Source organism: Gobius niger (assembly GCF_951799975.1).
Source record: "Gobius niger genome assembly, chromosome: 9".
Classification (NCBI taxonomy): domain Eukaryota; kingdom Metazoa; phylum Chordata; class Actinopteri; order Gobiiformes; family Gobiidae; genus Gobius; species Gobius niger.
The window spans coordinates 6,679,773-6,732,570 of NC_136860.1; the positions used below are offsets into that span (position 1 = coordinate 6,679,773).

The window sequence follows — 52,798 nt, forward strand, 5'->3', positions numbered from 1 at the left end:
ATTCATCCTGATCATTGTGAGCGTCTAATCTGTAACAACAGAAGAGCAGTCATTGCTACAAAAGAAGGATCAGCCAGTTATTTAATACAGGGGTTCACTTACTTATGCATGTTTTTCTGCAAATATCTTGATAAACTTGTGAAATCATTTTATTTTTTTACTATTGATGATATTACGTTGTCCTGTTTGGGTGGTATTAGTTTAAGTCTATTTAATCATTCCTGTAATTTTGACGATCAGACCACATTTAGTGACCAATATAGGCAGAAAAGTAAGAAATTCCAAACGGCGTACTTACTTTTTCTCATCACTGTATGTAATAACTTAAATTGTACTGTATTATTATGCGCAACAGAGTTTCAGTACACTTTAAAGCTTGTAATTAACTGAAAATGGTCATTTGTTGAATTTGTAGCATTAAGAGGTCATATTCACTGAAATCAAAAGCTATTTCAATCAAAAACATCTTAACAGGTCAAGTTACATTTTAACATAGGGCCATTATTTGATAGCAGCTTCAGAATTTTGAAATCCATTAAACTTGTGAGTTTTTGGACAGTTTCTGCTTGGATTTCTTTGCAGGATGTTAGAATATCCTCCCAGAGCTGCTGTTTGGACGAAAACTGCCTCCCACCCTCATAGACGTTTTTTTTGTTGAGGCTCCAAAGGTTCTCAGTAGGGTTGAGGTCAGGGGAGGAGGGGGTCCACATCATGAGTTTCTCTCCTATCCAGAGCAGCCAGTGATGCAGAGGTATTCTTTAAAGCAGGACATGGTGCGCTGTCATGCATGAAGATAATCTTGTTCGGGAAAGCACGGCTCTTCATTTTGTAGCATAGAAGAAAGTGGTCAGTCAGAAACTCCACATATTTTTCAGAGGTCATTTTCACACCTTCAGGGAGCCTAAAATGGGCCTAAAGGGGCTGACCAGCTCTCTCCCCATGATTCTGGCCCAAAACATGACTCCGCCCCCTCCTTACTGACATCACAGCCTTGTTGGGACGTGGTGGCCATTCACCAACCATCCACTACTCCCTCCATCTGGACCATCCAGGGTTACACGGCCTCATCAGTGAACAAGACTGTTTGAAAATGAGTCCTCATGTATTTCTGAGCCACTGCAGCCGTTTCTGTTCTTCAGCTTCAATGAACAGTTTAGGGGAGGCCCGGACAGAAGGTTTATGCACAACTGCAGCCTCTGGAGGGTCCTACACCTTGATGTTCGGGAGACTCCAGAGGCACCAGCAGCTTCAAATACCTGTTTTTGTAGCAGCTGTTCTCTTAATCTGATGTGTTTGTCTGGCAGAAACCGTCCTTATTGTGCCTTTATCTGCACAAACCCGTGTGTGCTCTGAATCATACACAAATCTCTCAACAGTATGATGATTACGCTTAATCTTTTATGAAATATCGAAGGTTTTCATACCTAGACCAAGACATTACTGGGTCTGAGGATTACACATTAAACATTGTAGCTGCAAAGGAAGACCATGCACAATTTTTTTTTTTCATCATATAAAAGACGCATTAGCCGTTGAAAACACGTATAACAACTTTAATGTTTTGTACAACTCATGATCAATAACAAAATAACTAGAAAAGGGTGTGGCCTGTGTCCTATCTGCGCCTCCTGTCCTCTCTATTCCGGTCTCTGTTCTCCTTGTCCCGGATGTCCGCCGCCTCTCTGTCCCTGCCTCTGTCCTTGTGTCGCTCGTCCGTCTTGTCCATGTGTCTTTTGCGTGTGTCCTGTTCCTCCGGTCTGCTGCCCCTCCTGTCCTCCATGTCTCTGTCTGCCCTGTCCCTCCCCTCCATCTCTCTGTCCGCCCTGGCCCTCCGCTCGTCCCTGTCCTCCACGTCTCTGTCCGCCCTGGCCCTCCCCTCCACGTCTCTGTCCGCCCTGGCCCTCCCCTCCACGTCTCTGTCCGCCCTGGCCCGCCGCTCCTCCCTGTCCTCCCCGTCTCTGTCCGCCCTGCCCCTCCGCTCGTCCCTGTCCTCCCCGTCTCTGTCCGCCCTGCCCCTCCGCTCGTCCCTGTCCTCCCCGTCTCTGTCCGCCCTGGCCCTCCCCTCCACGGGTCTGTCTGCCCTGGCCCTCCCCTCCACGTCTCTGTCCGCCTTGGCCCTCCGCTCCTCCCTGTCCTCCCCGTCTCTGTCCGCCCTGCCCCTCCCCTCCACGTCTTGCTCGTCCCTGGCCCTCCGCTCCTCCCTGGCCTCCCTCGTCCTCTGGGCCCTCTGCTCTATCATGTCCCTTATTTCCTTGTCTCTGTCTATGTCCATGACTTCAGGACGATCCTTCTTGGTTTTCTTCTTGGCGTCCTCTTTCCGTTTCTTCTTCTTCTTGTGTTTGTCGTCCGAATCTAGAACAAATGCAACACGTGATAAATACTGGCAGTTCAAAGAGGAACCATCATAATCATATCATGATCTGGTTTCTGGAGCGCTCAGGTTATTGAATTATCTGAGTGACGAGGTTTATTTTGGATCATTCACACCATGGTAACCAGGAAAATGGTATCGCATATCGTTATCACGATATACTTTTTTGATATAGAGCACATGATATAATTGATGCTACGCTCAGCTCCATCAGAGCAGAATCAACACTGGCTGTAGAACACAGGGACAGGTGTTTAAAAAGTTCAATGAAATGGAGGCTGAAAAGCTAGCTTATTAGCTACAGCTGTTTGTGGTCTGGGAGTCCCTCCTCCCATGAGACAATGTGTCTCTTGTTTGGAAACATTTAGAAAGCATCTGCCTCTAACAAAATCCAATGCTTTTAGCTGTTAAAATGTAGTACTTAAAATGAATATAACAAACTTGAGAAAAAATATTGCAGTTGTTACTCCGCTTTAACCTGCATGCATGTAGCCCCACAGTGCCTCCTGTTGGCCAATTCCACAGGCTGTTTTATTTTAAAGGCACTTGAAACGCAAACCTGTGGTGGATGACCCCGTCAAAACAAACTGCTACTTTGAAGAATCTATTTCCCTCTTCTTTTTTTAAACAAAACTCCAAATGTGAGAATCTACAAAGGAGATAGTCTGGAAATACTTTTTTATGTATTGGTTTCCCTTTTATTTCTCAACTTTTGACCGGTCGGTACTGTGGCTCAAAATGTATTATTATTTTCTCTATATTTCACGTCATCGGATACAATTGATATGATTTGCTATGGTCTGCGTGCAGACACATATGATAGACATTCGTAGCATCCAATACACGGCTACCGACGATCGTAAACCACACCTCTCCTACGAGGAAATGATGGTGGTCCCCAGACTAAATATCACTTGTGATTTTAGTCTGGTGATAGACCGGCTACGTCATTTGCACCTCTGGCGACGTGATAACTCTAATAAGTGTCATGAGCCCTGTATAGCACTGTTCCTTTACCTGAGGAGGAGCTGCTGCTGGAGGAGTCTGAGGAGGACGAGTCTGATGATGAGGAGGAGGACGACGATGAAGAAGAGTCCGAGTCGGAGGACTCCACTTCCTGGTTCTGGGTCATGATCATCTTGGGGGCGTTTTTCAGGTGTTCTCTCAGCTCATCCCTGGAAGACGACACAACAAAGCTCCTCAATAATAATAATAAAAAAGTATCGCTTGTTCATTGCGACTCATGACATTTATCTGCTTTATACTAAATTCAAACGCTCTCATTTTTCATGCGCTGAACTCAAAGACATTAAACTTTTTTGTATGAAAAAAATAGAGCTATTTCTCTCAAACATTGTTCTCAAATTTGACTAAATCTGTGTATGATTTGTAAACAATATCTGGGGAAATTGCGTATATTACAAAAATGTAAATGAACGTCCAGGAGCATTAACATTTGAGAATGAAATCAGAAAAACCTACAGCGTGAGAAGGATTGATTTGGTCCTGTATCATTGATGATCACAGTGCGTCTGCTTTACGGTCAGGTTTGGTCAGGGACTTACGTGAGTCCTCCCAGGCCGATGGAGGTGAAGAAGTTGATGGCAAAGCGAGTGTTCCTGGGATTATCTCGAGGAAACAGGCCTTCAAAGAACGGCTGGAGCGTCCTGGAAAACAAACCATGAGAGGACACGTGAGTGCAGTCAGATTTTCTCTGGACATTCACGTTTAATGCCCTGTGGGAACCCTGATATGTCTTGTTTATTTCTTGAAAACATTTAGACAGTACTGCACAGATTGAGACATTCTCTGAATTAAAATTGCCATATTATTCCCATTGCTGTCCTCGAGAATAATAAAAGGTTGCCAGTTCTTACGGGTCCTTGAGCCTCTGGTTGAACCTGGGCAGTCCCATGAACGCGCACAGCTCCTGGAAGAGGATCTTGACGAAAATCCTGCTGGAGGACGTGGTGGTCTCCTCACTCATCTTGATGCACTCCAACACCTGCGCACAGACAATCACACACACAAAGGTTTCAGAACTACACGCAGAATAGGTCTGAGACTGGAGTGTGACACTGGGCTGGAGCGCCCTCTGCAGGCAGTAGTGGAAATCACATGTTATGAAACTGCGGAAATCCAGCAGCATGCTAACGAATCCATGGTGTTGTGATGAGCACACTGAGCGCAGGACACGTCCAGATTTATCAGGGGCCAGAACTGGTTTAAATGATAGGATCTGGAGCTCATTCTGCTTTCTGATTGGGTCATTGTCCTGAGACACAAAAAATACACCATTTCCATGTCATTTCTGCTTTTTCTGAGTCTGTGTAAACCAAGAAAACCATTCACCCATTACTAAAATAGTCAGTCATAATCAGTCATCCATTAGTTGTTGATTAATGGATAACTTGTTTCAGCTCCATGTCACAGTGATAAACCACTACTGCCCATTGGTAAAAAGGCTTTAGAGAGTGGACGTACGCTCCAGGGCACGGAGTCGGTGTAGAGCAGGTGTGCGAACAGGCGGGCCACGTTCCTCAGCTTGTTGGTCTCCAGGCGGTGGATGGTCTCGTACTGCTCTGTGAAGATGGCCTCGAAGCTCTCCATGTAGTCCTTCTTCAGGAGACAGAACCTCTGCAAACATACACGCAAACACACACATGCACATAGAAGGCAGTATGAGTGACCGGATTGGCTGCCATTATTCTGGTATTCAGCCAGTCTTTCTTTTTTAAGGTTTAATCTGACTGCTCAGGATGAAAGAGGAAAGCTTTTGCGATTTTGTGACTATTTAAACATTTTAATAGTTTCAAATGACTGTAACCCTATTGATTGGTTGGATAACGTTAGCGGAGGAGCTTACCCCAGCCAGGAGTCCAAAGAACTTCTCGTAGGTCCTCTGTTGAGCGCAGCAGTCCAGGATCATGTTACACAGCTCCTTCTGCTCAAAACAACAACACTTGTAAGACACACACGTATCCACAGTTTGCCAATAAATACAGGTACGTGTAGTGTCCGGTTGGTCATCAAGTGGAGTAAACTATGTCTGCTCTGGGTAGAGTTCAGAGCAGATTGACTTTTAGGGGAGTCTTTAGTGCTGTAATGTTTGGACTATTGAGCGCGCCTGAATATGAGCCGCACCAACACAGTTTAAAAAAATAAAATAAAATCTATAGGCTGCACGGGTGTAGAGCCATCAGCCACTGGAAACACAGGACTCTTCTCTTCGTGGGCCGTCAAATATTCCAAGAGAACGGCGGGATTTTTAGTTTTGTCTTTAAAGTGCTTTTTAATACTTAAACTTATAAGCATTCATTGTTTCTAAAAAATGAAAGGCTCCAAGACTCCTTCGCTCAGTGGTCAATTAATCGCATTGATTTTGCACCTGAAGCCACGTTACCGCCCCGTGGTGCAGCAAACAGCGTGGACAGAGCCGGAGCCTAGAGGACAGCGATAGGGTTTTCACCTGTCCCAGTTATTCGAGTGTTTTAAAGCACTGGTGTGGCGCTCTATCTATAATTAAAAGCAGGTGCATTGTTATTGATGACACAACAGAATATTCAGTGACCATGAAAATCTATAAATGACATTGTTGTGTAGGCTGCAGGACTCAAAGTGGGTGAAAGTAGTCCAGAAATTACAGTATTTCAGGATTTTTAAAGCGGTATTTGATCTATTATTAATATTGCTGGAATCATTTGAGGGGCCAGAGGTTCAGTGCTCGAGGGACGGATTTTGCTGAATGTAACCCCTAATGTCGCTCCGTCTGCTCCATTTCTTTTCAGTTGAAGACTACCTGCAGTAGTGGATAGATACTTGACTTCAGATACTTGGGTTTATACTTGAACTGAGGGTACTTGAACCTGCTGTGAAGTTCTAGTGAGAAAACCCACCGTCTGACTGTCAGGAAACTCCATCTTGATCAGTTTGTGCGCACACTCCTCGAAGTCCAAGCTGTGGGAAGGACGTATGAAATGTTTAAATATGACACGCAGCAGTAACGGTGACACATGCAGGCAGAGGGGGGGCGGGGGCGGGGGTGGAGCACCTGGACTGGATGGCCAGGTAGATGGTCCTCCTGAAGGCCACCAGGTTCACCTCCGTCTGGTCAAAAATGGTCACCTTCTCTCCTGGAAACAACACCAAGCGCTCCTTTAAAGGCTCCAGTTCTGCTTGATGAACACTTTTAAATGGCACATACGTTTTTGTATCGGCATTACACCTTTAGCTCAACCCTCGAGTGTCTTTAAACTACAGAAATACATTATTTACAAGTACAATAAATAGAAGTAGAATGAATGTGCAGCGTGCAGAAGAAACAAAACAACTCCAGAACAAACAACATGGTTAAACACCTCTAAAAGTCTGTTCAGTGAAGTCATGTGACCAGCGTCAGCCATCCCACCTTCAGCGTCCTCGTCCCCTTCGTTCTCCTCCTCTTCCTCGTCGTCATCACTGCCGTCCGCGTCGTCCCCGGAGTCACTGCTGCCCTCGTCCAGGATATCTGCCCCGAGAGAGACAGTGGTCAGAGGAGGCACGGCCACTCCAGGCTCCAGGTGTGGGACTGAGGGACAGGTCACTCACCTCTCTTCAGGGTCTTGTACTTCTCCTCGTTCTCCAGGAAGTCAGGGTCCAACTTAAACACGTCTGCAAACGAGAAGGCTTCACTTTCAAGCATGTGCAGATCAAATACTCATTTCAGTTATTGAGGAGCGGTCCTTACTCAGCAGGTCTTCGGTGTTGTACTCGTCCTCCAGGGGCATCATGTGGGTGAACTGGTCCTCGTCGTCCACCAGGTCCAGGCCATCGGGGACCACCGGGTGGTCCTTAAAGCCGTCCTTCCTGATGGCGAACATCACCTCGATCATGTACTGCACGCGCTTGTCGATGGCCGACTCGTGGAGGACGTTTCGCAGGCGCTCGAAGATGGCTACGGGAGGAGAAGAAGGAAACCCACGACATTTAATAACAAAAAAACAACCTTGGGAATAGAGCTGAACGCTTAAGTCTAGTTTCAGTCTTAGTTAAGGTGCTCGGTCGATCGTAGATGTACAGTGAAAATCTCAGCGTTTACATGCAGCTACCGCAAAAGGACTGTTGCTGTTAGCATTGCGTTAGCTGCAGCGCTAATCAAGGTGAGCCGTGAAGGAGGTTCATGTTTGGGAATGTTCTGGATAAAGATAAGAACTTATCTCATAAGCACTGACTGAAACACAAGAGCAAAGAGCAAAAAATGATTTAGGCTATTTACAAAAATATTACAGTATATTAGGGCTGTGCAATTAATCGAAATTCGATAACGATTTATAATTACAACAGTAACCGATTACAAAACTAGCATAATGGCAAAAAATCGATTATCTTTTTTAATTTTTTTTCACCAAAAAAAAATTCCAATTTTTTTTCTCCCAATTTTTTATTTATTTTTTATTTCTTTTAAATTAGCAAAGAAGACATGCATTATTTCATGGCGCTGGGATTATTTTCCCTTCGCTTTTCACGTGCCATGGCTCATGCTTTTGTCTGACATAAAAACAAAGCGCTGTGTGATGATGTCATCAGGCCGCGCTGCTCAGTTTGCTTGCGCAGGTGTGCGGGCTGGCCAGCAGGGGGCAGGTGTGAAACAGAGACCTCTCCTTAATCGAGGCAAACTTGAAATCATTTGTACTTTTATGACTGTCCAGAAAACATAAAGTGTAGTGTAGTGTTTTGATTAATAAATAAATACAATAAAGATAGACTTTAAAGGCAACAAATAATTGTTTGAATAATCGTGATTTCAATTATGACAAAAAAAATCGTGATTATTATTTTTTCAATGATCGAGCAGCCCTACAGTATATTACAATTATATAAGTGTGGGCTCTTTTGAATTATATTTAAAATGATTATTAAGGACTAAATAGTAGGTAAGACTTTAATAAGTCAGTTGTAAATATTTCATGAGCAACAACATTGTCTCAGCTCAGGCCATATTTTAGATATATGCAACAAAAAGTAATAAACCGTATTGGGGGAAGAAAAATGGAATTCAAATTGAAATCACAATATTGATTGAGGAATAAATCGCAATACTGATTTTTGGCAAAATCATTCAGGCCGACTTGTGAATTTAGAGGACGAGTCTGGAGCGGCAGAGACGTGTGTTCATCTTCACTCTGGCACATTCGCTTGTGGAGAATTCATCATTTGCAACTTCAATTAATAAATCTGCAAGGAGAACATGCTCAGTTCCAACTCCCTTTGACAGCTTAGTTTAGGTACATGGCGCCCTCTGCTGGCAACAGTGAGGGGCGGAGAGTTCTGGAATCATGACATGACATGGTAACAATAACAGTTGGAGAATTGATAATTGAGGGAATAAAATTTGAAATATGACCAAAAAAAGACCTCACGAAGACTAAATCAGGACCAAAACATGATGAAGCGTAATCAGGAACGTTATTTATATGTTTTTTGGGCGGGCTCACACTGAACACAAACCACCCCGTAATTTATCTTAGTTTTCTTGCCAAATGTCCCTACCAAATAAACCAATAAACTTAAACTTAATTAGGGGGTGTTAGCAAAAAGGACCTCAGTGATCGTAGTAAAACAGACTAGAACGGTGGTTGGTGTGAGAGAAGAAGACATATCTCAATACAACGGGACGGCTAGAACTGCAGTATTACCATTGATGCCCCTGGGAGACACCTCTGTGAGCTTGAGCCCACACTCCTTGAGGAAGGCGATGGAGACCTCCACACTGTCGTCTGTGGGCCTCTCCAGCAGCAGCGTCAGCATCTCCAGGCACAGCACCTCGTGGGCCTGGGGACAGGGACACAGTGAGTGCTAACGTTAGGGAGCCCCACAGTCTCACCATAGTCTCACCCACCACCCACTTATGTTTTATGAAGAGAAGGCTTAAAGAGACTAGATGCAAGTTGGTCATTTTATACTCAGTGACAGTGCAGGATTTCAGAGGCAGTTGTGAGCTCATTCTACACATTAGGACATGGCTGGAACATGCAGGGGGAGGAAAATAATTAATGTTAACATTTTTAAACTCTGTGTAGTCCCTTTTAAGAACTGCAAGATATGAAAATGTTGCTATAATTTTCTTAAAACCACAATGCAGAACTTTCCAGGTCTTATGTTGCTAAGTGACAATAGCAATTAAACTTGTGAATTTGACGGATAAACAAACAAGCCAGAGACACCAAATGTGCTCCAAACAATCAGAAGAGGACCTAAGTATTTAAAGCTCATGTTTGTCACGGGTCGGGTCTGAGGAGAGGCGCTCATTGTAAAGACTTTATCAGTGAAAACACCTGTACTTAAATCAATCAGACAGTTGAAACAGTTTGTCTTCAGAGAGATTTTGATTGTTGTGTTTGTCAGGGTTCCTGCACTTTGCAAAGTGAAATTTAAGACTTTTTAAGACCTTGACTTACATTTATCACCTCGAGTTACAACTGTCAACTGTTCATATTTCAGTTTTCTCTCAAATGTTAATGTTCCTGGAAAGTAGGAAAAGGCTTTGCCCGATCCCATGAGATCTTTGAAGCTAAGCAGGAAGGGCCTGGTCAGTACTTGGATGGGAGACCGTTTGGCAAGTATATTATATTATATATTATAAATTATATTATTGGTATAATTATAATTATTATTATAATTATTATAATTATAATTATTAAAGATGTGAACTGTGAAATGAGTCTGAAGTCAAATTGCAGTTATAGTGTTAAGTCTAATGGGGCAGAAAAAGGACTTACCACGTTCTGGTTGATAAGATGGGCCACAAACTTGGAGGCGGTCAGGCACTGTTGCTACAAAACACATTCGCACACATGATTAACTCAGATGAATTCTAAAACGTTTTTGCAGTTTGACATTTGCAGTCTGTAAATTACCTTGAGGTTGCGGCGGTAGCTCCTCCTGAAGTTGAGGATGAGCCGCTTGAGGATGAGCTCTCCGATCTGAGGGAACTTTGAGTTGATGATGGCCACCACAGCGGCGTAGACGTGAGTGAAGATGGGAGAGGCCGCCTGGGCCTGCAGCACCGAGCGGGCCAGGAGACCCCTGAGGAGGTAAGGCGAGGCACAGGAGGTCAGAGGGAGAACAAACATGTTGAGAACTTGTGCACAAGTGACATTTTAGCCTTAATTCAGTTACACGGTGGGTTGAGGAAGAGTTCTAGGATGAATGGATGTTCAATTCCTTTTATAGTATTATTAGCTGAGACCCGGCCTTTGGCCGGGCCTCGCTAGTCCCCACATTTGATATTCAGAGATTATGAGTTATTACAAAGAGATGTCCAGTATAGTCCCTATAACCCGTCACTCAGTATAGCTATAGACCCGCACTAAGTAGACCAGTGGTTCCCAACCCATTCCAAAAACTATGGCCACTACAAATGTGTAAAGTAATGAATGCTAAAAATAATTTCAAAGAAACTGCAATTGGAGTGTTTGATGCACCCCTACTCCTTTCTTATATACTACATCGACATACTCGGGGAATAGAATTCAAGAAACAGTGGAATATTTATGGCTAAATATTAGGGGTTCAGCTCTCACGGTTCGGTTCACGGTGCAGGACCCGTGGTGTGGTGCATCACGGTGCAAGTGCAATCTAAAAAATAATAAGTTGTTTTTTATTAGACAGTATTTATATCCTTAGAATACAATTGGCAATGCTTTCAAAGCCGCTTTATAAAATGTAAAGAAAAAATAGAAAAGAAATGGTACAGCAGCAAAGTAAAAAACAAAAAACGCTACAGTGCAGGCCATGCGCTCGTGAAGTGGTAGTTTCATTTTCGCTTTCCGCACACGGAGGCTGAAGCTCTCGGAGCAGCGCGTTTCATTTGAAGCTTGTGTTTCTGCGTGTACTTTTTTTCAGAGACAAAGCCTTGGAGACGGAATACGGCCAGGACTGGATCTTACGCATTTGTCTGCGCCTCTGACATTACGCAGCACTGGATCTATAATGAACCACAGCCTCGGTCACTGCAGGAGAGACTTAAACAAAGACGCGCAGATGTGTTTGGAGGATGTGACTGTACCTGTGCGGAGGGTCTACAGCTGCAGTTTAGCGTGAGTGACGATGACACACATCGCCTGTTTGGATGCGCGCACACGCATGGCAGTCAGATCTCGTGCACTCGCGTGGTTGTGACGGCGGGTTGTCCTCGGACAGCAGCACCCTGGCCAATGCCCGCGAGCGGAGGGACCGTCACGTGGGGGCCGCCCGCGGATTTTTGGGAAATAAACATGGCAAGTCTTTTCCAGACGCTCAAAGTTGGTGTACAAAGTGATGCAGTATTCATTCACTCCATACTCAGTGATGATAAGCGAGGCAACCAGTCTGCGCACATCAGCCCCCACCACCAACCACGCACACACTCACTACTGTGGCCAGGCTTCCTGGTGTTCCCAAACGGTCTCCCATCCCAGTCCTAACCAGGCCCTTCCCTGCTTAGCTTCAAAGTCGGTATGGGAAATAAACATGGCGGCGCCCATGGAGCTTATGGCGGCGGCCATAGAGTTTGCGGTTTCTATTATAGATTAGAAAACATTCTACACTAGGTCTCATTTACTCTATGTCTGGATGTTTGAGCCTTTGGGGCTCATCGTGGATAACACGACGTTTATTCCTCTCCCGTACACTCTCACAATGGTCACATTTTGTGGAAATGAGGAAATGCCAGTCCCCGTAACCCCGCCCCCTGGCCGCACCTGCCGCGGACGATGTTCTCCTGCAGCAGCTCCTGGATGATGTTGACGATGTTGGATACATTGACTTTGTTGATGAGACCGTTGATGGACTTCTTCAGGGCCTCCCAGCTCATCCTCTGATAGGCCAGACTACAGAGGAGGAGGAACAACACTTCAATCACAGCAAATCAGGAGGGGTTCTACACACAGCCATTTTATACCTGGTTCAAAAACCCATTTAACCTGTGCCAATTTCAACTGCATATATAGCTGGTCTTAAAAATAAAGATCTAAACCCACAATTTCTGCAAATTTAGGACCGTTTCAGAAAATAAATTGTTTTAAATTGAAACATTTCTATAGATTTTTCTTCTTGGTTGGTCCTAGTGCAAATAAATGATTAAAGCTACTGGTTTTGCTGTTATAGTTCTGTCTGCACTGGTCTGTCAGAGTACGAACCTGCTCTTGTCGGTGATCTGGGCCTGCATCATCCTCAGCTTGGCGGGGGGAATGTAAGCCCCTCCGGTCCGTGTGAGGATGGGGTCCAGCTCCTCCTTCCTCTTCTTCACCGGAGGCCCTTCCCCAGGTTCTTTATCTGTGGAGGGAGGAGAGGGAGAGCGGCCGCCCCTCCTCAGGTCAAACTCCGCCTCCCTGTCGCCTCCTCGTCGGTCATAGCGGCCGCCACGACGATCTCTGTGAAAACAAGTTATTTTATATGAAAATGGCCAGTCAGAAGTTTGAACTCTGCTTTCACTTACAGTTTATCTGGACTTAACTGGAGAAACTTGTTTTGTTTGTTTACCATCATTTTCAAGCAATATGGGAAAGAAAAAAGATCTCTCTGCTCATGAAAAGCATGAAATAGTTGAATGCCTTGGTCTAGTTATGAAAACCTTTGATAGTTCATGAAAAATTAAGCGTAATCATCGTACTGTTAAGAGATTGGTGGCTGATTCAGAGCACATACGGGTTTGTGCAGATAAAGCAACAATGAGGACTGTTTCTGCCAGACAAATACATCAGAACAGCTGCTACAAAGCAGCTTACAGGTATTTGAGGCTGGTGCCTCTGGAGTCTCCCTAACATCAAGGTGTAGGACCCTCCAGAGGCTGCAGTTGTGCATAAACCTTCTATCCGGCCTCCCCTAAACTGTTCATTGAAGCTGATGAACATAAACGGCTGCAGTGGCTCAGAAATACATGAAGACTCATTTTCAGTCTTGTTCACTGATGAGGCCGTGTAACCCTGGATGGTCAAATCAATGGAGTAGTGGATAGTTGGTGAATGGCCACAATGTCTCAACAAGGCTGTGACGTCAGCGAGGAGGGGGCGGAGGCATGTTTTGGGCCAGAGTCATGGGGAGAGAGCTGGTCGGCCCCTTTAGGCTCCCTGAAGGTGTGAAAATAACCTCTGAAAAATATGTGGAGTTTTCACCATGTCCTGCTGTAAAGAATACCTCTGCATCACTGGCTGCTATGGGCATAAAAGGAGAGAAACTCATGATGTGGACCCCATCCTACCCTGACCTCAACCCTATTGAGAACCTTTGGAGCCTCAAGCAAAACAACTATGAGGGTGGGAGGCAGTTTTCATCCAAACAGCAGCTCTGGGAGGCTATTTTAACATTCTGCAAAGAAATCCAAGCAGAAACTTTCCAAAAACTCACAAGTTTAATGGATTTAAGAATTTTGAAGCTGCTTTCACACAAGGGCTCCTATGGTAAAATATAACTAGACCTGTTAAGATGTTTTTGATTGAAATAGCTTCTGATTTCAGTAAATATGACCTCCTAATGCTACAAATTCAACAAATGACCATTTTCAGTTAATTACAAGCTTTAAAATGTAGTGAAACGATGAGTTGCATAATAATTTGGAACAGTCGATTTTGAGTTATTTTTAACACATTCAAACAGTCAAATAATTAAAAATGTCTAGGATATTGAGTTACCTTCCATTGCGTCCCCAGTCGTAGCGGTCTCGGTTCCGTTCTCGCGATCTGGAGCGCTCTCGCCTGCCTCGCCCGCGGGACCGAGACCTGTCCCGAGACCTGTCCCTAGACCTGTCCCTGGACCTGTCCCGCCTTCTGTCCGCCTCTCTGGACCGGTCCCTCCTCCGGCCCGCCTCTCTGGACCTGGACCTGTCTCTGTCCTGATCTGAGTCTCTGTTTTGGTCCCGACCGGGGTCTGGTTCTCTGGAGCCTGATCTGGATTTAGAAAAGTGTTGGTCTCTGGAAACTGACTGGTCTGGTTCTTGAAGGCTGGGCATTGGTCTCTGGAAAGGACAAAAAGAAGAAACAGAATACAATGAAATTGCTTTTCATCATATTGGCTCTCAGGCAGCTGTCCTCAGGCACTGGATGTTTTGGTTTTGAATCCATGACGGCAGATCAACAACAAATCTACAGATCAAAAACTATAGACTGTAAAATTCCGAATGGACTGAGGGCGCGAGGCTTCTCTTCAGCGCATTCTAGCTGAAGCTCGTTCACATTAGTAATTTGACTGGGTTTTTTCAGAATAGGGCAAACATTTAATTTGTATAAGAATCAAATTAAGCCGATGTTGCGCATGTTACAACAAACACGTGGCGGTAAGAATGACAAGCCAGTGTTCAATAGTAACTTGAAGAGAGGCAAAAAAGTTTAAATGGAAAGCCCATAAGAGCCAGCCGCCCTTTCCTTTGGTTACAGGAAGAAGTCGATCATAATACGCTGCGTTCATGTTCTTGAATTCTATTTCAGTTGGAGCAGGTGCCAATACAACTCTGTGGAAGAGAAATGTTTTCCCTGATCATTATTTGACAGTGATTGGATTCGTAAACCTGCCCATTATTTTTACGGCTGAAAGTCCTTTCTACTGACCAACACCTGAAACCCAGCAAATAGCTCACTCTGAATTTTACAGCTGTGAACTTGCATTCCAGGGTCTAATAAAAAAATAACGAACATCAGAGTTCCCTTTGCGCCCAGCGAAGTCTAAGGAGAGGTGATGTTGCGCGGTGTGGTTCTGAAGTTAGAATAGTGGACACTTACATTGATATGTGCCACACTGCTGCGGATCCTCCTCATGGCGCCCTGGTGCTCGTCATCGTCACTGCTGCTACTGCTGCTGTCGCTGCTCTCATCCTGGGCGCCCTCCTCTTCCTTCTCCCCTTCCTCTGCACTGGAGGAGCTGGAGGAGGCGGAGCGGCGGCGGGACACTGCTATCTGACCCGCCGAGGCTGCAGGCTCACATTTGGCAGCTGGACTGGAGTCGTCATCTGGACGGACAGCAAAACAAGTCAGATTTAAGCTTTAACATTTAGATTTGAATTTCAGTCAGTGGGCATTGGTTTATGAATACACTGTATACAGTCCCAATCAAAAGTTTAAGACCAGTTAAAAAAATGGCAAAAATCTAATTTTGCAAGTTTGGATCAAGGTTCTAAGTAAAACTTCAATATGCAAGAAGAAGAAATGGGAGTGGGATAAAAAAAAATGACTTGAGTAAAGCTTTTAATAACTATTAAACAAATAGCCTGTTTTGCAGTTCAAGACCACATGTCGTTTAAAGGTCAAATCTGTGCAAAAATGCACAATGTCAGGTTTTCACTCGGTCATGATGTACAAAAAGTAATGTTTGTGGGTTGTTGAGCTGCATAAGCAGATCCTCTCACATCGCGCCATCACTGCTGAGACGGTCATTTTCAATTTCTTAAAGATCCCCAAAAAAGTCCCCAGCAGGAGGGGGATCCGGTCGGCTGTTTGTTGTTTTGCCTTTGCATGGGGACAAAGTCATGACAGTGGAAAACCTGACAGGAAATGACACTGAATCCACAAAAAAATATTTATAGCTATTTAAAATTTTTACTTTCAAAAGGTTTACTCATTTTCTTTTTTGTCCCTTTTCTTCTTGCTGCATATTGAAGTTCTGCTTTGAACCTTGCTAGGATCCAAACATGAGAAATGAGAGTTGTTCTTAAACTTTTGATCTGGACTGTGTTATGTGAAAACTGTCTTGAATACTGCAATATTGATACAAAACATAAAACAAAAAGATTTTCATCAAATTAAGTAAAAAGAACAAACAATATTATACAGAGCTAACAAGGAAAAGGAGAAAACACGGAGCAAATGCAGCGGCTGCAGGACTCACCACTCTCTTCCCTTTGAGCCGGACCAGGACCTCGAGTCGGAGAATCCATATCTGAGGAGAACAGGACAACTGAACACCTGCTTTGTTCAAACACACTTCACATTCGGATGCCGTCAATACAATTAATGGACAGAACTAAGGGCAGTCACATGACAAGTCAAACGCTAAGCTCTGGTTAAAGACCCTGGGCCCAATCCTTTAGTTTAAACTAATTCATGAGGAAGGTTAGTTCAAAGGGGAAAGTATTTTTACAGCCTTTTTGTTGCAAATATCTTTTTCAGTAGCAAAGCGATGTATATTAAGTTGTCTGTAGCACATTGCTGCTTATTTCGGATGGTTTGCAAAAATATGGCTTCATCGTCGTTATCGAGAAAGTCCCAAAAATATTGAGATCTTCATTTTTGTCAATATCGCCCAGACCTAACACTCGTATCTTAGTAGTAGTCGTTTTTATTTCGAATTTTGTTCCTTACGTGGATACATACCATAACAAACAAAAATAAAACATTATAATCTTTTATAACGATATAATCTTATAACGAAAACTGCATATTTTCCGAATATCGGTGAGTGCCTGAACCCAAACCTATCTATCTGATACATAATTGTGTCTTTTGGACTATGCAGACAATAAAACCCCATATCAATCACGATCACTTATGCCCTGAGGAAGACCATCTCTAGGTCGAAGTCGCGACTTTTAATTAAGTCAGGGTGCCTCAGATCCTTCTTTTTCCGCCTCTGTTTATCAAGTTTTATACCTGATCTCTGAAGAGCACCTGCGCCTACTTTTTTTGGACCTACTGATGCACTCACTTTTTTCTGGTTTTCCCCGATCAATCAAATTTGTTAAATCTGTTTTTTGCCAACATAGAATCAAGCAGCATAAATCACAGTGCACCAACTTTGTCTGATCTGCACAATGAGCCATGTGTTACAGGCTTTGTTTTTACTCACTTGCTGTGGTAGCGGACTGGTTCTTGGTATCGCCGACTACTCTCAAGTATTGGTATCGGATCGGAGGACTGGTATCGGAACTAGGGCTGCACGATATGGACAAAAAGTCACATCTCAATATTTTTGGGCTGAGTGGCGATATACAATACATCTTGATATCTTTTTCCAGTGAATTAATGCCAATAAGCCATATGTTCTTGGTCAAAACCACAATGTCACAAAGGTACTTTTATTAAAGCAGTACAAAGTAACTCTTCCCCCTAGAGGCCATAAGCGCAACTGCAGGTGTAGTAGCAAGTTACGATTTTTTAATTTATTAATTGTCTTGGAGAGTAAATACTACACTGACAGGAAAGGCGAAGGGAGAGAGGGTTACTGTGCATCCAATTATACAACGGAAATATTTTTTTTCACTCAAACTTCGCTGTAAATACTGTTTAAAGTGACGTTAGCCCGCAGTTAGCTTTGCCCACTAGCATGTTAGCTTCTTCTTCGTGATTCCATTAGTGTGTATTGCTTTCTCCGCACCGGGGGCAGTCAAGTTGCAAACATGGTTTTCTGGCCAGAGACACCAGGGGAGATGAAAGAGCCTCCAATCATCCCATAAACACTTGTATTACCCCCACAGGGACTACGGAAAGGATTTATTAAGGTAAACACGTTACTTAGTACTGCTTTAACATTAGCAGCAGAAGAACGTGCATAAATTCAGTGCTTTCATTCAACAATATTCTCTTCAATCAAAATAAATCTGTATATTTTCCTTTACGGTGGAACAGAATAGATAACATTTTTGCAAAGTGCAAAATGTGAACTGAAAATATACTACTGATAACAGGTTAACTTATTACTATTTACTTACTTACTATTTAGGAAAGCTTCAATCTACTGAGGGAGACCGCTTTTTTGCCAAACAACCGAACAATGTGCCTCCTACTCTTAATGCAATTCAAGTATTTATTGATTTGTGCAAAATTAAACATAAAACAATGTAAACAGGTTCTAAGCCCTAATTGGAACAACACCGGTCCAAACCCTTCCCAACGTCCCTTTTTTTGTGGGGACAGCGAGTCAGCACTAACGTATCCATTTGGTATTACTGTATTATAACTGTACTTGATTAATTATTAAAAAAAAAGATATCTCAACAGATCATTGTATTCCTCTCAGGTCTATTGTTTCTCCTATTTATCCAACCACAGCACATACAATTACCTGACCTTACCTTGATAGACCTTTGATCAACCCGTTTTCCACCAAACCCAAAGGAAACCTTGACCTCTTAACCCCCCCATCTGAACTGAGCACATTTTCTCCAGTTTGGCTTTACTCAAATCTAACAGCTTCTTAAACAAAGCGTCAAAACAGCGACAAAAACGAGGATGCCAATACAACAAGAGAGCCACATAAACAGGCCTGAAAAGTAAGTAAGAGGGTTTAAAGCCCCGTGTACTATCTCTAGCCCATATTTACATATTCTCTTTACGAATAACCAACCAGGTATGTGGAGATTTCTAAAACGGAGTTGCCATTTTTGTCCCCAATATCTGTGACCGGGTTTTGCCCTGATCATTTTTACAGCGGGACAGCAAATGGCCTTTTTGGCTGAAATTAGACAATTGTCTTCAGTCTCGTGTAGAAATGGAGAGAATCGGTCTTCATTTACTCCCGCGGTAGCAAATTCAACATTTATTTTTAAAGAAATAGGCCACCGTTTTTACATACTGAGATATGCTCTTACCTCACTTTAGCCGAGTTAATATATCCCCGTCTGGTCTTTGTCCGTGCGCTCTGCCAGGCAAACGGAGCACATACGCAGCCTCTCCCACATGTCACATAGCTCCAAAAAAGCTCAAGATAGAAGCTACCAAGCTCTTCCACGTGTTCCCTATTTAAATAAAGTTACGTGAAGTGTTTTCATGCAAAGTATATTTACACAGAAATGTAACATGTCGATTTTATAAGCAGATGAAAAGGGGTACTATAAAAAGAGGCGTAATGATACGAGGAGTAAAACGTCCGCGCAGTAACTCCTAAAGACTTCCCCCGCTCACTTCCGGCAATAACCTTTAGGAGTTACTGCGCTGACGTTTTACTCCTCGTATCCTTACGCCTCTTTTTATAGTACCCCTTTTTATCTGCTTATATAATCGACATGCTACATTTCTGTGTAAATATACTTCGCATGAAAACACTTCACGTAACTTTATTTAAATAGGGAACACGTGGAAGAGCTTGGTAGCTTCTATCGTGAGCTTTTTTGGAGCTATGTGACATGTGGGAGAGGCTGCGTATGTGCTCCGTTTGCGTGACAGAGCGCACGGACAAAGACCAGACGGGGATATATTAACTCGGCTAAAGTGAGGTAAGAGCATATCTCAGTATGTAAAAACGGTGGCCTATTCCTTTAACTTCAATATGCAAGAATTGAATAAACACCTTTCTGTGGACACTGTGGAGAAGGGGGTGGACATGAAGAGGGTCTTGCTGTCGTTTGCTGCTCAAAGTTTTGTGATCTTTCAAACCCCCCCCCCCACATTTTTTTGTCACTCCTGCTAATGCACGTGTAGAAGAGATAAACCTTAGCGCCAACACCATTCAGTTACTCAGCTCCACTTTTGTTGCTTGTTTTTCCCCGCTTTCTGTCCACTATCGCTAGTTTTGTTTACTCTGCCCACTGACACAACTGAAAACAGCCAAATTAAACCAAACTCCAATGTTTAAATGAACTAAAGGAGCTAAAATATAAAATTATGTTTTAACACGTGCAACCAGTGGAAATATGTTAAATCAATTTATGAAATTTTGATGAAAGAATCTTGAATATTTGAAAAGATCTGGTCATTTATCTTTTTAGCTCACACTGACCTCCATTCGTTTCAATGGAAGGGGCGGGACTAAAGACAGATGCTGATTTTGAAATAGAAACCGCTTTCTTCATACTGAACATATACACACACATTTCATTGCATATTGTAGAGGGATGCTACATCTTTCCACTTAAACTATTTACTTTCCTTTCTATTGAGTTTGAAAACTTTATCCACATACCTACTTTAGGTTTTTGTAGGGAGAAAGAAAAACGATATTTACAATCAAACACAAAAGAGTTTAAGCTGATGACTTATATGATCGTCTGGGAGGTAATATAGATGATTATGATAATCATATGGAAGACAGGACTCTGCAGTAACTCAATAAGGGCCTGAAACAGAACGATAACATTCAGGTTAAAAAGGAACCGTGTTGACGAAAAAACACCAAGTGATTAAAGCTACACCAATTTTATTTTTTCAAACCACAATTACCATGATGAAAATAACAATAATCAGAGATAGGAAGCGGTACAATTGGGCTGGTTTTGCAGTTAAAGGTCTTGTAAATAGCGGGACTTGTGTCTGTTATGGCCATGTGTTTTTGAATCCGACACAGTTAGCTCTGATGCTAACGGCTACGCTAGTACACCGGTTACAACATTACCGACAGACAGATTAACAACACTTCTCCTATGACTGTCCACATCAACCATGACTGGACAGTTCAGACGTGGTATCTGATGTCGTGTAAACGGGCTCTCACCGTTGTTATGGTTCAGTTTTGTAGATAAATCTCAGACGCTCTTGTGGCGCTTCCTTCCACTCTCGAAGCCGCTTCCGGGTTGGCACGCTGAGCTTCCGGTTGGCGGAGGCTCACTGCTGCCCTCTTCAGGCCCAATATTTCTGTTATTATACCTATACCTATACCTATACACACGGCCCTCCAGATTCATACACTATGCGCTAAGTACGTCAAAATAGACAAGTGTTTAGACAAGAATGATAGTAATGCTGGCCAGGTAGTCATTCTTTCTCAGTTACTTTTACTCAAGTAGGCCTACATGTAAATCAGTAACCTTTTGCAATTGTACCTCTCTGAGTAGTCTTAACATAATGGTTGTTTTTACTTCTACTTGAATAATATTATGATGCAGTATTCCTATTGTTGAGAACAATAATGTTAGCCTACTTGTTCCACAGTGAGTAAATCTTTAAGGAGCAAAAGTTTAATGCGGCACAAATAGATGTAGTTTGTGTTTCATGGACTTTATCCACCGTTCGTAAACTCTACTTGAGTCATTCTTTTGATCTCTACTTAGGACAGCTGTGGCTACAATAGTATAGTATCAATCAATCAATCAATCAATCAACCAACCAACCAACCAACCAACCAACCAACCAATCAATCAAACTTTGTTTATAAAAGCACTTTTCATACCGAAAGGTATCACAAAGTGCTTTACAGATTACAACATTTAAAACAATGCGCCTGGCACAACCTCCCATATATACATTTTATATATTAGGATTAAATAAATAGATTAGTCAGTTAAAAGCTTAGCTAAAAAGGTGGGTCTTGAGCTGCTCTTAAAAACATGAACGTTCTTTGTAGCCCTGAGCTCCTCAGGTGGTTCCAGAGGCGAGGGGCGTAATATTGGAAAGTCCATAGATACTGTAATAGGGAATAAACAAAGTGTAACTTTAAAAATAAATCTTTATAGGCTATTATAGCTTCTGGTGGGCAAAGAAATAAAGAAACAATAGCAATATTTATTGTAAAATAGGCGACAAAAGCAATAGTTATAGAAAAACAAAGTCTTTGTATGAGATAAATTAAAGGGACTTTACAGTTTCAAAATGTTAAAACTAAGTATTTTCCTTCCCCTAGCCTACATGTTCCAGCCATGGCCTAATGTTTAGAACAGGTCTGTGAGCTCAGACCTGTTCACCACAACTGCCTCTAAAATCTTGTACTGTCACTCAAAAAGGTGTTGCTTCGGGTCCAAAGTGCCGTCATGCACGAGCTTAATATAGAAGCTGCAGTTACGCATATGACCTGAGGTGGCAGTAGGTCTTGGTCCTTCCTATCTTTCAGAACGGCTTTTACCTTATGAACCCTCACGGCCCCTTCGCTCCTCTGGCAGGGGTCTCCTAGTCAGGGGCGCAGCAGCAAATTCTGGGCCCTGGGTTCAAACTATCTTTTTGGACCCACCTCATATTTCTTGTTCTTTAACCACATAACAGTGGTTTGACAGTGCAGTTGATTTATTTTCTATTATAACTTTATTATAAACAGCGACCTAAAGACTCTAGATTAGTCCTGGATACATTGTTTTGTTTTTGTTTGTTGTGTACTCGATGTTTGACTTGAAATTTCATCTGGATTGGCTTCAGTTACACAAATTGAATAACCTTCAATCTCGGTAGTGATATAGATATTTAAATTGGTGGTGGAATATTCTGCATGCATAATGATTATTAGCAGACCACATTAAACAGGACGACTGCACCAGGGACATGGGATATTTGTGCTGGGAATAACAAATGTGTGACTTTAGGCAAGGCAAGGCAACTTTTACAGTCTATGCTGTGGACTGTTTACTTTTTAAGAAGGCCTCGATGGGGAGTGGCCACAAGAGGGCGCCGGATGCATGAAATGAAAGTCTGATCTAACAGTGTAATAGGGACTTTCACCTTTGGTTTCATACTAATTCAAGCTAAGTTTGAAATGTGTTGCATGTGCGGCTTTTGAGTGTAGAGGTTATAGAGTTCAGGACTATGATGTCATATCGCTAAGCATCATGGGATTTGCTGCAATAATCAACGAATGGAGATGTTAAAAGTTGAAATACTGGAGTTGTTGTTCACATTAAAACATTTGGACACTACAGTGTGTGAGATGGATTTACTGGTAGTGACTCAGCAGCTAACGGAGCTTTTCCATGTCTTTTTTTCTCCTCTTTTTATACTGTTTTTTTAGCTAATGCTAGTCTATGGAACATTATGAGAAGGGTCTGACTGCAGCCGATGGAGGGGCAATCCATCAGTGGAGCTCCGACCACTTCTCTTCCCTAATCCTAACTTTAAGGATAGTGGAGTTTATTAAAGGCGTCTCATTGAGCAAAGAGAAAGAGTGGAGTGTTTTTTTTTTTTTTTTTTTTTTTATTGCAATCAAAAAAGCTATTCAAATGACTAAACATTAAATAAAAAAATACTATAGTACAATAACAATAAAAGGCATCAGCTCATATACAGATCATTCCTTACATAGTTTTACGTCACCATTACACTTCAGCATTTGAAGAGACTTACACAAGGATATATTTATTCAAGTAACAACATTGGGGTTTACTTTGGGGCCGCAACATCATGCAAGTCTTCATCTGAATGAGGTTGATGAGGTTTTTTGCAAACTCAGACAAAAATAAACAATGCATTAAATTCATAAATGTGTAAAAGTTCAGTTTCAGTTAAACATTCACTAACTTTGATCAATTTTAGTCTTGTTGTGGTGCTGATGTGTCTTTCTCTCAGCCTTCTTTTGACACAATTTGCTGAAAAAGGAATTACTTATGACTTGTGTTTAATGGAATGGACATATTGTGTTGGTTTAGTGAAATATCGCAATAATATCGTTATCGTGATATTGCACAGCTTTAACGCATATTGCAAGTTATTTCAACATCGTTCAGCCCTAGTTTACATTCAGGAAACTACATTTAGGTAAATAGAATGTGCTCCCAATTTTCAAATGATTATACATATATTCTATTTTTTTTTTCATCTTTCATGAATACACCCAATGGGTAAATTGTTGTTTACCTTGAACCAATTATGTCAATCAACCCCAAATGTCTTCACATCGCCGCATTCATAAAATAAATGTTTTTGAGATTCAACACCAATTTGTTTACATTTACAGACATTATCTTGAAATGGGTATCTAATTCTTTACAAGGGTTTAGAAATCCATAAATAAGTGGAGGTGATGGCATTTCCTGTGGAGGCGTGGAGCTCCTTGAACATGGCGGATCCATGATAACGGTGACTCTTCCCATATTGGGCTCATTTCACGGGTGCAAAGACTTCACTGCACTGGGCCCAGAGCCGTCAAAATGTGGATGATGTAACCGTGGTTGTGAAAAAGAAAGGGAAAAAACAGATCCAAGGTCTTCATGGTAATTTTACCTGTATAAATACTATAGGCCTTTAGAACGCTGTGATGTCGCCGCATCTCCACCATTACTTCAATAAATGCAGAATTATGAAAATATTTGTTTCATAAATTAAAATACAAAGACAAGGTGAGGAGCAAAATGGTTTAACAGCCTATAAATACTTAAATACTTAAAAAAGCTGACAATGCTAACCAGTAAGCTACCGAAGCTAACATTAGCTTTGTGCTACGTTGTGCTAACGAGTGCAGTTTTTTGCTTCTACTGAACAATTACATTCATACAATCGGGTGACTTTGGCGTGACTTCATTGGTGGGTGATAAATATGTTTATAGTCCACCAGAAAGCGGCTAATGGGCTTATGCACAGTTTCCCCACGTGACGTCTTCCTGGACAGTCAGCCAGACGCTGGACTTCCTGTCAGCGATCGTTTACGTTCACAATTAGCAGGTTCCCACACAAATATAGAGAAGCTCAGGATCTGGTGAAGGACAACGAGTTACTGATGGAGTCACAGCAACGTGTTACAAACATCATGTTCACTGTGAATCCAGCCCCAAAGGAAACGCCCGCTGTCGTAAGGGCGGAGCTTTTATCTTAGAGCTAAAGGCTAGTGTTGAAAAATGATGATATAACATGTAAACAAGTCAATATTATTTAAACTACTAACAGGACGATTCTTTTTTGCGCAGGCTCGTTCAAAACTTTGTGCTAGTTTTATTTTTCATTTTGTGTTAGCCGCGTTAGCCTCAAGACAAAAACATCCACCGCAGTGTTCATTTCGTCGACTAAAATATTTAGTCTTAATTTTAGTCAAAGTGATATTTTTGTCGACTAAAATAGGACTAAAACTAAATTAAAAGTTTCTCATGAGACTAAAACTGTGACTAAAATGTCCAGATGTTTTAGTCGACTAAAATCAGACTAAATAAAAATGAAAAGACTAATCATCCAAACTTCTATTGACCGTCTGAAAGAGCCTCAGATCATTTAAATTCTCTGCCAAATGAACAGGTCTGAGCTTTATTCATGTTGGAGCAGCTCCATGAAGCAGAGGACCACGATTAAATATGATTAAAATGAATATTATAAATATAAGTCGACTAATGTAATTTTAGTCGACTAAAACTAGACTAAAATTGAAAAGTTTTTTTCTGACTAAATCTTGACTAAAATTAAATTACATTTTAGTCAAAAGACTAAAACTAAAATAAAATATGTTGTCAAAATTAACACTGATCCACCATTTCACACAGGTTTCCTCCTGTTAAGTCGCTACATCTCATGTAATATTTTTTAACCTGCTCCATCACATCTGAACTTTTACTCGCTGTCCTTTACCAAATCTTAAGCTATTGCTTTATTTCTGTGGGACCTGCTCATGTTTAATGGGAAGAGATGACGGACAGGAAGGACAGTGTCTGGCTGACTGTCCAGGCGTAAATCACGTGGGGTCACTGTGCATAGAGCCCATAAGAGAGGTTTTCCTCCTCCTCAGCTTGTGTGACGCATTACCGTCTGTATCGATCTCACTGTAAGCCCCTCCCGCCCCCCTCCTCTTCCCTCCTTCACCTTGCAGATTTCAGTAGTGAAATAAAGAGGACTGTTCCGCTCCCGTGCCGGGGGTCAGATGAGGGACTGGTGGTGTCGTCTGACGGGAGTGGCGGGCATCAGGTACCTCACTCTCTTCCAGAAGCGAGAGTTGGCACAAGCGGCCTGTGGTTTCAGGGACCACTTGATGGGGGCGCTCCTCTGGAAGAGGTGCTGAAGTGCAGGGGGCAGGTGGGAGTACCCCTCGGGGGGCATGTCCCCGAGCTGGACCATGATGACACTGAGCTCCCTCTGGACCAGGGCCTGATGGAGCCCCACCTGCAGACAGCAGAACAGTTTTCATTCAGCTTTTGTTTGGTGAGATGCAGCGTGGGGACTTCGCTTTGTTATTTAATTGAATTAAAAAACGTAGCGTACATTATTTCAAAACTGGTCTTATTTTTTTGCCTGTCACACAGCATTGGAGATTTAATTTGACAGCGTTTTGAATAGAATACCTTCTAACCCCTGCCTTAACCGAGCGCATTTTCTCTGATTTGACTTTACTCAAATCTATAAGCTTCTTGAAAAAAAGGATCAAACTAACGACACAAACGAGTTGTGATTAAGTGAAGATGAAAACACCCAAAAAAGCACCGAAAGAGCAACAAAAAAGTGACAACAGCACAGCAACAACGCAAAGAAAATTCTTGTAGGTCTTAGTTTTCAAATAAGGTGTTACTCTGGACTATACGCTGTAAGCTCCAGTCGAGAAGCCTTTAGATTTGGGTAAAACTGAACTGGAGAAAACTTGCTTGGTTAAAGTGGGGGTTAAGAGGTTAAAGGTCCTATATCATGCAAAATCTACTTTTTAGAGCTTTTAACCATGTTGTTATGCTATTTCCTGATCAGAAACACCCTCAGAGTGGTGTTTGGCTTCATTCACACAGTTCTCAGTAATCCTCCTGAATCCTGCTCTCTGAGCAGCTGCTCCGCCCTCTGCTGGTGAACCACTGAGTTGTTCCGTTGTGTCATCAGAGCGGAACGGAAGAGCTCGACGTCTGTAATGCAATGTCTTACGGCCTGACTTTAATTTATGAAGCTGTGTTGCAGATGTCAACTCCTTTTAACTGCATCGTGAAGTAACTTCACTTTTTGCTGTGGTATTTATATTTCTACTACGGTCAAGTTGTATGAGCGGAGAGAGGGGGCGGGGTTAACTGAATCCAAGCGTTTTGTCTTCCGGGTTTGAAAAATAACTCCAAAAAATACTTGTATTTATCACAAAAATGAGTGCTCCATAGTGGTAGAGGTACAATTTATCTATAAATGCCTATACTTTACTTTGGAATGGCTAAAAGAGCAGGATACAGATCCTTTAAATGTCGGACTCCATTGTCAATACACTGATTCAGACAAACATTTTGGTCCGCTTTTGCAATTTGGGTTCGGATGTTATTCTGCAGGTCTTCAAAAGTCTGGACGATGGTTATAAACCAGGGATTGGAGAAAACCCCACAGCATGTCCCCTCTCACGGAGATCAGCCGCCCGGGGACGGCTTCGCTCAAAGAATCCATTGAAATGGTTTGTCTGAGTGTAGAGGGAGTTCATTGGATGAAGAAAATGTCCTGACATGGCAAAGCCAACGGCATGTTACGAGCTGAACGCAACAAACATTTTCAGGTGTTGTTACGGTTCTTGAACACATTCCCCTTTTCACTGAAACATCTGCCCACAGTCAAATCGATTCGTTATCAGCAACATGACCTCCCGCTGTGATGTCGAAAGACGCGCTGCACTATGATGTCAGAGCGGCCGTTAGACAAATACGCCTCTACGGGAAAAGTGCGCTTGTCCCACCACAGCATATCAGCGACTGGAATGATTGTGGACCCAAAACTTTCCATTCAGCCTCTTCCATCGGGCCCTCCCCCAGCCCATTGTGACCCTCCTTAACACCACCACACGCTTTTCAAAACAGGAAGTTCCCACGTCTATGACCAAACCGAACATGTAATCCGCTGGCCAAAGGAACAAGAATACTGCAGCGTGTTACCTGCCAGTCGTAGCCCTCCGGTTGTTGGTAAGTCTCGCTGACCTCCGACCCCGAGCCTGGTGTGAGGACGACTATCAGCCTCCTGCTCTTCCTTATGCGCTCCTCCACCAGCTCCACTCGATCTGCACACGTCAGACAGTGATATAAACATTTATTTCAGACCTGACGCCAATGTGGTGGCGGCTGTTGATCTGGCAACCCTACGGCAGTTACGTATTTCTCCCCCAGCACTCTCTCTCATCACGAGCGTGGGAACAAGACTAACAAGAGAAACAAGATGGCAAACATCTCATTGACTCTAGCAGGGTTTTTTTAGTGACATTTTGGGGAAAGTTAGTTTCCCTTGTAGTTCTCTTGGAAAGGCATATCAACTGGAAGATCATTTTACATGCTTTTTTTTTTTTTTTTTTTTTTACATACATCTTGTATGGAAAGGAAGAAATGATATAAATTGGATCATGTCAATCAATCAATCAAAGTTTATTTGTATAGCACCTTACACAACACAAGGAAGACCAAAGTGCTTCACAGAAAGATAAAACAATATAAAAAAATCAATCAATCAAACAAGTGCGATCTAAGTCTTAAAAGCTAGTTTGAACAGATGTGTCTTCAATCTAGACTTAAAGGTCCTATATCTTGCAAAATCGACTTTTTAGAGCTTTTAGCCATGTTGTTATGCTATTTCCTTATCAAAAACACCCCCAGAGTGGTTTGTGGCTTCATTCATGCAGCTCTCAGTAATCCTCCTGAATCCTGCTCTCTGAGCAGCTGCTCCTCCCTCTCCTGGTGAACGACTGAGTGTTCAGTTGTGTCGTAACAGCGGAACGGAAGTGCTCGACATAATGTCTTAACTCTATGCTTACGGCCTGATTTTAATTTGTAAAACAGCGTTTTCATTATTTCTGTTGTAAGAGAGAAACAAAGAGAAAAAAAAGTGAAGGGAAAAAAAAAAAAAAAGGATGTGCCCGAGGTGCTTCCAGGTCAGCTGGGGCCAAAACAAACACCCCTGAGCGTCTGAACAGATCAGTCATGTTTGCGCTGCAGCTGAAGATGGAGCTCGTTGCAACTTATTCTGGACACACCTGTTCTTTATTCTTACCTAACGATAATGTCACGGACGGAGAAAAAGAAGCGCGTTTGGCTACGAGGACGGGAGTTTATTCAACCTTTTTCAAGAAGAGGCCACTCTCTCAGAAGCTGTTTTTTTTTCTCCGGGATTCGGCGACTTTCACCAAAATAGTGTTTTTCTGTGACTGTCACTGATGGATGTTTGGGGAACCTTCGCCAGAACCAAAGTGGATTAACTTTTATAACCAACGCAAGTCCCATAATGTAAACAGTGATGGACCAGAGCGGTGAGTCAATCAAACGCGGGTTAGCTTGTGTGTTAGCATATTAGCATGTGTGTTAGCCATTTATGAAGCTGTGTTGCTGATGTCAACTCCGTATAACTGCATTGTGTATAACTGCATTGTGAAGTAACTTCACTTATTGTTGTTTATTTATATTACGGTAAAGTTTGTGAGGAGAGAGGGGGCGGAGTTAACTGAATCGAAGCGTTGTGTCTTCCGGGTTTGAAAAATACCTCCAGAAAACACTTATATTTATCACAAAAATGAGTGCTCCATAATGGTAGAGGTACAATATATCATATACATGCCTATACTTAACTTTGGAATGGCTAAAATAGCATGATATAGATCCTTTAAAGAGGGACAGGTCCCTGAATCATGTTTCTTTATTGTCCTTTTTAGATATGACTCTTTCCCTGTTTTTCTTTGTTTAGTCTATGTACACTTTAAAAGTGTTTGCCCAAGAGGTAGAGTCTATGAGAAAAACATGGCTTGCTGTCTTGAACCGTGTTAGGGTTTGGTTTTCTTTGGGCTGCTTCTGTGAGTCTTGGCTGTGTTTTTTTCCAATGAAAATCCAAAGCAATCAGAGCTGCTCTTTCAGGCAGAGAGGTGGAAAGGGAGGAGTGCAGTGGTTCTTTAAACTGGTGCGGCTGCATCTAAAAAGTGGCAAAATAGTTCCTTCTCTTTTGAGGCCGATGTCACAAGGTCGACCGTGAGGAACCTTTTGCAGTGAGGAACAGGAGCTTCAGCTGCTCCTTCTGCCCGATAATCTGAACCTTGCTAACCCAGCGGAGGGAACAACCAGGAAATGACATCGTACAATATACGCTCTGTAGTGTTATGCAAAATCAGGAATCACACCGGTATTGTCGATGTTTCTTTTAATGTTGAACATAACACCGATCAAAACTTACAAGGCTCGTGTTTGCTCAGATAGCCAGACATTTTGTGAACAGCCACATCCGGCGCTGTTTCCGTGCATGTTAACCTTCACAATAAAAGCGGCATTACATTACATCACCCTTTCTTTGAGTCTTTTTTTTAAAGACATAGGTTACATTAGGTAGGACATTTTTTTCTTTAAGGCACCTGCATAGGTCTTTTACATTTATAACTGTAAACACTTGAACCAAATAACCTGACAGCTTACTAGGCTATCTTTTACTTAGCATAGTCAGCATATCTAGTTGGAGGTTTAACAACTCTACCACTAGAGGTTGTGCGAACTGGAGTTACAGGTAATCTAATGTTAACTGAATCGGGTGGATCTGGCTCGGGATCCACAGGTGAAGGAGATAAGTGTGGCTGTTCCTCACTCGGAACCTGTGACAGTCCATCTTTTGCGGGAGTGACTGGGGCACTGAGGATTGGTCTCAAGTGTCGGCGGTTCCTCCTTAGTACTCCTCCTTCTGTTTGGACGAGGTATGATCTCGGTGAGTCACACTTTTGTAGGACGGTAGCTGATTTTATCCAGCCCTTTTGACTGTCCAGTTTTACTGCAACGCTGTGTCCTGATTGGAGTTCCGGAAGTGGTTTGGCACCGTTCTTGGTGTTGTAGGCGCGTTTGTAGTTCTCTTTTGTTTTCTCATCGGCTTCTCTGACGAGCTGAAAGTCCGGCCACGCAGGTTGCAGTTTCGTTTCCAAAGTCGGTATTGTGGTTCGAATCTGTCTTCCCAGCATGAGTTGGGCTGGGCTCACACCAGTGGCTTGAATGGGAGTTGACCTGTAAATCATGAGAGCTAAGAAAGGGTCAGTCTGTTTCAAAATCTTTTTGGCTGTCTGCACAGCTCTCTCGGCTTCACCATTAGCCTGTGGATAGTGAGGACTTGTGGTGATGTGTTTAATGTCATAGTCCTTTACAAACTGCATGAAGGTTCTTCCTGAGAATTGGGGACCATTGTCAGTAATCAGCTCATTTGGGCAGCCCCATCTTGCACAAATGTTCTTCAGGTTAGCTACTGTGGTCTCACTTGACATGTTTTTGAGGTGAGCCAACTCAATGTAACGAGAGAAGTAGTCTACAACCACTAGGTAGTTCTGCTTGTTCAGTTCACAGATATCTGCTGCGACTCTTTCCCATGGACGACTAGGAAGTGCAGTGGTGAGCAAAGGTTCTCTTTTCTGAGTGGGTTTTGATTCTTGGCAGTGTATACAACTATTGACCATTTGTTTTATCTCGCTACTTAGTCCCGGCCACCATACACTACATTTGGCTCTTTCTCTGCACTTTACGATCCCCTGGTGTCCATCGTGAATGCGCTGCATAATCTCAGGCCTCAACTGTTGTGGCACTACAATTCTGTCATTGTACAACACCAGACCGTTTGACACTGTGAGGGAATGTCTGTTCGTGTAATAGGGCTTTACCTTGTCTGGCATGTTAGTTGCATATTTTGGCCAACCTGCCTGCACAAAGGTTTGAACCATTTGAAGATCCATGTCCTGCTTTGTTGTTTGTTTAATCAAGTCCAACTTGGTAGTAGAAATGGGCCACGAGTTTTGTGTTGCGTCTTCGTGTGCCTCTATTTCCTCCAGCAGTTCTGCTATCTCCTGAGTCACAGCTGCTTGTGGGTGGCGTGAAAGAGCATCTGCAACGACAAGTTCTTTCCCAGGCACATACACAGCTGTGGGGTTGTACCGCATCATCCTCAACAAAAGTCTTTGGCACCTCAGTGGCACTGAGTGAAGATCTTTGGTGTTTATGAGAGGTATTAACGGTTTGTGGTCACTTTGCAAGGTGAAGGAGTCTAGTCCATAGAGGTATCTGCTGAACTTCTCGCACGCCCATACTGCTGCGAGACACTCCTTCTCTATTTGAGCGTATCGTTGCTCAGCCTCAGTGAGTGTTCTGGAACAAAAACTCACAGGTTTCAAATGTCCACCGTGCTCTTGGAGTAGGACTCCGCCTAAACCGTAACTACTCGCATCTGCGCTGACAATAGTTGGTTTAGTTACATCGTAGAATGCGAGTACAGGTGACTTTGTGACAAGCTCTTTCACTTTACTGAATGCTACTTCCTGAGCAGTGTCCCAAGTCCATGTCACATCACTTTTGAGTAGGTCATTGAGAGGTTTAGTGACCTCAGACAGGTTTGGTAGGTATCTGCCTAAGTAGTGGATCATCCCCAGGATCCGCCTCAGGTCTGAAACATTCTTTGGTGCTTCAAGTTCTGTGACCGCTTTTACTTTTGCTTTGTCAGGCCTTATGCCGTGCTCATCAATGCAATGTCCAAGATAGTTAAGTTGTTGCCGACGCAGGAGGCATTTCTCATGGTTTAGCTTTAACCCTGCCTCTTTGAGCGTGTTCAGTGTCTTTTGCAGTTTCACCTCATGTTCCTCTGGAGTGTTTGAATATATTAGTATATCGTCCATGTAAACTGCTACACCTTCGTGTCCTTTCAGAAGCTCTGTCATTTCTCGCTGAAAGATTTCTGGAGCGCTGGTGATCCCAAATGGTAGCCTGTTGAAAAAGTACCTGCCAAATGGAGTTATAAAAGTAGTTAACTTTGCACTCTCCGGATCAAGTGGTATTTGCCAGAAACCACTGGCTGCATCTAATAGGGAAAACACTTTGGCACCAGCAAGTTTGGGCAAAATGTCATCTACTGTTCGCAAAACGTACTTTTCTCTTTTGACTGCTTTATTAAGCACTTTTAGATCGACACAGATTCTGGGTTGTTCTTTGTTCTTTTTCGGCACAGGAACCATCGGAGCACACCACTCCGTTGGCTCAGAGATTGGCTGAATAACGCCACAAGCCACCATACGATCCAGCTCTTTCTTCACTTTTGGTAACATGGGCACTGACACTCTCCTTGCAGTTGTCACACTGTAGGGAACTGCATTCTCTTTGAGAGCAATTTTGATGGGCTTGACTTTCAACTTCCCTACTTCATTAGGGCAAGAGTCAATGATCTGCTCTGAAGCTTTAATTTCTTCAATGCGTTTTATCAGGCCCATGGCTACTGCAACATTGCGACTCAGGAGGTGACTGTTTTGTGAGCCTTTAATCACGTTGACTTTGAATCTGAATCTTTTTTCTTTCCTCATCGTAGTGGCTATAAAATAACCTACACAGTTCAGTTTACCTCCTGGGCTGTCTAGCTTGTTAGCTGGTCTTCTCAGCTTTGGTTTGAAGGCAAGCTTGTCAAATGTTTCGTCTGGGATTACACTTGTGTCAGCCCCTGAATCAATCTTAAATGTGACTTGTGTTCCTTGTATTGGTAGTTTCACAGTCCATGCCTTTGTTGAATCTTCCACGTCTGTAATTCCTCCCAGAAAGTAGGTCGCATTGCTGTTGCTTTCTTGTTTGGGTGCAATAACCTCGTTGACCACACGGGAGCGACATACGACTGCAAAATGGCCCAGCTTCTTACAGCTACGGCACTCGGCATTTCTAGCCGGACATTTATCATTCTTTGGATGTGCACGGCCACATCTTGTGCATTTATTGCTTTTGTTTTGGTAATGTTTCACTTTTTCCCCAGCATTATGTGCTTTGTTCACATGGCTTTCACTGTATCTCTGTTTGTCTCTGTGTGGCTGGCGTTTAGAAGCCACTTCACTTAGGTTTGCACTAGCACTAGCCCCTTGCTCGCTAACGTGCTGTTTCACTTGCTCAGACTGTCTCACGAGCTCCACGGCTTTACTGAGGGTTAAGTCAGGCATCATTTGCAATTTCTCTGACATTTCTTTGTCTAGTATTCCTATGACTAGTCTGTCACGAATATTTTCTTCTTTAACACGGCCAAAGTCACAGGTGTTTGCCAACTCGTGGAGTGTTCTGATGTATTCCTCCGCGGTTTCTCCAGATCTTTGAGTGTGCTAATGAAAGCGGGCCCATTCGTGTATTGTGTTCACTTTTGGGACAAAATAATTATCCAGTTTGTCCAAGACGATCTCGTAATCGTCATCTTCTTCCCCCTCTTCAAATACGAATGTCTTATACACTTGTTCTGCTTCTTTCCCGAGCGAGTACAGCAGTGTACAGACCTGGACTTCTCCGTCCTCGAGGTTGAGCTTAGTGGCTACCCGGTAGCGCTGAAATCGCTGCCGCCACTCTGGCCAATGCTCCGGCCGTGAAAAATCAAAAGCTTCTGGAGGTGGGAATTTCGCCATCTTCGGACGTCTTCTGACACCATGTAGTGTTATGCAAAATCAGGAATCACACCGGTATTGTCGATGTTTCTTTTAATGTTGAACATAACACCGATCAAAACTTACAAGGCTCGTGTTTGCTCAGATAGCCAGACATTTTGTGAACAGCCACATCCGGCGCTGTTTCCGTGCATGTTAACCTTCACAATAAAAGCGGCATTACATTACACGCTCCATATCCTCCTGCAAGGAATTTAGCGACAATTACCGAACGGACAAATATAATCTAAGCACCTGCACAAATGTCAGAGGGATGAATTCCCCATTAAAAAAGTATTCTAATGCTTATAAACAACTCTTTATAAGCTGCACTGTTCAATTACCACTGACTCTGGAAGTTTCAAACATGAACCACTGCCATATGCAACTGCACAGACTGATGATGAATAAAGTGTTTTATCCTCAACTCCTCCATATTTAGGACAAAGCTCATGTTTTTATTGAATGAAATGTCACGCGGCAAACCTGTCAATCATTTCACACTCGTGCAGAGCTCAGAGAGTTGGGAAACCTTCGGAGGCAGCAGTGGTTTGTGGGATTGTTCTTAGCTCCTTATGGCCTGAGGAGGAACATCCCGAGGTTCCGCTGCTAAAAGAGGTATTAAAGGAAACATCACAGCACCTTTACTCACTCCCTCCTAACTGCACTGACACTTTTGGAGACTCCTTGTCATGGCAGACGATGACGCACGTCCGGTTCAGCGATAAGGAGAAGGAGGTTCCTCTGCTTATTTACACTTTTTAGATGCAGCCTTTGTGTCTGTGGGTCACTGATACCTGATACCCCTGATTGGATCTGATAAACTGCCAATCTCACCTTCTCCGGGCAGGTCGTCCCGTCCATGGATGAAGAGCCTGTATCCGCATTGTTGCTCCAGGACGTGGGGCAGATCCTGAGAGACAAAGCGAGCCAGGGCCTCCTCTGTGGGCTTGTCCTGAGGCTGCCCCTGGTACACCACATAGGCATCGAACACCTTCACTCCTAGAACATGCGGGAAACACACACACTATTTGTTGTGTGTTTTGTTTGTTGCACAATATAATATAAGGTGCCTATTAAGAGTGGTATGCCGTCAGGGCCAGCAGGGCCTTTTTGAAAACATCATTATTACAAGGAAAGGATGACCTCTGCTGTGCTTTCATGTCGGAGCACATGGCTACTTAAGTTCTGCCTCTACCCTCAAGGTTAGTCAGAACTTAAGATAAAATGACACGTGTCTGTCAGAGTGAGAGTCATAATCCTGCATCTGCTGCTGCTGAGGAGTTTAAATGGGCTTCAAATGCTGAGACATACGTCATCTTTATGTCCTAACTTCTACATTGACCGAGCACGTGCATCGGAAGTCAGGGATTGAGGAATGGCGTATGTTGTGTCTTCATGGAGAGATAAAGGCTCGGTGGAAAAGGGTCAGAATCATATGTTGGAAGTCTGCAGATTAGTAGTGAACAGTACTGACCGCTGTCCTTGGGTCTAAATGGGATGAACCTCCTGCCCAGCAGAGCCAGATCTATGGAGAAGCACTTCACCAACACAGCCAAGAGGACCGAGAGGAGGAGGACACCCGTCCCCGCAGCCACCAGGGACACCATGGACTCTGTATCAGGGACAATACAAGCGCTATTATTAGAATGAAATTCATGTTGAATAGGGCCAGGAAATGTCCGTATAGACTCTCAGTCATCCAGGTATCATAATAATAATAATGTTCAAATAGTTGATTGAATTGAGGTTGTTTCACTTCTTCAGATCTTCAGAAGCTTCTTCTGTTACAAACACAAATCCTTTTTGCAACAGTACTTGTGCTGTTCCCTAAGGACATTTACAGCGTCTTATAGTGAGTTGTTTTTCTGAAAGTGAACTGGTCATGCACATGAAGCTTAAAAATAGACTTAAAGGGACTTTTCGGAGTTTAAAAATGTTAAAACCAAGTATTTCCCCCCCCCTACATGTTACAGCCATGTCCTGATGTGTAGAATGAGCCAAGACCTGTTCACCACAACTGCCTCTAAAATCCTGCACTGTCACTTAAAAAGTTGTTACTTTGAATTGCCGTCATGCACAAGCTTATTATAAGACCTGAGGTGGCAGTAGTGAGAAAAAATTACCAACTTCCATCTAGTCTCTTTAAATATCCTTATTTTCAGATTTGATATTTTATGTTTTATAATTTGAAAATATGTCTGTAAGAATTCAATACAGTAGTAACAATGATATGCAGACAAAAAACTGGTGAAGATCTTGACGGGGGCTCCTCCTGCTGGCAGCTACAGGAATACGTTTCTTCAAAAAATAACTCCCAGGTTGGATACGACTTGTGAGCAGCTCCAGCAGTGAGTGATAAATGGCTCAGAATCGATAATGCTGGATATAGGCTTGAAAGGTCCTATATCATGCAAAATCGACTTTTTGGAGCTCTTAGCCATGTTGTGAAGCTGTTTCCTTATCAAAAACACTCCCAGAGTGATTTATGGCTTCATTCACGCAGTTCTCAGTAATCTTCCTGAATCCTGCTCTCTGAGCAGCTGCTCCGCCCTCTGCTGGAAAACCACTGAGTTGTGACACTCTGACGTCTTTTACGTCATAGTGTCAAACAAGAAGAGCCCGACGTCTGTAATGTAATGCCCTACGGCCTGATTTTAATTTATAATATCATTATTTCTGTTGTAAGAAAGAAAGACGCCCGACGCATCCACGCTGCCCCTGCAGAGAAAGCAAACGCACCACCTGAGCGTCAGAACAAATGTCGTGTTTGCACCAAAAGTTGTGAAGAACGAGCTCTTTCTAACCTACTCTGAACACCTGTTCTTTTTTCTTACCTAACGATAATGTCACGGAGAGAAAAAACGCGTTTGGCTACGAGAGGTGCAGGACTTTATTCAATCTTCTTAAAGAGGAGGACACTCGCCAGAAGTTGGAATTTCTCTCCGGGATTCAGCCAGGAGAGCGGTGAGTCAAATTGCGTGTTAGCGCGTGTGTTAGCGTGTGTGTTAGCTTGTGTGTTAATGTGTGTGTTAGCTTGTGTGTTAGCGTGTGTGTTAGCTTGTGTGTTAATGTATGTGTTAGCTTGTGTGTTAGTGTGTGTGTGTTAGCTTGTGTGTTAACGTGTGTGTTAGCGTGTGTGTTAGTGTGTGTGTGTTAATGTGTGTGTTAGCTTGTGTGTTAACAAGTGTGTTCGCGTGTCTGTTAGCGTGATTTGTTGGCGTGTGTGTTAGCTTGTGTGTTAGAGTGTGTGTTAGCTTGTGTGTTGGCGTGTGTGTTAGCGTGTGTGTTAGCTTATGTGTTAGTGTGTGTTAGCTTGTGTGTTAGCGTGTGTGTTAGCTTGTGTGTTGGCGTGTGTGTTAGCTTGTGTGTTGGCGTGTGTGTTAGCTTGTGTGTTAACGTGTCTGTTAGCGTGTGTGTTAGCTTGTGTGTTAGCGTGTGTGTTAGCTTGTGTGTTGGCGTGTGTGTTAGCTTGTGTGTTAGAGTGTGTGTTAGCTTGTGTGTTGGCGTGTGTGTTAGCTTGTGTGTTAGCGTGTGTGTTAGCTTGTGTGTTGGCGTGTGTGTTAGCTTGTGTGTTAACGTGTCTGTTAGCTTGTGTGTTGGCGTGTGTGTTAGCGTGTGTGTGTTAGCCATTTATGAAGCTGTGTTGCAGATGTCAACTCCTTATAACTGCATCGTGAAGTAACTTCACCTTTTGCTGTGATATTTGTTTTTTTATTGCTAATTTTGCATGGGCGGATTAGCTCGGAGGGGGCGGAATTAACTGAATCGAAGCGTTGTGTCTTCCGGGTTTGCAAAATACCCCCAGAAAATACTTATATTTCTCACAAAAAATAGGTCTCCATAGTGGTAGAGGTACAATATATCATATACATGCCTATAGTTTACTTTGGGATAGCTAAAATGATACAGATCCTTTAAAAATGTGGAGGATAGTTTTGGGGTTTGAACAATGTGTAATCAGGAAGTAAAGAACGAGGCGCTGACGCCGAAGAAACTGTTCAATTTAACAGCTTTGTTCCAGGATTAACTCAAAACTGCGTGCATGTTGTTAAACACCGCTCCAGGTGTGTCTTTGAAGAGGGAACAACGCTAAAACATGATTTAAACCTCAAGAAAGTCCATTTTGCAGAATATGTCCACTTTAAAGCCATGATCACGAACAGGAGTTGCAGTGTGTCTCCTATGAGTGTAAGAGTATCTTCCACAGAGCTTTTGGGAGCATATGCCTGTAAGTGTTTGATGTTAGCTTATATTGTCATGTTAAATGGCAACAATAGTTATGCTAATAGTAATGCTAATTCTTTTTAATTAGCTCCAGCTCGCAGACTTTTCAGTGTATGTACTGTATTTGATCACTTTTGCAGCTAATGTCATTTGGGCAAACTACTTTGTTTGGAGGACCGGTCAGACTAGTTCTAAAGTTATCTCTTTCTTACCAAGTGAAATAATCTCAGTCAAATGTCCCAGTAAATATTAACAAGGCAAAACAGCTCGTGCTCAATTTGAGACATTTAAAGTAATTTAGTTATACATTGTTTGAAGTCAAAAACCGTTTCACTAGCAAGGACCACGCTACAACAAAGTGCAATTAAGATTTTATTCATGAGGCTACAGTGTGGAGCGAGACTGTGGGTGGGGGCTCTGTCTCAGATGAACTCAGCTCTTAGAGACCCCCCCCCTAGAGGCAGATGAATCAGTGCCGAAAAAGAAAACAGACATGGAGGGAGGGAGGGCGGGGTCGACAGTTTCAAACAAACTGATATGACGAGGCTGGAGTGCACTGCGTTCCAAATTATTATGCAAATGACATTTTTCTAAGATTCTCTAAATTGTCAACTCAAATGAGAGTCAGCATAATTTTCAAATCTTTAACTGGTAGAGGATCATTTAAATGTGGTGGAAAAAATCTCCCAGTGATAACATTTTTTCTCAAAAATAAATATAGTAAAAACCTCGAAATCTACTGTTCCAAATTATTATGCAACTTATCGTTTCAATACATTTTAAAGCTTGTAATTAACTGAAAATGGTCATTTGTTGAATTTGTAGCATTAGGAGGTCATATTTACTTAAATCAAAAGCTATTTCAATCAAAAAAATATTAACAGGTCAAGTTGTATTTTACCAGAGGAGCCCTTGTCTGATAGCAGCTTCAAAATTCTTAAATCCATTAAAATTGTGAGTTTTTGGACCGTTTCTGCTTGGATTTCTTTGCAGGATGTTAGAATAGCCTCTCAGAGCTGCTGTTTGGATGAAAACTGCCTCCCACCCTCATAGAAGTTTTTTTTGTTGAGGCTCCAAAGGTTCTCAATAGGGTTTGAAGTCAGGGGAGGAGGGGGTCCACATCATGAGTTTCTCTCCTTTTATGCCCATAGTAGCCAGTGATGCAGAGGTATTCTTTACAGCAGGACATGGTGTGTTGTCATGCATGAAGAGGATTTTGTTCGGGAAAGCACGGCTCTTCATTTTGTAGCATAGAAGACAGTGGTCAGTCAGAAACTCCACATATTTTTCAAAGGTCATTTTCACACCTTCAGGGAGCCTAAAAGGGCCTAAAGGGACCGACCAGCTCTCTCCCCATGACTCTGGCCCAAAATATGACTCCGCCACCTCTTTACTGACGTCACAGCCTTGTTGGGACATTGTGGCCATTCACCAACTATCCACTACTCCATTGATTTGACCATCCAGGGTTACACGGCCTCATCAGTAAACACTGCAGCCGTTTCTGTTCATCAGCTTCAATGAACAGTGTAGGGGAGGCCCGGATAGAAGGTTTATGCACAACTGCAGCCTCTGGAGGGTCCTACACCTTGATCTTCGGGAGACTCCAGAGGCACCAGCAGCTTCAAATACCTGTATGCTGCTTTGTAGCATCTGTTCTCTTTATCTGATGTGTTTGTCTGACAGAAACCGTCCATATTGTGCCTTTTATCTGCACAAACTGAAGTGTGCTCTGAATCATCCACAAATCTCTTATCAGTACGATGATTATGCTTAATCTTTCATGAAATATCGAAGGTTTTCATACCTAGACCAAGGCATTCAACTATTTCACGCTTTTCATCAGCAGAGAGATCCTTTTTCTTTCCCATATTGCTTGAAAGTGATGATCTGCATAACAAAGTGGAACACCCTTTTTCAGTGGTTTTTCCCTTAACTGGGCTTAACCTGAAAACTAATCATCCCAGGTCTCTGAGATTAATGTCAGTGACTCATAGAGCCCCAAGACACAATACCATCCATGAGTTTCATTCATTTTGTTTTTTACCTTTTTGGCACAAAAATCCAATTTGCATAATAATTTGGAACGCAGTGTATATATGGCTCATGGGGAATTAGAGGCGTGGTCAGGTGAAAGCTGACAGGTGAAAGAGTGGTTGGTTGAGGCGTGGTCTTGCTCCTGAACCTCCTCAATATATATTAACTCCATTTAACCCTGCAATTGAACATTGTAGCAGTCGTAACATGGTTTACAGTGCATGACACATTAGACACATTTTTTGCAAAAATATAGTTGACACAATTATATGTAAGATTTAGCTAAAAAAATAAAATAAAAAAATGTACCCAGCTGTCTTTAGTTTGATTTTTTGTGTGTGATGTTTATAGTTACACTTCCTTATTGGACATTGACAGGACGTGACATAGATAGAGGGAAACAATTTTGCCAACCATGTTATGTCAATGCGTTTGTGTAGTGTGGCATGACACACAATAAGAAGCTCCTTCCGGGTCCAAACTGTTGAGAGTTTCATAGGCTGCGTCTGAAACCATCAAATTATAGCCTCTAAGCACTAGCAACTAATCCTTACCCTTTCATGGGGTCGACTGTTAGATCTCTATGCAGTTAGTGAACTAGAGCTTCAGAGCTATTGCCCAATCCGACCGTCCTTACCCAGGGGAAGGGGAAGTGACATCACCAACAGCTGTTTTACTTCTTCTTTAAAGTTATTGGTGGAGTGCAACTGTTTTACACTTAATTACTTAATTACAATAATTCATCTCACAATTTCCCCAGGAAAATATGTTTTAATATTTAAAATGAGCCTTCATTGTGTATGGAAAAAAAAAATGAGAAAATGAATGCCAGAGAAGCATCACTAACAGGAATCCAGAGTAAATATGATATTTCTGTGTGATCAGATGTTTAGAAAGAGCCTGTAGTTAGCTCTACAGCAGGTTACAAGCAGCTAAACCCTATTATAAAGAATAGGGACCAGGAAGTAGAGCGATGACATCGTCACTTAACAAACGTGTGGAACTTTACCTCTATCTATGTCACTTCCTGTCAGTAGCTTAAAATTTCAGATGAAATAACTTTTTTAATTATTACTTAAAACATACATTTGATCCATCTAGTCCCATGTTCAAAAGCATTAAACCCTTGTGCACTCTAAAGAGCCAAAAGGTCACTAACGTGTCGGGCTGAGGCGGACGGTGAAGGACACGGGTTCTCCAAACGGCCCCACGCCCTTACACACAAACTGCTGCTGGAAGTCCTCTGCAGACACCCTCGCGATGGTCAGCAGCTCCGTCGCTATGGTGTCCGTCGAGCAGTCCGTGCTGTTGCTGACGGGACATAAACATGGAGGGCATGAGATTGGAGACGGCAGAGTAGTGGCTTAAGCTGAGCAGGCACTACACAACTTTCTTTTTGCCCCGATTATGCTATAATTTTTCAATCTGGGTGAGTTTCCCAAGTCGTGGCTCGTTGAAGGCAGTCACAGATACGTATAACATATTCATCCACAAACAGACTTTAGCATCACTCACTGTGCTCGGACAACACTATTTCTGTCTCGGCCTTTCTTTTTTTTACAATATTGGTTAGTGGCCGGTGACTTCAGAGCCACAACTTCTCGGCCTTAGGGGCGGAGAAGCATCGTCTTAAAAATTGCTCACACGTTTGCCTATTTGATATATTATATAATATATAATTTATGAACCATAAGAGGTAAGCGATAGAGACTTACTGTTTTTTGTTTTAGAATCTGCTGATTTTGACAAGTACCTACTAAGCATGAATGTCCTGAAAAAAATCAGCCCTTTGCCCCCCATAAAGCGCCCCCTACTGTCACACGTTTAGAAGCATAATACACAGGATTGTAGACCAGACATTTTAAAAGATTTGGCCAAAAATATTGTTGGTGCGTATGGGCCTTAAAGCAGTAACTCTTGTTCCTAGAGGCCATAAACGCAACTGCAGGTGTTGTTGCAAGTTGCGATTTCTTTCCTTATTAATTGTCCGTGAGAGTAAATACTACGCTGACAGAAAAGGCGAAGGGAGAGAGGGACATTTTACATTCCATTACACAATGGAAATCATCTTTTTCACTGAAACTTGGCTGTAAATACTGTTTAAGTGGCGCTAGCTCGCAGTTAGCTTTGTTAGCTTCTTCTTTGTGATTCCATTAGTGTGTATTGGTTGCTCCGGTCCGGTGGCGGTCAAGTTGCAATTGTAGTTTTCACCAGATGATCATCCCATTAACACTTGTATTACCCCCAGATAGGGCTGCAACTAACGATTATTTTGGTAATCGATTAATCGACCGATTATTTTTACGATTAATCGATTAATCGCTTGGCTGTGAAAGGTGCATGGAAATTGTATTTTTTTCAATTTTTTTATCACATAAAGCTAAAGTGGCGCCGCTTGAGAACACGTGGATGGAGTAAACTTAAAGTAAACGTTTGTAGGAGGCTCCTTGTGCTAATTCTGTTTTCTGATTGGACGAGACAAAGACAGATATTTATGAAATTTACGATGTACAAAACACTGCAGACCCTCACTTTAAAAACAAAGTAGGTTTTCATCAACATTACATAATTGTCATGTCTTTTTTGCTCAATTTTAGTCTGTGTTTACTAGAAAACGATTAATCGATTACTGGAATAGTTGACAACTATTTTAGTAATCGATTAGTTGTCGATTAATCGATTAGTTGTTTCAGCCCTACCCCCAGAGGGACTATGGAAAGGATCTATTACGGTAAACAAGTTACTACTTTAAAAAACTCTCATCGGTTAACCTCTATTAGATATATTTACAGTAATAATAAATGTTTACTATAGGCTATTTGTGAGATAAAAATTACATCAAATGAAATTACTGAACAGGCCAACCCCCTTTATATATTGGACCCCAAAAAGAACCAAACTATTTATTATTCAAGTTTAGACTAACATGACTTTAAAATAACTTGACAAAAGTGGAAGCTAAACGTAGCTAGTAACTAGTCAAATCAAATCGCTTTAGCGTTAAAATTCCAATGCATGTTTTAGTGACGTGACAGTAACGGACAGGGGCCTGTGAAGTACCATTCAGATGAAGGACTTCTGGGAAAGAAGCGATGCCATCGACATGTTTAATGAGCTGCACAGCCGACATAACAGTAAAAGCTGAGTTTTCACCATTACAAAAACAAAGACAGGACAGATTTTGGTTTGTTTTTCTCATTTCAAACCGACTGTGGAAAGACCTCCGGGTTGTTTTTGACGTCTCTTTTAGATTTGACAAACAGATTGACAGTGTGGTCGGAGCGAGTTTTTATCAGTCGCGTTTTACGTAAATCCACCAACCCTTTTATCATTTCAAGAATAGATTACAGCGATGCCCTTTTATTTAGGAGTTCCCCACAGTCCTGTCTAAGTCATCTCCTGTTGGTGGAGATAAGCGAGCGCACACCCTGTGCTTTTGCCTTTGCTTCTGCATCCAGAGATTTTCATAAATGTTGCTGTTTATTTTGATCAATCGTGCGCACCATCAGTCACTGCGGTTACACGACGAAGGGAAAGTCCAATCTCTCACTTGTTAAGACCAGAACAGGATCGCTCAAACCCATGTAAACCAGACAGATTCAATTGGGGGGGAGGGGTATGCTGGGAGAGGCTAAATGCTAACAACATCTTTGGTCTTCTTGACTGAGGGCATGCACAAAGACCAGACAGGTACGCATCAACTTGTCTAAGCTCAGGTAAGAGTTTCTCAGTATGGAAAAACGGTGGCCTGTTCCTTTAAGTAACTGCTTGCTGTTCCTGCCCCAGAAACTAACTGTCTGGCGGAAAAAAAAAACATCAGACTGTCAAAAAAACGCCAACATATCGTCAGATAAATCATGTTAGCTGCTTCTAATGGACCGTTGCCGTTGTTCAACAAAGCCGTTAAACAACGAGGCAGGGACAGCAAGCAGTTACTTAAGCCCAGTTTGATCGGACTAAGTGGTCACACGCAGCTATAATCTGAAGCAATCAGCCCAGGCTGTTGAACAACGGCAGTACTTCCTTAGAAGCAGCTAACGCGATGTTTTCTGACGATATGTTGCCTTTGTTTTGGGATGAGGATGAGATGAGCTAACTTTGGAGAATGTGTGTTGGGCCATGAGACACAGCTAAGATTAGCTCCTATCGATCTCATGAAAACAAAAATAAGCACCAATAAAGTCAATAAAACCACCAGCTACATATAAAGCAGCCTTTTAAGCTGTGCTTGTTGTATTAGAGGTCCCCATGCTAAAGGAGATACTATAGGAAGCATTGAGAATCCTCTTCCTGCCTCCTTCCTAAGTGACAGCACTATTCGGATGCTCCTAATCATGGCGGACACTGACGCACTTCCGGTTTGGGCTTAGACCTCTTACCAATCTGCTGGTCTCGGATGTGCCCACATTTGGGTCCGGTTGTAGCGCTTCGAGGTTAAAGTTGACGGTTCAGTGCGCCACAACGCCTTACATTTGTGCTGTTCGACGTTGGTGCCACAGAGCACAGAGCAGTTGAGCAGCAGCGGGTAACCTGCACATCACAGGAAACACCATGAGGAGGAGGTCTGACCACTCACCAGAGGAAGAGATTCCAGAGTAAGAGACTCCATAAATCAAGCTATGGTTTGAGTTGGAGCAAGGGCCCAATACAACACAATGGGAGTTTTGGAAAGAAAATGTTTTCCCTGATCTTTATTTGAAGTGTCTGGACTCACAAACCTGCTACATTAAGTCTTTTCTATTGACCAACATCACACTCATGTTTTTGAATGTCATCTTCACTTTCGGACGCCTCTATGAGACAGTCATGTGACCTTATGAGCCCATATATGAGCTGAGAGAGAAGACGCTGAACTTTTAGAGATTCTGTCTTTGAGCAACTGTGTAACACTGTGATGAAAATGTGTAAATTTACATCAGAAGTGAAGGCTGCTGTGCACACTTTTTGTTATTGCACATGAGCACATGAATAGATAGCAGCAATAACAGTATTTAGTATTTATAGTATATTATAATTGTGTGTGTGTGTCCGTGTCCCTCTGTCCATGTGTGTCCCTGAATTTTGTGTCAGTTTTTCTTTCATGTGGATTGGAGATATTAACCATAAACCAAGTCCAATACGAGTACAATCATTTCTTTAAAAACATTTCAGTCAGGGTGCAGAAGTTGTCACAGCACAGAGACCGCCTTAGTCAGAGTTATAAAGGACCTGTTATCAGCAGCTGATGCTGGACTAGCTTCAATCCTGGTTCTGTTAGACCTCAGCGCAGCCTTTGACAACCACAATATTCTCCTGCAGAGGTTAGAATGTGAACAGCCCTCTCCTGGTTTAAATGTTACCGTGCCTACCCCCCGCCTACAGGGAGTGGACAAGAGGAACTGAAGCGCCAACAAGGACTGGACGTTCTGTGATCTTGACCCTTTTCTTGACATTATGTTTGTCTGGATACTTCATTCACCTGAACTTGATTTACTGCTCTGTTTTATTGCCTTAATGCTTAGTGCAGCCCTGTGAGGCAACTCCTGTTGTGATATTGGGCTATACAAAACCATTGGTTGATTGATTGGTTGATTGATTGGTTATTTCCTCATAAAGGCACCCAAAAGTGGAGACAATATTCAAAAACATGAGCATAATGTTAGTCAGTAGAAAGGACTTTCAGCCATAAGAATAATGTGACAGGTTTGTGAATCTAAGATAAGATAAGATAAGATGGTACTTTATTGATCTCACAGATGGAGAAATTGCATTCGATGAGAGAGCATCCGGCAGCAGCACCCATTCAGTGCGCACCACTCTTTTTCTAATCACCGTCAAATAATGATCAGGGTAAAAAACAATTTTTCTTTAAAAAACTGTTTCTCTCTCTAGTTTATTGGCCCCTGCCCTCTAACTGAAATAAAATTCTATATATGAACACAATATTTTCTTGCACTGACTCAGTTTAGATGAAACCTTGAGTCATCAGTTCTGTCAGTTCGGTCGTGTGGACTGAGATATTTTTTTATGTGGTTGAAGAAAAGTCTATATGGATCTTCCTTATGACTGGTTTTGGCACATGCCCCTACTACTCCAATTACTAAATCATTTTTACTACGTAGAACAGTTCTCTACTGTAAACTGAACTGGACACATTTGGTCTATTTGTGGTGAGGACAATTTGAGAGCTGAACTGATTTGCTAAGAGAGAAGGGGACAGACAGAACTTCAGATAGGTTCATTGTGTGTTACCTGCGGTGGCGAGCCGCTCTTCCTCAAATGGAATCAGGATCTTCACTTCATCCAGGACAGTGCTGTGCTCTGGGGGAGACATGCCATTAGCTCTGGTCAGGCTGTGACCGGACAGTGGTGGACTTACCTTTGAGACACACGGGTTTGGAGCCCACAGAGCGGTACAGGTGCTGCTGGTGAGTCCATGTGCACACACAGTCATACAGCCCCTCGTCCTCTGGCCCAGACACGATCACATGGTCACTGAGCTGGTCAGGCAGGAGCACAGCGTCCTAGGAGGAGAGGGGAGGTCAGGTCGTTTTAGTGCACAGCAGGCAGAGAGCCGTATAACTGATCTAATTTGCCTTGTCAGAGTAACACCAATTGCCCGGTCCTGCAGCGTGTTCATGAAAAATAAGTCCTTTCTTTGCTCAAAAAAGAAGGAACCACCTTCACACCACAACCACCCCCCGACAGACACCCGTCTCCGCCCGGACGAGAGCAGTTGTACAGTATAACACAGAGTAAGGCTCTACCGCGCACGCCACGGTGTTTGTACTCCCATTGTCACTTATCGACTAATGCCCAGCACACGCTTATGTTTACACTACACGACACAACCCACAGATGTCCACGCTGTACAGATCGTCATTAAAAGTTTTGTAAGCCATGGTGACAACAAATGTGGACAAATGCTGCCTTATGATGGAGGTTGTGGAATCATCACGAGAGGAAAGAAGCAGAAGCTTCATTTCTTCAACAGTTACTATAGTAACTATTTTCTCGTAGATCTACCACAGTCCTGTCCCCATCTGTCTTCGTCCACCATGACCCACCATGACTCAGAGGAACCGGGACAAACATGACCCTCCAGCAGATACAAATGACAAAGATTTGTCATGTTTAATAGAATGAGAGTAAATAATGAAAGACACAGAAGGATTGGGGCGTGGTTAGGGAGGGGATGTGTGTGCAGTTATTTGCATAGTCTTTGAAATGAATGAGTTTATAATGTAGCCTCAGTCTGTATCTGGGTCAGCTCCATGACTGGGCCTTGAATGAGGAAAGTTGACGGCGTAGGAGAGACAAGAAGTCCAGCTGCTTCAATCTCCTCTCCCAGGAGGAAAATAATTATTCCGGTAGTTCATCAATTTAGAAGGAATTATCTTTTACTTTGTCTCAGCATTAGTTCAGTTCTCCAGAGCAGGTAGTTCCTTCACAGTTCATTCCTTTTCCTGCCAGGTGGAATACAACAGTCCATCGCTGTGCTTTACTTCATCACTCGGTCACTCCCTGCTCCAAAGTGCTTGTTCAGTTCAAGCGACAGCAGCGGGGTACAAGCTGTCAACTTTACGACTTTACGATAAACCAGGGCACAACCAAGTCCATACCCAAACGCTCCACTTACTCCACGCACCCACCGCTCTGGGAAAGTCCCATCAGGGCAGACGACCTCCTCCTCACTTTGTGAAAAAACCTTTATCAACTGCGCTGAGATTCCAGTTAATCAATTCCATAGTTTGGTGGTTCGAGAGGACAGTGAGCAGGTGGTTCAAGAGAAACAAAAGTCAAACAACGACACTCCACCAAGAGCAGCTAGAAAGCACGTCTGCACTCGACAGAGACAGGACGTAGTGTCTGCCTGTGGAAAAGGGACTTTAGGTCAACTTAACCAGAGCGAGGGTGAAAACGACCCAAAAAACAGTCACAAACGCCACCATTTTGGTGAGAATGAAAGAGAGAGACTAAATGCTCAGGGTTACAGAAATGTGTGCAATGAAACAAAACACCACTCTAAGTGTGTTATTCATACTATGAGTCGTACTTTCAAAGCTTTGACAAACAAAGGAATTTAAAATATGCAAAACTGTTGGAGCTTTAAACCGTGTTCTAACATTTTCTGCTTCATTCATGCATGTTTGATCAATGCAGTTTACTTTGGTTGTTTTTTTTTCTGCTTGTCCATCTGTACTTTTTTTTTATTTTATGCTTTCTGCTCTTAAACCATATTTATTACAGCGGCATCAATTTGAATCAATCCTGATCTCTCTTCGACCAAGACCAAGACCAAGCTGCCGTCCCAGGATGTGAGTGAGGGTGTTTTGGGGTCTGTACCTTGTACCAGGACAGCTTGCCGTTGAGTTGCACACATGTGTCCTGCACAGGTGAGGGGCAGTAGAGGACGCCTCTGAGCTTCATCTTATCGTAGAGCCGCAGGGGGCTGTTCTCCGGCACCACGTTCACCCGGAGGAAGTGCTCAATGACGGAGCCGCTCTGGTCCTCCTCCCTGTGAGGGACACACAAGAACCAGGTTGACTTTTCTTCTCTGCAGTCGTCCTGGGAAGTCGGAGTTTCTGAGTCCTCACGCACATTCCAAATAGAACACTTTAATATGAAAAACACGTTTCATTATTGACCTTTCAGTGACCCAGTGACTGTATGAGTGGTTAGCATGGCGCCTTTACTTTCCATCACGCTGGCTCCAGGATCAATTGTTTGTAGAGTTTCTGGTAGGTTTCACTGACCCTCTCACCAGAAAACCTACAAAACCATCGATCCTGGAGCGTTAAAGATGGCCATGTAAAAACAAAATACAGCATTGATTTAACATCATGGACTAATCTGTGTCTGTTTGTGTCTTTATGTGTACATCATTCATTCAGTCTAGGGTTTTTGTTTTCCAAATGCAACATATCTATCGCAGCCACTATACATGATATACTACGTCCAGAAAAAACATTCAGAAACCCATCCATTTGAAAAGTCTACAGGGAAAATCTGGCCCGAGGGTGACTGTGACTGACCATGCCATGAAACAGCCGGAGCGCCCCCGCGTGGCGTTGAGCAGAAACAGCGCGGGTCCGTCGGCGTGCACCAGCTCCGTCTCATCAGTGGACACCGGCAGGACGTCCTGGGTGGAGTTCCAGTACCATGTGAAGGTGTTCTCTGGGTCAGACACCCACTTCAGGGCAAACCAAAGAGACTCGCCCTCACTCAGGTAATACTCGTCCAGTTCCGAGTCAGCGTCACAGTCCACGGGCACCTCAGGGTCTGGGGGGAAGCAGGGGACAGGGACCTTTCAGTATATTCACACAAATCCTGTCTGTCCGTGCCCCGTCCAGAGCTTTTGCCGCTGCTGCCCCCTGGCTGTGCCCCTCAGTGTCCATTTGGCCCTGACGCTAAGCAGTTTTAAAACCACCCTTAAACTTACGTGTTTGTACATTACTATATAAGTTGAGCTGCCTCTGAATCTATCCCTTTTTTTCTTGTATTTCTCAATGTTAGTGTTTTCTTACCTTGTTGTATCCTGTGATCTTGTTGTTGTGTTTTTTTATGTAAAGTACTTTGGGTAAACAACATACTCTGAGGTGGCAAACAATACATTTACTCTACAACAAGAAAAAGTCAGGTATATTCTACAATATCCTACATGCCAAAAAATAAGAACACAGACCGACATGAAAGTTGTAGTTCAGCAAAATGTTTACTTGCTATATATCGTATTCAGGGGTGTAGCACCAAATTCTGGGCCCTGGGTACTGACTATCTCGGTGTGGAAGGGTTTCAGTGATGGTGTTGAAGGGTTTCTGTGATGGTGTGGAAGGGTTTCAGTGATGGTGTGGAAGGGTTTCAGTGATGGTGTTGAAGGGTTTCAGTGATGGTGTTGAAGGGTTTCAGTGATGGTGTGGAAGGGTTTCAGTGATGGTGTGGAAGGGTTTCAGTGATGGTGTGGAAGGGTTTCAGTGATGGTGTGGAAGGGTTTCAGTGATGGTGTGGAAGGGTTTCTGTGATGTGTGGAAGGGTTTCAGTGATGGTGTGGAAGGGTTTCAGTGATGGTGCTGAAGGGTTTCTGTGATGTGTGGAAGGGTTTCAGTGATGGTGTTGAAGGGTTTCAGTGATGGTGTTGAAGGGTTTCAGTGATGGTGTTGAAGGGTTTCAGTGATGGTGTGGAAGGGTTTCAGTGATAGTGTTGAAGGGTTTCTGTGATGGTGTGGAAGGGTTTCTGTGATGGTGTGGAAGGGTTTGAGTGATGGTGTGGAAGGGTTTCAGTGATGGTGTGGAAGGGTTTCAGTGATGGTGTTGAAGGGTTTCAGTGATGGTGTTGAAGGGTTTCAGTGATATATATATATAATATATAATATTCTACATTCTTTGGGCCAATTGAAATGGCTAGTTTTAGATAGAACATGATGATTGTTAGCAGACCACATTAAACAGGAGGGCTGCACCAGGGACATGATATTTGTGCTGGGAAAAACAAATGTGTGACTTTAAAATAGGCATTAAAATGCTATTTTACAACAAAAAAAACTAATGATACTATTATGTTGTCTCAGTGGCCCACAGATATGAACAAAAACGCCAAGGGCTTCAGGCTGATTTAGTCTCACCATAATTGAAGCCTAAACCTTTAAGTGTATTGTCAGTGAATTCTTGTTCTATAAAGTTACACTGGAATAGGGTCAATGGCACGAGCTCCACCGTTTCACTAGAACCAGGCTGACTCGTTTCCAAAGCTGCGAGTCTCCAAATGCGCGTAGATAATTAGCATCATAAATTTGGCCAAAATAGTGTGGCTTTTGTCAGTGTATTCGCCTGGTGGCAGTCAATCATGATCAATGTAAGGAAAGAGAAACTTTAGAGGTTAAAAGGAGGAGAGAAGGAGCTCTGTCTCTGTCTCTGCACCATCCTCACAGGCAGAGGCAGGACTCGCTTCACCACACGTTCAAGTGTCATTTATGACAAGAAAGTTGCATCTAAGGTCCGCTAGAACAGCCTAGTGTTAAATAAATGCACATTAGGGCGAGGCATAGCTCTGTGTCATGACATTACAGAACAGCCTAGTGTTAAATAAAAGCACATTAGAGCGAGGCATAGCTCTGTGTCATTCATTACAGAACAGTCTAGTGTTAAATAAAAGCACATTAGAGCGAGGCGTAGCTCTGTGTCATTCATTACAGAGTCCACCTCATCAAAGTCACAGCTGAGCTGAAGCGCACGGTGCTGAACGCCGGTGTGTGGGCTGAACCATTTGGCACATTTTTAAAGGGGTGTCAGGGATTCATCCATCATTATTGTTTGTGCAATATTCTGTCTGGCAACCATTTATGCCATTTTAAAGTGATAGTCTGTAAGTTTGCAAAGTGTGAAAATTTAAAGTAAACAATAAAATTCCTCCCTCTTTAACCAGAAAGCCCTTCTTAGTTTGCAAAATGATGAGAGCAGGAACAGAAGTTTTAAAAAGTGAACGATCAAGCTCCGCCCCCCTCCTCCTGATTGGACCTGACAGACCGGTTCACAATACTAGACTCATTAGCTGCTGAGATCCGGGAAGGACTTTGCATAATACATATTAATACTTACTTTACATGAAAATGCAAGACCAGGTGGCACATTTTGCACATTTTATACATTTGTAAAACCTTTAAACTTCCAGACGATCACTGTAAACTGACATTTTCTTAAGTGATGAGATTTTTTAAGCAGCTTCTTCCGTTAATATTTTCACCAAACACTTAGATGATTTGAAATGCCCACTATTTACTTGTTAAATCACATCATTCGAAAGTCCCACGACCCGAGCCATACTTGAATGTGGCCGTACCTGGGAGTGAGGATGTCCGCCGCAGGGTGAGGAGCAGCACAAAGGTCCGGAGCAGAGTGTCCATCTCAAGTCTGGTCTCAGCCTCGGTCTGTGTTGGTCTGAGTGCTGGTCTGAGTGTTGGTCTGAGTGTTGGTCTGAGTGTTGGTCTGAGTGTTGGTCTGAGTGTTGGTCTCAGCCTCGGTCTGTGTTGGTCTGAGTGTTGGTCTCAGCCTCGGTCTGTGTTGGTCTGAGTGTTGGTCTGAGTGTTGGCCTGAGTGCTGGTCTGAGTGTTGGTCTAAGTGCTGGTCTAGGTACTGGTCTGCTGATGTTATATGGATGGGCCGTCTCTGAGGCAGCACTGGACACTCCCCCTCCCAGAATCAGCAAATGCACTACAGAGTCATTATCGTACCAGTAAGTCAAACAGTCACAGACAAATGAGTGTGAAGGGGGGGGGGGTTATCTGGTTGCCACAGCTCAAATAAATAATAACAAATGTGTTGAGGCTA

At 42.9% G+C, this 52,798-nt stretch overlaps 2 protein-coding genes across 2 annotated transcripts; both read right to left on the bottom strand.

The window, feature by feature from the left end:
* Positions 1–1,615: 1,615 nt before the first annotated feature.
* On the bottom strand, positions 1,616–20,822 carry cwc22 (CWC22 spliceosome associated protein homolog; the record flags this gene model as incomplete). The annotated part of the gene is made up of 20 exons (XM_079563755.1): positions 20,741–20,822; positions 16,205–16,255; positions 15,103–15,329; positions 14,020–14,342; positions 12,529–12,762; positions 12,091–12,219; positions 10,267–10,435; positions 10,129–10,182; positions 9,046–9,181; positions 7,098–7,304; positions 6,959–7,021; positions 6,780–6,878; positions 6,423–6,504; positions 6,268–6,328; positions 5,238–5,315; positions 4,856–5,008; positions 4,249–4,376; positions 3,937–4,038; positions 3,394–3,546; positions 1,616–2,354 (listed from the first exon to the last, which is right to left on the bottom strand). The coding sequence occupies exons 2-20, from the start codon at positions 16,251–16,253 to the stop codon at positions 1,616–1,618; spliced, it is 3,186 nt and encodes a 1,061-aa protein (XP_079419881.1). The 5' UTR covers positions 16,254–16,255; positions 20,741–20,822.
* Positions 20,823–25,779: 4,957 nt separating this feature from the next.
* On the bottom strand, positions 25,780–52,374 carry il1rl1 (interleukin 1 receptor-like 1; the record flags this gene model as incomplete). Its single annotated transcript, XM_079563611.1, has 11 exons — positions 25,780–26,022; positions 27,741–27,862; positions 35,069–35,233; positions 35,709–35,846; positions 41,655–41,806; positions 44,875–45,025; positions 46,727–46,795; positions 46,854–46,998; positions 48,821–48,992; positions 49,510–49,756; positions 52,311–52,374. The coding sequence occupies 11 exons, from the start codon at positions 52,372–52,374 to the stop codon at positions 25,780–25,782; spliced, it is 1,668 nt and encodes a 555-aa protein (XP_079419737.1).
* Between the last annotated feature and the right edge of the window lie 424 nt (positions 52,375–52,798).